Genomic DNA, 71,841 nt, shown 5'->3' with positions numbered 1-71,841 from the left:
CCAGGTAGAAATCAAGCAGGTAACATCTTCCCATCACTAACTTTCCATGCCAGGCAAGGTCCCACCGGTCTCATTTCAAACTTCACAAAACAACCACAGCAACAAAAGCTACATGCCTGGAAGATTTTGGTAGGACTCTTATACCCATCCAGTGGGAACTCTCTTAAAATATTTTTTCCCTTTTCAAAGCAGCTTGTGCTGATATTGCACAAACTTCTGCCCCGGTGGAAGGGTGTTGGCTGCTTACAATTGCTTACTCCAAAAACGTGTTCTGTTCTTACTACACCCAATGATGAAAGCGAAGCATATTTACATGGGTGGATTGAAGAATGCTCTTCACTGGGAATCTGGTATCTCTTATGATTGATGTAACTGGGGTGTGTGGAGTTCCTCTCCCTCGTCGTTGCCAAGTATTTTTGCTAGCTGCATCAAAGCTCTCCATCTCTCTTTCCCTTGACTTGGTCCTAATTTGCCAACCACCCAGCAAAGAATCACCCTGGCCACATTTACAAGAGCAGCCTTAATAGCCCAGTTTGGTCTGAGCTTGTCATGGCTTGAAAGCTAAGCAGAATTGGCCGTGGTCAGTATTTGGAGGGGAGATGACCCAGGAAGATGTGGTTGCTTTTGTAGAAGACAGCATCTACAAACTATGCTTTCTTGTTTCTTGACTTGAACACTCTAGGTCAGTGGTGGCGAACCTATGGCACTGGTGCCAGAGGTGGCACTCAGAGCCCTTTCTGTGGGCACGCGCAAACAGAGTCGCCCCCACACATCTAGGCTGTCCTGGGCCGCTGGGCTTGATTATTAGCATTAAACCTAAGACCTAGTTTTGGGGAAGCAGTGTAGGTCAGTGTAGGTAACCCTATTAAGCACTGTTAAACCCCACTGATTTTCAGGCGAAGAACTAAAACGCAATCCTGGGAGTAAGCTTGGTTGCTGGCAATGGGGCTTGCTTCTGAGTAAACCCTCCTAGGGTTGTGATTCACCCGTTGGAAGAGTTGCACGGTTGCTTCAAAGCAAAGCCACCGACTACCACCAAGCTTACTCCTGAGTAACGCATGCCTTGAAGCCAACCGTTGTTTCTAAACTAAAACCTCAGTATTCAGGTTAAATTGCCATGTTGGCACTTTGCGATAAAAAAGTGGGTTTTGGGTTGCAGTTTGGGCACTCGGTCTCGAAAAGGTTCGCCATCACTGCTCTAGGTGAAGGTTGCCATGAGTTGGTAACAACTTGGCAGTTTCTTTTTCTTTCTCCATTTTATGAAAACAATCACAGTCCTGTGAGGTAAGTTCGACTGAGACAATTACTGGCCCAAAATCACCCAAAGTCAACTTGGATCTCTCCGGACTTAGCCTAATACTGTAGCCACTACACCACGCTGGACCTCATTTGCTTAGGAATGATCCAAAAAAAACCCTATAAGTGCACAATTTAACCCAGTCATTTAAGTAATTTCTAGAAAAGTGGTTTACTTCTGTGTGAATCCCCCCAACATTAAAATTGCTTAAGCTCCTGGTCATAGAAAAATATTAACCAATTAGTGAAAGGGAGCAAAGTCCATGAAGACCTGTGGGGTACAGTGGCTGAACTAGGTTTGGAAAGATCCAGATCCCAGATCCCAGATCCCACTCTTCCATGGAAGCCATTACATACTCTTCCTGACCTATCTCACAGGGCTGCTGTGTGCATAAAATGGAGGTAGCGGGAGAATCACATGCACTGTAGGAAAGGTACTGGATAAAACTGGGATGTTGTGTGTTTTGTGGCCTGCATGGATCCTCTGAAGATGCCAGCCATAGATGCAAGCGAAAAGTCAGGAGAAAATGCTGCTAGAACACAGCCATACAGCCTGGAAACCACACAGCACCCTGGTGATTCCAGCCATGAAAGCCTTCGACAATATATTGGATAAAACTTTCCAAATAAAAATCTCATAAAAATCATGTTTTATGTTCTAAGATCAAAAAAATAAAACATGCGGGCATTCTGATGCAGGCACTCCAATTCATTGACACGGAAATGTCACTAGACAAGCAATTAAAAAAAACACTTCTATACTGGCAACAAGCTTTATATTTAAGGACAGTATTTCCAAACAAAATGTCCTATTTGATGTTAGAAAAGTATAGAAGATAATTCCCTCATTATCTTTTTCTCTTCCTTTAAAAAGCTCTACATCTTGATTGCATCGTTCTGTTTTCTGTGTTGCACCCTTTTCCAGATCTGAACAAACCCATGGGGCTCTGCTAGAGACCCTTTCTTGATTACAGGTTTTTAATTGGGCAATCCCAAGAGGTCCTCCAATTTTCTGCACATTTCACAGGAGCAGAGACCTCCAAATTTACCACCCAGTGTTTGCTTCCGGTTGCTGCATCTGAACTGGTAAGTTAGTTGCTTTAATTCCAGGACAACCCTGGGGAACTGAGTTAAATATTAACCCTTGTCTCACCTAATATGGAGATAATCGTTATGGTTTATGGTGCAAAGTCTAAAACGTTACAGATGGAAAAAGAACAACGGGCCACATTTGCCTGTTGCTTGCCAAATTCGGATCCCTCTGCCGCAGGATAGCCAGGTTGAAAGACAAAGACACATTTCTAATCTACCTCATAGGGCTGTGCTGGTAAAAAAAAGAAAGAATGTATAACTACAAGTATAGACATAAAATATATCTCTGGCTGCCTTGTTCCCTGAACTTTTCTTTTGGGGTAGGGAAAGAGTTCTGGAAGCTGATGGGAGTTGTTCATATACATCACCAAATCACACTTTGGTACCACTAGGACAGTGATGGCGAACCTATGGCACGGGTGCCAGAGGTGGCACTCAGAGCCCTCTCTGTGGGCACGCAGGGAGTTCATCATGTGGGGGGTGGAAAATCACTCCCCCCCCCCCACACACACATCTAGGCTGGCCTCGGCTGCTGGGCTCGATTATTAGCATTAAACCTAAGACCTAGTTTTGGGGAAGCAGTGTAGGTAACCCTGTTAAGCACTGTTAAACCCCACTGATTTTCATGCAAAGAACTAAAACGCGATCCTTAACCTGGGAATAATCGCGGTTGCTGGCAATGGGGCTTGCTTCTGAGTAAACCCTCCTAGGGTCGTGATTCACCCGTTTCAAGAGTTGCATGGTTGCTTCAAAGCAAAGCCAACCACCACCACCAAGCTTACTCCAGAGTAACGCACGCCTCAAAGCCAACCATTTTTTCTTAACTAAAACCTCAGTATTCAGGTTAAATTGCCGTGTTGGCACTTTGCAATAAATAAGTGGGTTTGTGGTGGCAGTTTGGGCACTCGGTCTCAAAAAGGTTCGCCATCACTGCACTAGGACAAAACAAAACTCCAGTGGCATCTTAAAGAATGACAACATTTATTTCAATACGAGCTTTCTTGACTCACCGTCTACTCCATCAGATAAATATGCAAAGGGGAAAAAAGAACTACTGAAATAAGCTCTGCTATTTAAAGTGCTGAACATAACTACTTGCTGAAGGAACAGCATTCTTTGCCATTACGAAGGTCCTCGTTTTGAGATTCCAGTCCTCGTTTTGAAAAGGGATGCGAGTGGTTTAGTGATATCAAGAAAAGGCACTTTCTCTACACGTTCAGAAATCTTTGGTCTTTCATCTCTGAATTTATCTGAAGAAGAAATCTGTTTTGACACAGGAAGGCTACTGAATTCCTGTTATAATTATACATGCTATTTGGATTCATCATTCATGTTAATGGTATATATGAGCTGATTATATGTGTTGATCTGTTTATGATTGCATACTTATGAGATTTTTAGCCATTGCCGGTGTGTGAGAACATAAATAAAATGCTTATGTCTTATTACGTTGAGTGCTGTAGCGGCACTTTGTGATTCTGTCACCCTGTTGTTCTTCTGTGCTTGCTATTATCCTGGTTTGAAAGGTGTGATTTCCTGGTTTAGATGTCAATATTGAATGGCAGCACCTGCTCACGAGGAAGTGATCAACTTTAAGCTCATGGAGGGAGCATGTGAGCACACTTCCTTTATTGCCGAAGCAGGTTAGGTCTTTGTCTGGTATCTTAGTAAAAGCTTTATTTACAAATGGGCTGAATGCCCATCAGGAGAGCAGATGAAGCAAATGAGTGTATTCTAGCATTGCCAACTCTGGGTGGTAAACTCTTCGGATTTGGGGGTTAGAACCTGGGCAGGTATCTTAGTGGGGATATAATGTAATGGAGTCTACTCGCTAAAGCAGCCACTTTTTTTCAGAGGAATCGATCTCTGTAGTCAGCTGTAATTCAAGGAATTCCACACACACACACACCCCTCAGAAACTGGAAACCCTAAAGAGTACAGCAAACATAGTTCCTTCACATTTTGCATGGTGTACAGGAGGACACCCCCCCCCCCAAGCGGTACCCACGGGTGTTATGGCGCTCGCCGGTGCGAACCCCTTTCCTGGTGTCCGCTAAGTTCTTTTAGAAAGTGGGAGGGGCTAGGTGGACTTTTGCCCAACAGAGCATCTGATTGGTTGCGCAGATTAAAGGGCTTCCTGTTAACCAGAACTTCTGCCTGAAATGTCAGAGTTACCGTTACGACAGCTCCCTGACATTTCATGGTTGGTGCCACCTCCTGTGGCAGACTGTGGTGACCTCCCTCCCTGTGTCAACTTCAAAAAGTACCTGCAGACTCAAAAAAGCTGGTATAAGGCCTGGTTGAAATTCCTTGCTTGTGTAAGGCAACTTTGCATGGGTCAGCATTTTTCCTTGCTTTTTTATCCTGCTTTTTCTGTTAGGAACCAAGGGTAGCATTACATTGTTTTCCCTTCCATTTTATCCCCATGACATCCTTGTGAGGTAGGAGAGGCTGGGATAGAATGACAGGCAAAAGTTTTCAGTGAGACTCATGGCAAAGTGGGGATTCAAACCCGGGTCTTCTAGATCAGGGGTCTGCAACCTGCGGCTCTCCAGATGTTCATGGACTACAAATCCCATCAGCCCCTGCCAGCACCGCCAATTGGCCATGCTGGCAGGGGCTGATGAGATTTGTAGTCCATGAACATCTGGAGAGCTGCAGGTTGCAGACCCCTGTTCTAGATCTTAGTGCAATATTGTACCCACTACACCACACTGGAGGTCTCTTTTAAAGTATGGTTTAATTGAGCATTGAGCAGATATTATGCCATTGGGCAAGTAAGCACAGACAGCTCATTCACATATTTTGGGGAACAATTTGAACAAGATTCCAATTTGCAAAGAGAAACTGTTTCTCCTTGGCTTGGAAATCTCTCAAAATTATGACTGATCTGCAGACTTGGAGCATGTTCTATTAGTCTGCCCGAAATTCATAGATCTCAGACCTAGCTTGTTTTTTTCAACACCGACTTACTTGTGCCCTCCATATTCCAAATTGAACCGCCTCTTGAACAATGAGGATCCCAGGCAGTTGAAAATGGTGGCCAAGTTCCTGCTCGATATTGTAAAATAAGTTTCTGGCTCTCTTTTTATTTACTTATTGTCTTGAAGTTTGTACTGTATGAACTATGAGCAGTTGTTTTACCCTGTCAAACTCAGGATCATATTACTGCACAGTTTTATCTGTATTTTCTCTTGATGCCTAATAAAGGCCTTTGAATTTGAATTTGATCTGCAGACTACAGAAATTCAATGGAGTGGAGGGGAGAGGGTCCGGCATCTGGACATGGCCCACCCTAGCGGAGGGCGGGGGAGGGAGGGGTGGCATGCAAGGGAAGGGGAAGGAGGGAGGGGTGGCATGCAAAGGAGGGGAGGGGTCAATTGCATCAAACATGCCTGTTATATATATTTTCAAAAGTACTGGAAATTTTTTTCACAGCACTTTGTTGAATACATTTCCCTAATAGTGATGGAAATTGCCTTCACGTCACAGCCAACATATGGTGACCCCACAGATTCTAAAGGCACAAGACGGAAAGAGATGATTTGCTATTGCCTGCCTCTGTGTTGCAACTCTGGTATTCATTTGTGGTCTCCCATCCAAATACTGACCAAAGACGGATCTGAGATCAGATGAGAGCAAGCTACCCTGGGCTATCCATGTCACAGTGTTCCCATAGTAGCCTCTAGAATAAACAAAAACACGTGTAAATAGGATGCATACAATTATCCTGTTCCTTTCATGTGGCTTTAATGAATGCCATACAACTAAATTTACATTGTTTGCTTTTAAAAATCAGTTATGGGAAAAATAATAACAGTGTAGCTGTTGCGTGCCGGCGTGGTTGTTGTAAATTACAGAAAGGGTATGGTTAGTATTTTGGTGTGATAAAAAAAGGGTTGCTACAGGCAAGGCTCAGATTGCATTACCCTGAACGCAACACATTTAACGGCTAATTTTGAAAGCTGTCATGAAACCAATTGCTGTCAGTCACTTTTAGGAATCCAGGAAAAATATAATATCATGAATATGTCATAAAGACGGCCAAGTAGGGCATTGACCCACTTGTCTGCCTTCCCTCAAAGAGGTCTTCACTGGGATGTAGGATGGAGATTATTACCTGAGGGACCGCCTCTTCCCATATTGCCCCGGTAGGCCCCTCCGCTCCTCGGAGGATGACCTATTCGTGATCCCTGGCCCAAAAATGATCAGGCTGGCCTCGACGAGGGGCAGGGCCTTTTCAGCCCTGGCCCCTACCTGGTGGAACAGGCTCCCTAGGGAGACCAGGGCCCTGTGGGCCTTATAGAGTTTCCACAGGGCCTGCAAGACGGACCTGTTCCACCAGGCGTTTGGCCAGCCTGGTTAAAAATACATCTACCATGTCATCTGGCCTCCCGTGGGCACAAGGGGGGGAGGGGGGGAGCCAGACGCCATCCACATTTTTAAATGGGTTCTGTTTTTATGTAATTAATATTTAAATTATGTTTTAATGTATGTTTTAACCTTGTTGTAAACTGCCCTGAGCCCTTAGGGGGAGGGCGGTATATTAAATGAATAAGTAAGTAAGTAAGTAAGTAAGTAAGTAAGTAAGTAAGTAAGTAAGTTAGGGAAATGGCAGATTTGGACCTCCTTTCAGTGTCCTGGGATCAGAGCCGTATCTAGGAAAAATGTTGCCCAGTGCAAAATCTCTCCCCTGCACCGTATGAGTGGCTGCCCTCCCCCACCATGACCAAGCAACAATTTTTTGCACCAGGTCTTGAAATCAGTGTATCAACCTGGGGGGAAGGAGAAGGGGTGTCCGCCCCCACGTGACTAAATGGACGCAGCCTGGGGACATTTGACCCCATAAGTCCCCCTGGGCAGTACGCCCCTGCCCCGGATGAACACATGAAGTTGCCTGATGCTGAATCAAACTCTTGGTCCATCAAAGTCAGTATTGTCCATATTGTCTATTCAGAATGTCAGAGGTTCTCCAGGGTCTAAGGTGGCTTGTCCTTTAGCTAGAGAGGCCAGGGATTGAACCTGGTACTTTCTGCGTGCCAAGCAGATGCTCTACCACTGAGCCACAGCCTCACCTTTCATGGTTTCGGATTATATTGTGCAGGGTAAACATGTGTACAACTGCACAGCAGGACTCTTTGTTTCGGTATGTATTTGTTGTTGATGATGATGAAACCTTTAATGGCATATATATAAATTATACAATGGAAATTAAAATTGGCTGATAAAAAAGTAAAAAAAAAAACAAGCATCATGAGAGCTGGAATATTAAGCCACTGAATTGGGTTGGAGTCTGCTAAGCATTTGGGAACGTTCAGTGATGACAACACACAAGAATCTAGCAGTTTGTTCAATGGTAACAGTTGAGTTGCTGTCTAACAAGAACAAAGTTTTGACAGCATCTGTAGTGTTGCCTAGATCAGCGAAGAGAGGATTAAGTAGTCTTTCCCGCTCTACAGCATATAAAGGGCAATATAATAGAACATGATGGACGGTTTTTTCAAGACCAGGATTGCAGGTGCAAGATCTATCAGAGGATGGAAGATGGTGCTCTCTGTTGTATCGTCTGGTAGAAGGAAGAACATTGCATCTGGCTAAGGTGACAGAGTGTCTCAGAGTGGGCTCATGTAGAAGATGTAGATAGTTAGCAGGAGTGGGAAAACGAGGCAAAATATGCAGATGGATTGGAGAGCCGGTTTTATTTGCTTGTGCCATCAGTTTCTGGTAGTCCTGCTCAAAGAGTCTTTGCTTTATGAGACGGTATATCTCATTAGCAGTCATAAGAAGATGATCATCAAGGGACACAGCTAGGTCTTGCAACTTATCGGTTATATGAATAACCGTCGAGACCAAATAAGAGAGCGCGTTTGAGGTAAAGCTAAGCTGGCCATCGTGAAAACAGATGCATAGCCAGAACCTAAAAGTGCGGCAGGTATGTATTTGTTCTCTTTAAATCACTTTTGTCACATTTCCACCCAGCTTTGGGTCCCCAAGGCGACAAACAATACAAAAAATTAACACACGCTTGTGCACACATGCAAATATATAAAAACAATGAAAAGGAATGCACGAATGGGAGGATGGGCCAATGCGGCTGAGTGAAGGAACTCCAGATAAAACTGAACAGTCATCACCCAGTGGCAGAAGACCATGATAGAAAGAGACAGATGAATGTCCCTGAGGTGGGAATTCCATCGTTTTGGTGCCACAATGAAGAAGGCCCTTTTCCAGGTTGCCTCAGATGGCGAGGTACTCGGAGCTGGTTCTCCGAAGGTGGCTGAACCGGGCATATCCTACTTTCTTCCTAAAGGGATCCACAAAAACTTACAACAGAACAAAAACTACACAAATAAGCATATAAGACAAAACAAAACAAAGTGCTTAGACAACTTCTTTCACAAAATAGCTTAGTCTGCTACAAACTGCTGGTTTCCTGTCTGTAATTGACCAGCAATTCATCAAAACATTAAGAAAGCTGGATTTTATTGCATGTTTGAGCTTCCTTGCTGTCCTCAGTGGCTTGCATTCAAGAATGTATCTTCCTGCATAATTTGCAGTCTTAAATTATAACACGGACTGTGAAGTCTCCTCCTATGTAGGCAATAAACTAATCTGCTCTGAAGCTGAAAGGCTGCTATGTCGCCCCTAATAACAGACAGGCTGCCAAATTTTGCACCAAATGTTGTTCCTGAATAGTCTTCAGCTGATCATACACTGGTGCTCTGCCCTGCACTGAAAAGAGATTCTCTTTGGGGCAGAACTTCTGTTACAGACACTCCCCCCCACCCCCAACTCACTGCACAGCAGATCTGATAATCTTCGCTGTTTGAGAGAGTGGGCAAAGAGCAACTTTCCCCCCTGATTTGCAGGAAAGATGAAAGAAATGGCCCTGCATCATTGCTTTGGCCTTTTTCGCTTCACCCTGCATCTCCATTTTCGCTTCACCCTTTTAATATTTTTTCAACTTCAAGCACTTGTACAGTATTAAATCTATTGAAATAATGGTAAATCTAATACTGAAATACCAAAATACCCTAATAGAGACAAGAGAGGACTGACAGCAACAAGACTTTCTGTCCTCCTGAGGCAGCAGCAGCAGGAGGACCTACAGCTGGAGGAGGAAGGGTGGCTATTCTTCCCATTCCTCCATCTTTCCCAGGGAAGGGGCTAGTGAGTATGGCAAACTGGGGAGAAACCTGAAGTGGAGCGAGCTGCCATGGTGCTAGCGGTGCCTGCATAATGGGTCTTCAAGGACAGCCCCACATAGTGTGGGTTACAATAACCAAGGCTCAAGGCTACTGTTGAAAGTATCAACAATGGCTAGATCAGGAGTCTTTAAATAGGGTAAAAGAAATGTTGCTGAACAGCAATCCTGCAGACACCCGTTTCTCAGTGCTGGGTCCAACAGAACTCCCAAATTCTTCATGCAGGCAGTCAAAGAAAGTTGGACTCAGGCTCACATAAGGGACAAGCACCACCATCTCCTTCTTCTCAGGATTCAATTTCAGTTTATTCTCTCTTGTCCACTTAATCACAGCCATCAGCCACATGTCCGGGCCAAAGACAGCCATGTCTGCTGGCTTATTTAATGATATATAAGGTTGAGTGTCAGTCCTGTGCTAATGACATACTTTTATCTGCCATTCTAATGCTAGTCTATCAAGCTATACTAAATTGCTTGTGTGGTTAAAGACTCCTTTACAACGCTGGAGATATAAATGACCTTTCATCTTCTTACCTGGGCCGGCCAGTCTTCAAATCTTTTGGGTGCTTGTTTAATAAATTGCTTCCCAATACAGCCAGTGTCATGAGAGTGTTGGTACAGCATGTCAAAAACTCAGTAGGGGATCTTTGACGAGTTGCCCTGCCTCAAACTTTGGTCTATAACCTAATACTGGCATACCTTGCAAGAGGAAGGAAGAAGAAGAGTTTGGATTTATATCCCACCTTTCTCTCCTGTAATGAGACTCAAGGTGGCTACCAACCTCCTTTCCCTTCCTCTCCCCACAACAGACACCTTGTGAGAAAAAAATTTCTCTCTGTCAACATTTTCTACCCCATGCATAATTTTATAGACTTCAATCAAATCCCCCCTCAAACGTCTCCTCTCCACACTAAAGAGTCCTAAACACTGCAGCCTCTCTTCATAAGGAAGGTGCTCCAATCCCTCAATCATCCTCGTTGCTAGGTAGGCACTAAGACCCAGGCGAATAAAGCAGGCCGGACCTTCTGTGTTGTAGAATTCTCTGCCTGGGTCTTAGTGCCTACCTAGCCCTGATCCCTCCATCTGTTTGATAGTTGTTGATGAACTATAAATGCTGTTGTATCAAAGTACCATGTTCAATGCACAACATAATGGTTTTGAATAAGGCAGCATGTAAAAATAAATGTTAATTCTCATATTCATTCGGGACTATATTATAATGCGGAAGCATACTGTTTTCTCAACCGCTGCACCGCAACTGACCACACTATTATCTTTCTGTGGAACAGAGTATAGGCAGGATATTTTCTTTGGTGGCACCTTGACATCAGAGGTTCACCTGGGGCCTACTTTATTTTCTTTTAGGCATCAGACCAAAGTCCATCATTTTATCTGAGCATTTAATTGGGGTTTTAGCTTTTTCTGCTTGTATTTTACCAGCTTTTTAATGGCATGCTCCTATTTAATGAATAACTAAATATTATTTGTTTTTAATGTGGTGGTGATTTTAACTGCAAGCCACCTCAAGCAAGATTCTGAAGAGGTGGGATAGAAATATCCTAAATAAAAAAAATAGATAAATGAGAAGGGCTTTCCTTTTTGCTGCACAGAATTCTTCAATTATAGACATTAACAAAATGTCATATGCAACTCAGAACAGCTAACCTGTAGAATTCATTGCTAGCAGCTGTGATGATATCCACTATTTTATTAAGTTTTTAAAAATTGATCCAGATAAATTGGTAAAAGATCTACCAATAGCTATCAACAGCAAACACAACAGCAAACATAAACAGAAAAACCAGATTTTACCAAATTCCTCTGACTAGAGATGCTAACTGGATATTCCCATCATGCCTTGCATATGGAACTCCTACTCCCCAGCACAGCTGGCTGTTCACAGTTGAAAGACAAAACGGAATCACTATGAAGGCAATTTTTGTCTTATTTTTTCTGAAGGCACAATTTGAACCGAACAAGAAAAGACAAGGAGATAAAATCATGGTGCTCGTCTAGACCTTTAGAGAACTACCAAAGTCCTTTTGATTTGACTCTGAAGGGCTAATAATCTTATTATGAGATTGCATCTTTGTCTTCAAATTTGTGTGTTTTTATCTGCTCTTCCTTACAGAAGGTGCGTGGGACATCCAAATAGTGTGATGAGTGATATACAACTGCACAGGTGCAAAAAAGTGCTCTTTGTGAGTTTAATGGGACTCATGGCTAAGTAACTGAGTAATAAGTAAATGAGTAGTAAGAATGCAAGAGTAAATGGCTAAGTAAATGCGTAGTAAGAGTGCAAGAGGGTGGGTGATGCCTTACCAGAGCTGAAAAATACTATTTACTTGTGAGAACTTTTGAAAATTACAGGTGGAAAAAAGAAGGATTTCAAGAAAAGTTGTTTCTTCTTAACACACATACACACCCAATTGCAAATAAGATCTTTTTTCCAAAAAGAGAATTATTTATTAGCTGTAACAATTCAAGAAAGTCCATAAAATAACTGGAAAAACAGGAGTTTTTCAAAACAATTGTAAAATTGTAAACAGACCTTTTCTTCAACTGAAACACTTGATTTGATTTTTTAAATGTTTTTTTAAATGATTAAAAATAGTGAAACGCATTTCAACGAAAGAAAGAAAAGGCTCTTCCGTGGTCAAGAGCCCTTGTGGTGTAGTGGTTAAGAGCAGGTGGACTCTAATCTGGAGAATCAGGTTTGATTCCCCACTCCTCCACATGAGCAGTCAACTGCAATCTGGGTGGGATGTGAGGGCTTATCTTGTCACATCTACCACCCCATTGGACGGTGGTTGATTCGCTGATCTGGTTGGCTAGGCGGTGTCCCCTACCTCCTCATCGCTTCCATATGCCTCCGGTTGCTACCGGTGGAAGAGGATTCCACCATCCCAGATAGAAGGAGTGTACCGTCAGTCAAGGGTATACAATAGCCGCGCCCTCTGCTAGAACCCTCCAAACTGCAATCTGGTGGGATGTGAGGCTGATCAGGCTGCGACATCTGTCACCCCATTGATCGCCAGGGTTGATTCGGCTGATCTGGCTGGCTAGGCAGATTCCCCTACCTCCCTCACAGCTCCATGCGTCCACTCCCGAGCTGCGGCTGGGGTGGGAAGGGGCGACGACCATCCCAGATAGAAGGAGTGTACCGTTCTTCGGTCAAGGGTATACAATAGCTGCGCTCCCCTGCTAGAACCTCCAAACTGCAATCTGGGGATCAGGATTTGATTCATAGCTCCTCCACATGAAGCCTGCTGGGTGACCTTGGGCTAGTTGCCCTTCTCTCGGCCCCACCTATCACACAAGGTGTCTGTTATGGGGGGGAGGAGCGGAAGGAGTTTGTAAGCCACCTTGAGCCACCTCAAAAAGGATATCGAAAAGATAGAAAAAGTGCAGAGAAGGGCAACGAGGATGATTGAAGGATTGGAGCACCTTCCTTATGAGGAAAGGCTGCAGCGTTTGGGACTCTTTAGTTTGGAGAGGAGACAGATGAGGGGGGATATGATTGAAGTCTATAAAATTATGCATGGGGTAGAAAATGTTGACAGAGAGAAATTTTCTCTCTTTCTCACAATACTAGAATCAGTGGGCATACATTGAAAATGCGGCGGGGGGGGGGGGAGAATTAGGACTAATAAAAGAAACATTTCTTCACGCAACGTGTGATTGGTGTTTGGAATATCCTGCCACAGGAGGTAGTGATGGCCACTAACCTGGATAGCTTTAAAAGGGGCTTGGACAGATTTATGGAGAAGTCGATCTATGGCTACCAATCTTGATCCTCCTTGATCTCAGATTGCAAAGGCCTTAGCACACCAGGTGCTCGGGAGCAGCAGCAGCAGCAGAAGGTCCTTGCTTTCACACCCTGCAGGTGAGCTCCCAAGGGCACCTGGTGGGCCACTGCGAGTAGCAGAGTGCTGGACTAGATGGACTCTGGTCTGATCCAGCAGGCTAGTTCTTATGTTCTTATGAGTCTCCTTACAGGAGGACCAAGCGGGTATAAATCCCAATTCTCCTTCAAAACGGCCCTGTCTTCCCTTGAAATCATTTATTCTTTTTAATAGTTATTCTTTTATTGATTCTATTTGATTGATTATGTTAAATAGTTTGCCTAGCTGTAATAGTTGCCCAGGTTCCAGAAAGGCACCGCACACCTGGAGCCCCGGCCAAGCAAAAGGCTCTCTCCAAGAAGGGACGGGCGGGCCGCCCCTCCGTGGGGCCTGTGCCAAGAGGGCCATGCCCGCGCGGGCGCCTTGGCACCTGGGCTCCTCCTGGCTCAGCGCGCCTCTGCTTGGCCTCCCGGCGGCGGGCTGGCGCGGTGCCCGGGGCGGAGCTGGCGAGGAGGGCAGCCGCGACGGCGCAGCAGGCGTGTCCCGGCGGCGAGGGCGGCCCGGACGACTATCCCGCGCCCCGCGCGCCCGCCCGGCCAGTGCGCAGCAGCTTCCCCCGACGGTGCGCCCGCCGCAGCCAGCCCGCCCGCCCGCCCGCCCGCCAGCATGTACTCCGTCCAGCAGCACGTCCAGCCGACGCCGCGGCCGCCGCCCCTGCCCAACTGCGGCCCACCGCAGATGCCCCACTACCCGCCGCCCCCCAGGCCCTGCTTCGAGCCGCCCCAGTGCCAGCCATACCCGGAGCCCCCCCGGCCGCCGCCCCAGAGCTACGCCTGCCCCCCGATGCCCCAGAGCTCCTACCCGCCGCCGCCGCCGCCCTGCGAGCCTTGCGGCCCGGCCACCCTGCCCCGACCCTTGACCCAGCAGCCTTGCGCGCCCCCGGCGGCCGCCACCCTGCCCCGCGGACGCCAGAACCGGCCCGCGCCGCTGCCGATGCCCCTGCAGTGCCCGCCCGGCGGCCGGCCCTTCCCGGAGCAGAACCAGGACGGCGGCGGCACCGTGGTCTACGAGCGCGTCCGCACCTACAGCAGCCCCGGCGGGAAACGCGTGCAGCTCCTGGAGCCGCCCAACTGCTACTCCCCCAACCGGGCGGCCTCGCCCGCCGACGGCACCCCCGGCTACCAGCACGTCATCTGGAGCAGCGACCCGCCGGTGCAGGTAACGCCTCGGGGCGGCTGCGGGGGTGGGGGTGGGGTGGGGGTGGGGTGGGGGGTCACTGGGGGGAGGTGTGTGTCTGTGAAGAAAACACACTCGTCCCCAGTCAGGAGAGATGGGCCGCACAGCAGGTTGTGGCTTTCCTACTGTAGGATCAGAGAATCACAGAGTTGGAAGGGACCACGAAGGCCATCCAGACCAACCCTCTGCCACGCAGCAAGGCACAGGCGATGAAGAAGAGTTTGGGTTTGTACCCCACCTTTCTCTCCTGAGAGGAGATCCAAGGGGACTTACAAGCGCCTTTCCTTTCCTCTCCCGGCAACAGACACCTTGTGAGGCAGGTGGGGTTGAGAGAGTTCTGAGAGAACTGTGACTAGCCCAAGGTCACCCAGGAGTGCAGGAACACATCTGGTTCCCCAGATAAGCCTCTGCCACTCAGGTGGAGGAGTGGGGAATCAAACCCAGTTCTCCAGGTAAAAATCCACTTGCTCTTAACCACTGCACCCTGCTTGCTCTCTAGGCAGGCCATCCGGCCTGTTTAGAAACCTCCAAAGCAAAAGACTCCACCACTCTCTGAGGCAGCGTAGTCTGCTAACATCCTTTAAGGTCGGGAAGTTCTTCCTGATGTTTAGGTGAAATTTCTTTTCCTGTACTTTGAATCCTTCACTCCATGTCCCAAGGCAGTGGTGGCGAACCTATGGCACAGCCAATTGGCCATGCTGGCAGGGGCTGATGGGAATTGTAGTCCATGAACATCTGGAGTGCCAAAGGTCTGCCACCACAGTCCTAAGACCTGGAGCTGCAGAAAACAAAGACAGTTTGCTCCTATCCTTTTCTCCAGAAGCTGCTTATTGGATCGTCTCCCCTTACCACCCAGAACTTTTCATAGGAGGATACCCAAAAGGAACATACTCACTAACTGAAAGTTTAATTTTTTACTGTATTCTCAAAGGCCTGCATGGCCAGAATCAGCCGACTGTTGTGCGTTTTCCAGGCTGTGTGGCCGTGGTCTGGTAGTTTTTGCTCCTGACGTTTCGCCCACCTTTGTGGATGGCATCTTCCGTGACGCGTCTCTGTGGGCAAAGCATTAGGAGCAAAAGATACCAGACCGTGGCCGTACAGCCCGGAAAACTTATAACACCCGTTTGATTTTCATTACCTGTGCCTCCTTTTGAAATCTTCAACTTGTGCCTGTCATCTGTGCTTCTAAGGACCAAATTGTTTTTAATGCAGATTGTGAGTTCTGTATTATTCACCTGCAGCCCTAACTGGTAATTGGGGAAGGGGGGGGGGGTTAGATCTGAAAAATGGTTTATTTTGGTGTGGGGTGGAGAAAGGCGCATCTGCCATCCTTCTGTGTTGCCTGTGCTGATCAAATTCAGAGCCTCCCCACAGATGCATCAAAGTCAAAATGAAATATTCAAGAGATCCGAATGCAGAGTTCTGTGGAATAGGGAATTTGGCTTTATTGAGTTATTCTTGGCCGTGTTGGTCTTTCAAAACATCTTGTCACTCTCAAGGCATACTGGACTGCAAACACACTTTGTTTAGCTGGCACAATGGTGCTAGATAAGAAAGCTTCCTCTTTGGAGTCTCAGGAATTCTTCTGTCTCCTCACTATTCCTCAGCTTGGGATTTACTCAGTGTTTACCCATTAAATTCCTTGCACGTGTCATTTTGTAGTTTACCAAGGGGGGCAAATTTCCTACCTAAACTCTGCATTTGGAATGCTGGCCGAATTATATTCTGTTTTTGTTTTTAAGTTACTCTTAGGAATCTTTTTTTTAAAAAAACCTCATTGTTACTGTTAGGAATATTTTTTTAAAAAAAATAATTTAGATATTCAGAGCCCATTTTTCTCCCCAGTAGAAACTCAGAGTGGCTGGTTAGAATATCATCTCTGCCTCATTATTTACCCTCACGACTGCAACTCTGTGAGGTGGGCCCAACTGAGAAAGAATGACTGCCCTCAGGACACCCAGTCCGTGTTAAGGTGGGGATTCGGCCTCCTCTGGTGCTTTTATCACTACACCCCCAGCAGAAAATTATTTTTAGTCCATGGAAGGGCCTGTTTCTCATTCACCTGGAACATCTAACGTGGCTGATAATCTGTAGCAGGATGAGTTGTTCTGGTTTGGGATCTTGACATGCATCTGGTAGCATTTTAATCAGGCTTTCATGTTCTGGAAGAGAGGTTGTTCTTTGTAAGTGATGTTTCAATATTAGTGTATGTGCGTTGTTTTGTTTTGTTTGGGGCAGGACACGTCTGCAAATTGAACATATGTTGCCTAAAGCATGATTCCGTTGTAAAGTTGCCCACTTTTAAGACTTAAAAATGAAGGATATGTGATCTGTGCTATTTTCTTTTTTCAACTATTTGTTGTGAGTCTGGCTTTTCAGTGATTATCTCTGGTGTCTGGGATATGTCAGGGCTCTGTGTGTGTGTGGGGTGGTGGTGGTGGTGGTGGTTGATGGTTACTAGACATACAGATCTTTCAGTAAGATTCCACACTAGAGAGTAGCATGAACAATAACCAAAGGCAGACATGATCAAGGAATTGGATCCCCTTTCCTATGAGGAGATGCCAATGAGTGCCATTCAATACTGTACAGATTTACCCCAATCTTAGCCCATTGATATGAATGGGCTTAGACTGGAGTAACTTTGTTTAGGATTACACTGTGAGGGTAGAAAAAAAGATGACTACAGAGGGAATCTTGCCTTATTTGGTTGGCCCAGGTTAGCCTTATCTTGTCAGATCATGGAAGCTAAGCAGGGCCAACCCAGTTTAGTGCTTGGATGAGAGACCACGAAGAAAGTTCAGGGTTGTGATTCAGAGGGGCTTAATGACAAATCACTTCTGCTCATCTCTTGCCTGATAACAAAGGTTTATAAAATGATATATGGAAGGGAGAAAGTGGACAGAAAATTATTTCTCTCTCCCCCACAACACTAGCACTGCCATAATACTAAAAGTCAGGGTGCTCATTGAAGTTACAAAAGGTAAAGCCCTGGATCATTACTGACCCATGGGGTGAAGTCACATCATAACATTTACTAGGCAAACGATGTTTACGGGTAGTGCTTCTCCATTTCCTTCCCCACTCTTCTACACTTTACCCCCCAGCAAGCTGGGCTCTCATTTTATCGACTTCGGAAGGGTGGAAGGCTACTTGATACCAGCTTCTGTTGGGATCAAACTCAGGTCATGGGTAGAGCTTGGACTACAGTACTGCAGCTTACCGTCGCGCACCTCGGAGCTGGTTCAGTGAAGTTAATGGGCAATGATAGATTGAGAATAACAGAAGGAAATACCTCTGATGAATCAAATTGTGGGGTTCGCTGCCAGTGGATGGAAGGATGGCCTCAAGTATTGATGACTTCAACAGGAGATTTCCATCAATGGCCATTAGGCTTGGTGACTAAAAAGGAACTCCACATCTAGAGGCAATAAGTACCCTGAATACCAGCGTGATGAGCCAATGTCTGGCGAAGTCTTCGGCCTCTGTGCTATATTGGCTATGACGGTGGACTAGATGCATTGGTAGTCTGGTCCAGCAGGGTATCTCTTACGTTCTACCGTGTTTCCCCCAAAATAAGACAGTGTCTTACATTAATTTTTGCTCCCAAAGATGCGCTATGTCTTATTTTCAGGGGATGTCTTATTTTTCTGTGTTCTGTTCGTCGGGCATGCTTCCAAACAAAAACTTTGCTACGTCTTACTTTTGGGGGATGCCTTATATTTCAGACTTTAGCAAAACCTCTACTACGTCCTATTTTCCAGGGATGTCTTATATTCGGGGAAATGGGGTAATGTCAGGAATGGATCCCCCATCCCATTGCATTTCCGGCTTTTATTTGTGAGCCAAGGTATTTTCTTGGAAACGCCAAGTTTGTCACTGCAAGATTTATTTATTTTAATTGTTACGCAGTTTCTACCCTGCTTTTTGGCGCTTGTCGGATTATCGTGCTGTCTCAGCTATAGTACGTAATAAAATATAGCCATGTTGGGCCTGTTTAGGGAAGAGGAAGATGTAATATTTGAGATGACTCGCATTGCTGGAATTAGAGTCCCGTTTGTTTGCTGTTTGTGTGCGAAACCCATTTCCTGCTCAGCCAAACAGGGCTGCAGGTGCAACAGTGTGGATAGGTGTTGGTTTGTGCGGCTGATTGACTGATGTGGTAATGCGACCGTGGGTGCAGTCTGCTGGGGAATGCTCCTACACAAGCCCAGTAGGAGATGATTGGGATCAGCTTTAGAAGCGCATGGATGCTCTTGTGCCACTAATGTTTATTTCACTGTGGCTTGTCCGGGCAAATTACGCCTGTTGTTTTAACCGTGCACATGCACAAGTTGTGACAATTCTGCAAGCGTAGAATCCAGTCACACTGGTTTGTTTGCTTGTTTGTCTATCTGTCACTTTTGCGTGCTGCCCTTTCTCCAGGAGGTGGGGGTGGAACCGCCCCATCTTTTGTGCACAGTGGCTCTGTGAACAGTGTTTGAGGGTAAATAGGCATCCAGGTTATCTAACGAAGTGAACTTTTGACTCCTGAAAGTTCATACCTTGAAAAATGTTCTTTAAGATGCCACTGGACTCAAAATGTTATTCTGGGCACGCAGGGAACTTCATAGCTAAGTGGGGATGTGAATTAGAAGTAGGTTAAGAGCAGGTGCATTCTAATCTGGACGAACTGGGTTTGATTCCCCGCTCTGCCGCCTAAACTGTGGGGAATTCAGATTAGCCTGTGCACTCCCACACATGCCAGCTGGGTGACCTTGGGCTAGTCACAGCTTCTCGGAGCTCTCTCAGCCCCACCTACCTCACAGGGCGTTTGTTGTGAGGGGGAAAGGGCAGGGAGATTGTAAGCCCCTTTGAGTCTCCTACAGGAGAGAAAGGGGGGATATAAATCCAAGCTCTTCTTCTTCTTCCCCAGTCTGAGATACCACACTGGATCTGAGTATGGACACAGCCTTGGGGGAGGTGCTGCCAGGAACGTAGTGTAGAAATGGCTTTGTAGGTGGCCTGAAAGAAATTCAAAGGGGTTGCTTTCCCGGAATGGCTTTTGTTGAAAGAACTCAAAACAATCTGTTGCTATTGAAATAAAATGAAAGCAAGGTAGTGTTTTGCTAAGGGAGAGGGAGGGGAAAGAGAGGCAAGCATGAAGCCACAGGAGAGGAGAAAGGCCAGGGCTAGAAGGGCTACATTGCCAGTATTGAAAGCGCTAACCCTGGCTGGGTGTTGGCTTCCAAGGCACAATTCAAAGTGCTGTTTCTTCCCTTTAAAACCCTAAGAGGCTGCCCGCCAGCCAAGACCTCCCACAGACCCCCTGGTCTATGGAGCCTTCTTTCAGAGGTCAGTGGGGCGATCAGCAAGGACAGGTCCTTTTCTGTAGTGGCACCATGACTTTGGAATGTCCTCCTTGGTGACTAGCCTATCTAATTGTAGAAAGTGTGGCGGATTTTTCTCCCCATGCATGCAATATTTTTGTTACTTTTGTAGTTTTTGTGGCTTGTGCGTGGGGGTAGTTGTGGGGATTGTATTGTGAATACGCATGTGTAGCCCCTCCTCAGTGCTGCCCAATTAGTTTTGCATTGTCAGCTGGCTTTTATTAAATAAGTATCGAGTATCTTATAGCTGATTTTATTTTTTTGCAGCTAGCTGTTTAGTGGCTGCTGCTTCTTGTTTTGGCTTGAATATTTTGTTCTTTTATGAAAGGAGAAAGAAAAGGGCCACTGCACTCGTTATAGGAGATAAAAAATAAGGCTAAGGCCAGTGGTTCAAAATAAGATAAACATAAATTTTATTAGTAAAAATTCCCTACGCATTTCACCCAAGGAATTTCCTTAGGGGAATCTGTTACTCTTGCAGTGGCCACAGATCTAATACTCTTCTTTGAAAAACCATTGCAAGAGTAAGATTCCCCTGAATAAACCTCTTGGGCAAAACACACATAAGGATTTTTGATATATACCTATATATATCTATATATAGATATATATAAGCAAATTCCACTCACTGACTCACTCGCCAATGGAACTCAAAAACCACTGAACCTACTCACTTGAAATTTGGCACGCCGGCTCCTCATGTGCCCGAGACGCTCAATAAGAAAGGATTTCCAAAAATATTGAATTCAACTCGAGATATTAGCTATTTACTGTTTTTCCTATCCATCTCTGCCTATCTGCCTGAACATTCCGTGTGTGACAGTTGAGCACCAAGGCACTTCAGCTGGCTTCCCAGTTCCTCTGATGAGTCACTCACTCTAACAGTGATTGGTACTCTGCATTTACATCTACAGCTTCCTGTCACAGGACTTTTCAGTGATGGCCACGTTGCTGCTCTAACTCCACTATCCCCATCGACCAGCTGCGGTACTGCCCACCAAACAACAGGCACGCTTGATCCGCTGGTGCGATGCCTTAAATATACACAGCAACTTACACATTGCATTACACACAGACAGCACCAGAAAGCTGCTGCAAAATATGCAAAACCCACCCCACCACCCCACAGGCACGCTGTGAGGAAACAAGCTCATGTCACCCCTCAGTTCATAAACACTCTGTACGGAACTATGCTGACGATCACCCTGAAATTCACAGAGACACCGCTCTCACCAACACATAACGAACCACAGGTGCCCTGCTATCCAACAGCAACCTGTTTCTTCTGCTGCAACCGCTACAGGGGAACAAATTCATGCAGACGCTGTGATCACCAACACGTAGCGATTCACAGGGACCCTGTCTAACACCGGGCTCCTCAGCACGTAGGAACCTGTTCCTTCTGCTGAAACCGCTAAAGGGAGAACATGCTCCACTGCTGCGCCACCTGCCTTCTAACACAGCACTCCTCAACACATAGGCTGTGCTGAAGCATGCACACTGTCACCCCGAAATTCACACACAGCCTGTTTGGGAGTATGCTGAACGTCACCCTCAGGACAACAGACAAGTGAAAGAGAGCAATTTCATGCCAACATTCAAAGTGCACGGACAGGTCTACCACAGGACAGGAAGCCTCAAACCGGGACTCCAGCACCTTGACTGCACCGTGGCTCACACAGGAGGTATCGAGGCCCTAAGTAGGACGCTCCAAGATATTATTGGCCACAACCATCTTACGGGTGGAGTTCTTTGCTTCTCAGAGCTCTCTTAGCTCCACCTACCTCACAGGGTGCTTGTTGTGAAGGGGGAAGGGCAAGGAGATTGTAAGCCCCTTTGAGTCTCCTGCAGGAGAGAAAGGGGGGATATAAATCCAAACTCCTCCTCCTCCTCCTCCTCCTCCTCCTCCTCTTCTTCTTCTTCTTCTTCTTCTTCTTCTTCTGCTGGGTGGAGAATTTGCATTTCTGCGTTCCGCTTTTCTCAACTCCCCTAGCGAAGCGCGGGCACCCTGCTAGCAAGTTAATATATGCAAAAGTTAATAGTGCAAAATATGGAGAGAGAGAAAGAGATCCTAATATCCGTATGTGTGTTTTGCCCAAGGGGTTTCTTCAGGGGAATATATATCCATATTTTTCACTATTAGCCTTAATTTTTATCTCCTGCTCTTTTATGTAAGCCACCTCGAACTGAGAGGATTGGTGTAAGATGGAAATCTTTTAAATACACATATAAATATTTACAAGGTTCCCAAAGGCATCAGATTAAGGTGAAGGAAAAGAGGAGAGAATGCTTTCAAAATGCCCCTTGTGTCTGGCTCTTTAGGTTACAGGAACCGTGGATGAATGTGCACAAATGTAGTTCATTATTTGTCAGCCCATCTCACTTCACACAGTTGTCCTGAGGGGAAAAAATGTGGGGTGAGAGAAACCATTTACACCACCTTGTGCTGCTGGGAAGAAAGATACGGTTAAAATAAAATATATGGGGGTACTCAGGTTTTACTTCAGTTAGGGATGAGCACTCAGTGGGGTTAACGAAGTGGGCGTCAGTTCAAGAAAAACCCAACCGGTCATTTTATTTCTGGCCTTAGAAGTCAGAATTGGTATGTGAGGAATGTGTGGGGTGTGGGGAAGTTTGGTTACATCTTCTTTCAACAGGGCCAAAGGAATTTGGAACAACAAAGACCAAGTGGAAGACTTTTATTAGCGAGCCACTAAAATTGCCTGAAAACTTTGCTCACCGCGTTTGTTTTTGAATGTCATGGTGAACTGATAATCATTAAACAAAACCTCATCTGTTAGTTTACCCGAGAAGAAGAAGAAGAAGAAGAAGAAGAAGAAGAAGAAGAAGAAGAAGAAGAAGAAGAAGAAGAAGAAGAAGAAGAAGAGGAGGAGGAGGAGGAGGAGGAGGAGGAGGAGGATTTATATCCCCCTTTCTCTCCTGCAGGAGACTCAAAGGGGCTTACAATCTCCTTGCCCTTCCCCCCTCACAACAAACACCCTGTGAGGTAGGTGGGGCTGAGAGAGCTCTGAAGAACTGTGACTAGCCCAAGGTCACCCAGCTGGCGTGTGTGGGAGTGCATAGGCTAATCTGAATTCCCCAGATAAGCCTCCACACCTCAGGTGGCAGAGCTGGGAATCAAACCCAGTTCCTCCAGATTAGATATACGAGCTCTTAACCTCCTACGCCACTGCTGCTCCTGTGAAACACACAGAAAGCCAATAACCAAGGTGTTCGTCCCCTTGTTTTCAAACACTTCCCATCTGGGGTTGCATATCCAAATAGACCTTGTTGACAGAAGAGATGACAGAATACAGTAGATGGACAGTGTGGGAAAGGAAAGAGAATTTGCCTTTCACTGCCGCACACGATAGGATGGATCTGTTATAAACGTTGGTGTGAGAGGAAAAGGCAAATTCAAAATATCTGGGCCATACCTATATAAGCACAGTGGTCCGGAGAGAAAGAGAGGAGGCATGTGAATCTTTTGTAACAAAATGTCTCTTCCTGCGCAAATATAATAAGCCTCTTGTGAGTGTTTTGAAAGTGTGAATCCGGGATCAATTAGCGCCACGTAACATGTTACTTTTTTACTGCGAAATCTGAACAATGAAGTGGCTTGTTTTAAAGCGCCCCCAATGATGATGTGTAAATGCGCAGTGCCCGCAAAGATCGTTTTACGAGGGGAACTTCAGTGCGGGCAGGTTTAACGAGACCTCTGGCTCTCTGTAGCGCTGCTGCATTTTTGAAAAATATATTCTTGCAGTATAGAACTTGTTCTGCTGGAATTCGGTTGTAAACTTGCCCTGCGATTTGACAGCGCCTCATCGGGTACTCTGACAAACACACACCCCTTAGCAATCTAGAACTAGCTAGTATGGCTTCCAGATCTGGTTTTGTATGCCACCTTTGTGCCAGTGACAACTCCTTCAAGACTAGCTTCCACTTTGCAGCCGTTAACGTCAACCTGCATTTATCCATGTGAGACAGGAAGATGACTCGGGGAGTCTGGTGCCAGCACGTCTGATGCCCAGAGTGAAATTAGCTGGCACTCTAGTATTTATTTTTAGAACATTTTGCACCCCACCTTTCCCCAACAAACAAGAGTGGCGTACAGAATGAACCGTTAATTATGGCGCTGAATATATAGCTTGTTATAAAGATGGCATTCCCTTGTATATTACTCTCATTTGGCTGAAAACACTCTGTCTGGTTGGCAGTGCGGTAGGTGCAGCAGCAATGCGGTAGGTTCAACGTTATCTCCCTCTAATGCATGGCCTAGGGGTAGCTGGCACTCACTTGCTTGGGCTGCAAGCAGCTGTAAATGGGCCGTGGCTGAGTGGTAGTGCATACACTCCATATGCAGATGATCTACTTCCATTAAATAATCTCAGGAACCAACTTTATTGGGAAAGGCTTCTCCCTACCTAAGATCCTGCAGAGCTAGGCCCAGTCAAGATAGACAACTCTGAGCGAGAACATAAGAACATAAGAACTAGCCTGCTGGATCAGACCAGAGTCCATCTAGTCCAGCACTCTGCTACTCGCAGTGGCCCACCAGGTGCCTTTGGGAGAAGAACTCAGTAAGTCAACTTAATGTGTTCACACCTAAGTAAAAAAAAACAAAACAGGAGCTTCAAGGAGTCCTGTATATCCTTTTTCTTGCCTGAGTTTCTTCTCACAACAGCCCTGTAAGGCATATGTGTCTGAGAGAGAATGATTGGATCACTCAGTAAACTTCGGAACTGAGTGGGGTTTTGAATATGCAGCGTCAGGATCCTAATACTGATTTGGACATGGATGGCCTCTGGCACAATTTTGAGCAGGTGGTCTGCCTTGTACATTTATGCATGTAAAAATATATATATTTGCCCCCTTTTTTTAAAAAAAAATGTGGGGTAGTTGTAAAACTACTCCCCAAGGAGCAGTGAGGTAGATTAGAGGACCCAGGTACAAACCAATCAGTGCTGTGCACCACAGGTTTCTGTTCCAAACAAGGAGAGGCAGTTTCTCCTATGCATGCTCCCGGAGAGAAGTCTTTATGTCTGATGCAGAATTTGCTGAGCAATCTTCTACATTGGCCCCACCCTTCAAATAACATTTCATCTGTATTTATCTTTATATTAATGCCTTGTTCTGGAGAGTTTATATATCTCCAGCATGTTTCATTGTATGAACTAGCCAAAGTCTGGAGAGACTTCAGGCATTCGATTCCTTAACATTTTATGGTGGTGCCTGTGAATCTGAATTGCTTTTAGCTCTAAACATCTGGCACCTAAGTAATGCCCTTATATAAAGCAGTGGTGCGACTGCACTTGGAGTCCTGTGTTCAGTTCTGGTCGCCACATCTCAAAAAGGATATTGAAGAGATAGAAAAAGTGCAGAGAAGGGCAACGAGGATGATTGAGGGACTGGAGCGCCTTCCTTATGAGGAGAGGCTGCAGCGTTTGGGACTCTTTAGTTTGGAGAGGAGACGTCTGAGGGGGGATATGATTGAAGTCTATAAAATTATGCTTGGGGTAGAAAATGTTGACAGAGAGAAATTTCTCTCTCTTTCTCACAATACTAGAACCAGGGGGCATTCACTGAAAATGCTGGGGGGAAGAATTAGGACTAATAAAAGGAAACACTTCTTCACGCAACGTGTGATTGGTGTTTGGAATATGCTGCCACAGGAGGTGGTGATGGCCACTAACCTGGATAGCTTTAAAAAGGGCTTGGACAGATTTTTGGAGGAGAAGTCGATCTATGGCTACCAATCTTGATCCTCTTTGATCTGAGATTGCAAAGGCATTAGCAGACCAGGTGATCGGGAGCAACAGCCGCAGAAGGCCATTGCTTTCACATCCTGCACGTGAGCTCCCAATGGCACCTGGTGGGCCATTGCGAGTAGCAGAGAACTGGACTAGATGGACTCTGGTCTGATCCATCTGGCTTGTTCTTATGTTCTTAATGTTAAAATGTTTTTCTCCCCAGCTGTAGCACCACCCCCTTCCTGGTAACACTGAACTCTTTCCACTCATTGTGAGTGGTGAATTAATAGAAAAATCAATATATCTGGTTGGCTTTTGCTACTGGAGCTTAGAAATGCCAAAGTTGGGGAGTTGTCTGACCTTTTAAAAACTGAAGATGAATGTGATTTCATTGTAGAGGGAATGAAGGTCATCGTGAATCTTGCTGCCATTGCTCTCATGATGCCAGTAAACGTGAGCTAACTGTTGTGGGTCTTCCGGTCTGTGTGGCCGTGGTCTGGTAGTTTTTGCTTCTTACATTTTGCCTGCATTTATGGCTGGCATCTACAGAGGCATGTCACGGTGAGATGCGTTTCTCTGTGTTATCATTGTGCCACGGTTAGAAACACAAGTGACATGCCTCTGAAGATGCCAGCCATAGATGAGGCAAAAAGTTAGGAGCAAAAACTACCACACCACAGCCAGACAGCCTGGAAACCCACCATAGCCAGTTGATTGCCTTCAACAATACACAAAATGTGAGCTAGTTTACATATTCCTGAAGCATCAAGACCATCGAGGTGGGCAGTGCTCTTAAAACCAGTAGAGGGTCCTGTCTTGCATACCTCCCTCTGTGGAGCCAGCTCTGGTTGCGTTCAGAGCTGCAGGGCAAATCAAGGTGACAGTCCCTGACTTGCACTATGGCCATAGGTCACACTTCGCTGAAGAAGCCGCCAATCACATGGGAGGTGAGACTAGCCATTCAGGTGACTGTCAGTGATTGGAGACAGAAGTACAGTCAGCTGTGTTCTAGAAAGGAAATCTGGCAAGGTGGGAGGGATGTGGGAGGAGCTTATCCCAGGCTCCACACCCCATAAGGCACAGCTGTCAAACTTGTCTCTGAGGGAAAATTAACCCTTCCCTTCCGTCCCTGAGCATCATGCTGGCAGGGGGATGATGGGAACTGTAGTCCATAACATCTGGAGAGGCGCGAGTTTGACACCTGTGCCATAAGGTATGGCCCAGGCATGGTAAGGAAGATTGATTCTTAGGAAACACAGATAGGACTGCTGTGCTAAGGGTCACTTGACACATTAAGACGAACTGTGTGGCCTGAAAACATGAGTGCAATGAACATACTTGTATTTTTACAAGTATTGCATCAGAGATACAGCCAGGCTGAATTTACTGCCATGCACTCTGTAAAACAGTCATGCGATACAAAATTTGCTTTCAATTTGCTTTATAATAAAACGGCTTTGGGACTTGGGACTTCTAGGAATGCGGAGATTGTGCATGAAAGTGCTTGTTTTTCTCTTTAAGGGCAGAATTAATTTGGAGACAGATTGCGAAGTATGACTTACCAAGCAAGCCAAGTTGACTGTATTTTGCTACAAGAAGCTTAATCTCTTGTGGACTTAACAGAAAATCTTGTTGAAATACAGTTTGTAATGCTTAAAGTTGTATTCATGATTTCAGAAGAACAAATAAGGCACTTCAAGAAAAGGACATGGGAAATGGGGCAAATGTTGAGGCCTGGGTTTGGTCTGTTTTTTTTTTTTTTGCAAGGATCTAACGTGAAAGATTGTGCCATCTTAAGCAGAGTTATACCTCTTTGAACCTGTTGAAGTCACCGGGCTCAGAAGGGTGTAACTTGTTTAGGACTCCATTGTAAGAGTTACACAGTAGGCAGATGGCTATAGGTGCCCTTTCCTCCATTACTCCGAGGGAGAAAGATGCCGATCCAAGATAATTAGTCCATCCTGCCGATCTTAGCCTAATGAACCTTTTGGCCTCTTTTAATATTTTAATCCATATTAATGAAGAGGTGAATTGATGCATTTTGTTCTTGTGCAAATATCTGGTCTTACTTAACTGTCTGGCTCCATCAATTCTAACTTGATGCATTTTAAAAAAAAATCTTGGGGTTTTTTTGGGCGTGTTTAGACCTGCAAAACAGCTAACAATCGGAACATCGTGCTACCTTAGCGCGGCAAAAACGCAGAATCAAAAACTGATAGGCAATGCCAAAGACCCCCACGAGGAAAGGAAAAACAGGAAGCAGCACAATCACAAACTTAGCTTTTCCCAAACACCCAGTAAAACAACATTTCTGGCTGCCAAAAAACCAAGAGCTGTGAAAGAGCAGGCCTCTTGGGGAACCACATAAACTGTGACATTTAAGACTTCCAGTACAGCCACGGGCTGACTGAACGTGATCATTCAAATTGGGAAACTGATGATTAAAAATCAGAATTGTGCAGCATATTTATTGTATTTATTTATCATATCTAAGCAGTTGCTTGTATATATTGCACTTGAGGTGATGTTTTCAGGGTATATAGAGTTTCTTGTACAGATTGTTATTATGTACAGATATACAGATAATATAGCTACCGTGTTTCCCCGAATATAAGACAGTGTTATATTGTATTGTCGAAGGCTTTCCCGGCCGGAATCACTTGGGTGCTGTGTGGTTTCCGGGCTGTATGGCCGTGTTCTAGCAGCATTCTCTCTTGACGTTTTCGCCTGCATCTGTGGCTGGCATCTTCAGATCCTCTGAAGATGCCAGCCACAGATGCAGGCAAAACGTCAGGAGAGAATGCTGCTAGAACACGGCCATACAGCCTGGAAACCACACAACACCCAAGTGTCTTATATTAATTTTTGCTCCCAAAGATGCGCTATGTCTTCTTTTCAGGGGATGTCTTATTTTTCTGTGTTCTGTTCGTCGGACATGCTTCCAAACAAAAACTTTGCTATGTCTTACTTTCGGGGGATGCCTTATATTTTGCACTTCAGCAAAACCTCTACTATGTCTTATTTTGGGGGGATGTCTTATATTCGGGGAAACAGGGTAATAGCAGCAAAGTTTGCAACGTTTCTTCCTTTTGGTCCTCTCATCCCATATGTTTTGTTGCATGCTATACTTTCCCTTATTCTAGTTCAAAAAAATACAACTTGGCTTTTTTTTAAGGGTTATTACAGCATTGCTTGCATTGTCTGTGCCTCCCTCTATATTTTTAATAATAATGCTAGAATTCTTATCTGCATCCCATCCTTTTACCAAGGCACAGAGGTGGAATGTCCAGGTGGTTCTGAATATGGGCCTGCTTGCGATGTCTGAACGAGGAAATAGATTTACATGGTGTACTGGGAAATAAACAGAGGTAGACTGGAATGGGGTGTGTTTTATCTGACCACTACAGCTAGAGGTGGCAGCGAAGGGGCAGATTATGGTGCTGTAGAGTGGACTGTACTTCTGTACCATTAAGGCAAGGAAAGGTTGTGTTTTTTTTACAAAAATGCTCTTCATAGATAATTCCCCGTAAGTGGAAAACTAGTCCAGTAGGCAAAGGGTTAGACTTCTGGTTGCCAGGTTCTCCTTGGCCTCCAGTGGGTGATGAGTAGGTAGGACTGTCACGCTCATTCCGCACATGCAGAATAATGCACTTCCAAACTGCTTTCAGTGCTCTTTGAAGCTGTGCGGAATAGCAAAACCCACTTGCAAACAGTTGTGAAAGTGGTTTGAAAACGCATTATTTTGCTTGTGCGGAAGGGCCTCAGATCCAGGTTGCGAAACTCTTGAGATTTGGTGATGGATCCTGGGGAGGACGGGAACTTCAGTGGGGTACAAATGGGTGCACCCTTGAAGCATCCATTTTCTCCAGGGAACTGATCTCTGTAGTCTGGGGATGAACTGTAATTCGGATGGATCCCCAGGTCCCACCTAGAGGCCAGCATCCCTAGTGAAAGTAGACTCTTTTGAGATGTTAATATTAGAAGAAGAAGAAGAAGAAGAAGAAGAAGAAGAAGAAGAAGAAGAAGAAGAAGAAGAGTTTGGATTTATATCCCCCCTTTCTCTCCTGTAGGAGACTCAAAGGGGCTTACAATCTCCTTGCCCTTCCCCCCTCACAACAAATACCCTGTGGGGTAGGTGGGGCTGAGAGAGCCGGTCCGAGAAGCTGTGACTAGCCCAAGGTCACCCAGCTGGCGTGTGCGGGAGTGCACAGGCTAATCTGAATTCCCCAGATAAGCCTCCACAGCTCAGGCGGCAGAGCTGGGAATCAAACCCGGTTCCTCCAGATTAGATACACGAGCTCTTAACCTCCTACGCCACTGCTGCTCCAAAATATTAATATTAAAAAATATAGGGAGCTTTTACATGAAGGAGTGTTAAAAATACAAATCTCCCCACTGGCACCTTGGAGTGGTGTGGCTCATTCTACTATCTCCTTCTTCTGCATGCCTAGACCAGGCTTCAGCGTCGGAAGAGTCTGGAATGTAAACAGGGGCGTATTTTCACTGTTAGCCCCCAGGCCAGCGGCTGGTTCAAGACAGCTCACCTTCAATCCCAATATGAGGAGCTCTTCTCCTTTCTAAAGCATGTTCTTACTTTTCACCCATCATTTGCCAGGAGTGTCAATTGCTGCTGAGAAATTGGCTTTATTTCCACAAATATTTCGCATTTAGTGCAGCTCTTTGAAGCTCCTCTTGTGGTTTCCTGGCCATTTTCTTAGGCCCCTTCCGCACACGCAAAATAATGCGTTTTCAAACCACTTTCACAACTGTTTGCAAGTGGATTTTGCCATTCCGTACAGCTTCAAAGAGCACTGAAAGCAGTTTGAAAGTGCATTATTCTGCGTGTGCGGAAAGAGCCTTGGTTTCTCTGGGAAAGGTTTTTGCATTTCTGGGACAGGCAGCCCTTACATTTCTGTGAAGTGTGGGTTTCGGCAGAGGGCTGGCTGGGGGTGTGGCATATCTTGCCTGGGATTGGTGATGCCCTCAATCAGGGGACAGAATGAAAGCAAAGGGGATGGGACGCTAGCCTCTCAAATTGAGAGCTGGAGATGCCTGACCAAGAGGGCGCGACCTCTTTGCCATTTTCCTCATAAGCATTTTTTGCATGGCATTTAAAGCTGTGATAACCTTAAGTGGGTTCTTTGGCCGAAGTATTGGGGAAGGGGGCTAAGGAAGCCCCGAGATAGGTGGGCGAAAAGACTTCAGCTGCCACCACAAGGAAGTATGTGGAATGGGTGTTACTGCTTAGAAGAAGTCCCATAGAACCAGAACCGTAAACAAAATTGATTCCAGCGAGTGGTGTGCCTGGGGGGGGGCATGAGGGGGCTCGAGACCCAGGCGCTACTCACCTGGGTCATGTGAGGGTGCATTTGGCTGCCACTTGCCCAATCTTCTTGTCCGCCTGCCCTGCTCACCACTAGTTTGCCCACCCTGCTTGCTCGTTCACCCACCCCACTTTTCTTGCTTGCCCCCCCCCCAATTTTGTGTGTGGGGGCGGTTTGAACTTTTTTGGGGGGGGCGCACACTCAGTTCTTGCCCCCAGGTGCCATTTCCTTCAGGGTATGCCACTGATTTCAGCATGAAGTTTCTGGACCAATTGTGGAGTTCTTCAGATGTTTGCTTCATTATGACTTTGGTGATGGGTTACTTTCTTTTGTCTGAGAAGCTGTGGCCCCTTCCGCACACGCAAAATGATGCGTTTTCAAACCACTTTCACAACTGTTTGCCAGTGGATTTTGCTATTCTGCACGGCTGCAAAGAGCACTGAAAGCAGTCTGAAAGGGCATTATTCTGCATGTGCGGAAAGAGCCTGTGAAAAAGAGAAAAATCTCTGAGGGAAAATTAACCCTTCCCTTCCTTCCCTGAGGTAGAGATATGGAACAGGGTGAGGAGCACGGGCTTGAATTTGCACAAATATCTCACATTTAGTGCAGCTCATTCCAGACAAAGAAAAAAAGTTTTGTTTATTGGCAATAGGAGAAAACTCAGATGAAACTGAAATGAGTTCAGTCCTAACTGGGGAGCCTGCTGACTTGGGAAAAACGTAAAGGCAAAGCACAAGCTATTAGATGCATCAAACTACAGTATTTATTCAAGTGCAAGGCTAGTTTTCCTTGTTCTAAGCAAATAAGAGGAGGTCATTTTGGGTACAAGTTACAGTTAAGTCCAGTGCAAAAAATAGTGCTGGGGGTGTCATTATAAATTCATAGTAAATATGGTATCTAACCACATTTCCTAGCATATTTTTGACTAGTGATGTAAACATTTGGGTTTATGCTCCTCCTTTGTACCATGTGTTGAGTTTCTGTGTCTTAAAATCTTTGTCACCTGTTTTTCCTATACGTTAGTGACTCGGTGCACATGGAAAGCTAGCATGTCAGGGGGAAAAGGTGGCAAAGAGCCTTGTGGCGCCATAAAGATTGAGACAGTAACCCTCTAAGTACTGGTTTTTGAAGGCCAGTCAGGAGAAGGCCCCTGTGCTCTGTCTGTGGTCCTCCAGGACAAGTGGTTGGGCCACTGTGGGAGCACGATACTGGATCCAGCTGTGCTCTTCTTACATTAGAATGACATGAATGTTAGTGGCTCAGTGCACATATAGGTGATGATGGCCACTAACCTGGATAGCTTTAAATGGGGCATGGACAGATTTGTGGAGGAGAAGTCGATCTATGGCTACCAACGTTGATCCTCCTTCATCTGAGATTGCAAATGCCTTAGCAGACCAGGTGCTCGGGAGCAGCAGCAGCAGAAGGCCATTGCTTTCACATCCTGCATGTGAGCTCCCAAAGGCACCTGGTGGGCCACTGCAAATAGCAGAGTGCTGGACTAGATGGACTCTGATCTGATCCAGTAGGCTCTTTCTTATGTTCTTAATGAATGAATAAATGAACGAACGAACGAACGAACTAATGAACGAAAGAATGTTTGTTTACAGTTAACAACCAGTAATACAGTAATTCATAAAACACCAAATTCCTAATTTTTACAGACTATAAGAGGTAAAAAGTTAAAGTATAAAATAGAACTTAATCTAACATTCCTCTAAAAAACTGATGCTGTCCTAACCAGTTGCTTTCCTGTATTTATTTACTAAAGCATAAAACCAAGCAACGTGAATAAATAAATGTGGCTACCTTCCATTGTGTCTAGTTTGGTCCTAACTTTATGTTAGGCCTGATCAAGCATAAAGGATAGTAATGAGGTAGCAGCTCCTTAGGAGACAGAATAGTCCGTGTCATATTGTATATGGTAGATTCCAGTTTTGAATGTTCAGGGTCGATTCTGCACTTGCGTTATTGACCTAAGTGCTCTGCACAACCACTGGGATCGACGTGGTTTTGTACCAGCTTCGCCCCGTGTAACGGTCAAATTTCCAACTCCAATTGGGAACTACTACTTTTTCAGGGAACCATGCTCGAATTCAGCTCCATTCCAGTAAAGTGCGGAATCTCTGGTGCCAGGAGTCCCCCATTCGGCCAATCACAGCTGAGTGTTTCGGGCATGCGTACAGCTGGCCAATCAAAAAACACCACCTTCATCCCTCCATTCCTGTGGCAGTTTTTTTTATAACGTTTGTGGGGCATTTAATGGCATTTAAAGCTGTGATAACCTTAAGTGTGATAACCTTAAGTGTGTCCAGTTCTGGTCGCCGCATCTCAAAAAGGATATTGAGGAGATAGAAAAAGTGCAGAGAAGGGCAACAAGGATGATTGAGGGACTGGAGCACCTTCCCTATGAGGAGAGGCTGCAGCGTTTGGGACTCTTTAGTTTGGAGAGGAGGCGGCTGAGGGGGGATATGATTGAAGTCTACAAAATTATGCATGGGGTAGAAAATGTTGACAGAGAGACATTTTTCTCTCTTTCTCACAATACTAGAACCAGGGGACATTCATTGAAAATGCTGGGGGGAAGAATTAGGACTAATAAAAGGAAACACTTCTTCACGCAACGTGTGATTGGTGTTTGGAATATGCTGCCACAGGAGGTGGTGATGGCCACTAACCTGGATAGCTTTAAAAGGGGCTTGGACAGATTTATGGAGGAGAAGTTGATTTATGGCTACCAATCTTGATCCTCTTTGATCTGAGATTGCAAATGCCTTAACAGACCAGGTGATCGGGAGCAACAGCCGCAGAAGGCCATTGCGTTCACATCCTACATGTGAGCTCCCAAAGGCACCTGGTGGGCCACTGCGAGTAGCAGAGAGCTGGACTAGATGGACTTTGGTCTGATCCAGCTGGCTTGTTCTTATGTTCTTATGTTCTTATGGGGGTAGACGGAACATGGTCGTAGAACAGTAGCCAATCGGAACGGAGCGGCGAAGAGGCACAGGATGATTCTGCCCTCCGAGCTGGGATCAAGCTGGTTGCAGTGGGGAACAACAATGGCTTTGACCTAGGTCAGTACCCTTCTCAGGGAACTGGGTCGAACCTATTTTACTCGTGTGTGGAATCGCCCCAGATGTGTTAAACATTCTTTAGTAGAAAGAATGAATTGGCATAGGTGGGAGAAAGACCCTATCTGTTTTCTTTGCTTGTAGGGAGTTCTTAGCACAGGAGATGATTCATCACACTTTATGTACAGTCTGAAATTAGGGTTTACTTTACTACCTCAGCATTCTGCATTCTCAGTCCCATCTACATGTTTGAACCAGGCCTAAATTGTCATTTACAAGCTTTTGCCAATGAGCATCTTTACAGATATGCCAATTAAATTGGACATGAGACTCATCCCTTAACTCAAACTGTTTCTTGGATTCTAATTTGGCAAGATTGGAGCACCCATCCTTTGAAAACCAAAACATGTCCTCATTAAGAGAACCATCCCACAGAACTTTCCCATATGCATCCTCCGCAGGATTTAGAACCCATTCTTATAAATCGCTGAAGATTAGAGTTGATTCTACTTTAATATCACCTTTCATTCTCTGTAACCATAATGAGCTTGTGGGTTGATAAGAGACCAGTTCAATAACTGATTCATTTACTCCGCTTAAGCTGTGGAGCTTGGTAACATGAGTTATGTATTTAAAAGGCCCCTGGCGGCAGCTGGGCGCTGTTCAGGCATGTATATAATTATTTTTGGAAGACAAATTGCCATGACAGTGCCAATGAAGATTCTTGTTTTCACCTAATACTTATGAATATAGAATAGTGGTTGGCAATTATTTTAGCCCAGGAACAGTTTATAGCACAGTACTAGGAATGGAGAAGCACGTTCAGTTTTCTCAACTTGTGCTCTCCCACCAACCTACTTATTGCTGACCAAGTCTGAACATTTCAGAGAGCTCTGTTGCCTGCCCTGTGAGGTGCATTTATGTCCTGTGGGCAGGAAGCTGGCTGGCCTAGAACTCTCCTTTTAGTCCTCAGAAGAGCTTTGGAGACAGGTCAATTGATGATGGTCATGGGTCACATTTTGGTTCATTTATGCTGCTGTCTGCCTACCCATGCATTAAAAACGCCGCAGAAAAGAGTCTTTGGAATGGTTGCAGATGTATAACATTATCAGCATACACCATATTTTCCATTGTAATATAAGCACGGAGTTTACAATTTACTATTACAGTAGGCAGCAGCAGGAGAAGGACAGGATACGTTAATAAAGTGAAACAAAGCTGGATTTGAACTTTCCTAAAATAATCTAAAACCATGTTGAAGATGGGGCTTTCCCCACTTACCTTCGGATGCGCGCTACTCCGGGAAAGTAGCGCGGGGTCCAGCGGCGCTCCCCACTTGCAAGGGCGGCAACCACACAGCCACCCCGACGCTGCCGCTCTTGCACCACCTCAGCGCACGTCATTCCTGGCGCTGAAGAAATGGCACCTTTTGATGACTCCGCGCCATCCAGCCTTTCTTTAAAAGAGTCCTTAGGGGATAGGGCGGTATATAAATATGATAATAAACGAACAAACAAACAAACAAACAAACAAATAAATAAATAACCAACCTCCAAAGAAGGGGACTCTACCACACTCTGAGGTAGTGCATTCCACTGTCAAACAGCCCTGGCTGTCAGGAAGTTTTTCCTGATGTTTACATGGAATCTCTTTTCCTGCACCTTGAACCCACTACTCCTGGTCTTAGTCTCTGCAGCAGCAGAAAACAAGATCAGGATGGTCTGGAGCTATACAGGTCAGGGCTAAGAGGTTTTATGCATGTACATAATCTGAAACCAGTGAAAATGCTCAGCTTTGGACAAATCGTGCCTTCTGTAAACTATCATCTTCCTCTTTAAACTAATTATTTCTTCCCAGTTTTAATATATGAATAAGCGCTCTGATTGACATGGATGAGTGCGAAGCTACTGGTTATCCCCAATCCTTGATTTTGCTACAGTTTATTCAGGAGAGTTGTCCCGTGTTAGAGTTGACGGTGCTGGCAGGTGTGAAGCTTACCTAGAACTGGGTCAGATGAAGGCATTAAACACAAAATTGCCTCTTGAGCAATCACTGTTTTGGCAAACCATAAAAGCCTTTCCTGCCATTGATGCCCCTCCTGGCACTGATCCCGTATTGGAACTTCTCATGTGATCTGCCTTGGTTGATTCCTCTGTCTAGCAATTGCCAAAAGCACATTTCAGTGGATTGACTCCACCCAAAGTTGCATGATCACTTACCTGCCCCAGCAAAACCCTTCTTACATTGGGAATGCAATTTGTTTTGGCTGCATCCACAGATTTTTCATCACCTTCCACTGATGGTACTCAGTGAAGACAAGAAACGATACAGTTGGTATGGTGTTTTTTTCAGCCATTCCATTTATATGCACAGTAGGGGCAAACTCTTTGTTTCTGTGTAAGTGGCTGTATGAAGCTCCCTTAGATCATTAATTCATGTACATTAATTTATGTTCATTAATTCATATCGACTGGTGTTGTTTTCTGTGACTGGCAGCAGCTGTCTCAGGCAGAGGTCTTTGCCATCTCTGCTGATTGAAAGTCTTTTAATTGGAGATCACAAGGACTGAATTTTGTACCCAAGGCATTCAAAGAACTTTGTACATGTACAACTTAGCTCCTGCTGATTCCATCTATTTCCACTAAACTTGAAGATATACTGGATTGTTGTTGTTGTTGTTGTTGTTGTTGTTGTTGTTGTTGTTGTTGTTAGGCTTAATAGACCACCCAACCCCCCGAAGGATTCTGGGCGGTGTACAATGAGACATAAAACAAATACAATATAAGGTCTCATAAATACAATATAGTGATAAAACATTAAAATTCATTTAAAATACATTATAGCAGCAATTCCAAAAATTACAGATAAAAGGATTACGTCCATCAATGATTGGGGAGCCTCAAAGGTTGAGCTACAAACTATACACTCTATAACAAAATAAGTATATGTATTGTATGATGTACAGAAACATTTTGTTAAAAACACAGGGTCTGGAATTCAGGCTACATATTTAAAAATCAGCATAAAATGTTAACAAGATCTCAAACACAGTTGATGATCCATTAATAATAAATGACCATATGCATTTTGACCTTTTGACTTCCATCAGTGGTCATAAATACAAATCAAAATTATTCAAAACACATCTGGAAATATACCTTACAAAGTATTTTCATTTGAAAATAGAAGAGGGTGACAAAAAATGTGAACCTAATTAACATAACTAATATTGTAACTATAACAAGGAAATTTTGGAAAAAAAAGTTTTGTAAGATTCTATGACCTGATGTTGACTGTAATTACAAACCGTGGGCCTTTCACCCCTGAAACTGGCTCACGCTAAAATATAAATGACAGAAGTATATTAATAAGCTAAGTTATATAGATTTAATATACCTTAGGCCCACCCCACGGCAAAAATCTGTAAATAACCGATCAGAAGTAATCTGATATGAAATTACCAGCGTTTCTGGATGTGTGTAACATCAACCAGTGATAAAATGAAGTAGCACTAACACCCTAGCTATTATATGAAATGAAAGGATGATGCAATTATTCCCACATGATACAGATTACAAGGAGAGGGATGGGGAGAAGGAGAGAAAGAAAAGGTAGAATGGAAGAATGTATATTTACAAATCTGAAAACTGCAAGTGTAATCATATGCAGCATGTCCAATCTGCTGATGCATTCAGACTTTGAAGTGCTAACATTTGTAGATAGTGAATCCCAAAACACTTCTCTGTAAATGTTGGGGAAGATCCTGCTGTAACTTCACCACCACCCAAAAATGTAGCTGTTTCTCCGTATGACCAAAGGTTAGATAGTACTTGATTAATGGAGTGTTAAGTCTCTTTAATTTATGCAGCTCTTGTGCTCGCTGATTCTTCCCTTGACAGTTTTGATAGTCATTCCTACATACATCAAATTACAGGGACACTGAATAACATAAATTACCACCTTTGAATTATAGTCATTGAATGGGTTTTTGTGAAAAGTCTTGCTATTGCATGATTTCTGAAATATTCTTCTTCTTTTTTGTGCTCCCACACATCCTGCAGTTGCCACATGTAAAAAACCCTTTTGGTGCTATCTTCCCCCTCCCTCCTACATTCCATTTTACTTTTACTTGGTTATATTCTCTGTTACCTCTGGCAGTCTGCTGCTCAGTAACCTGTCTCAAACCATTTTCAGCTCTTTTAGCTGTAAAAAGGGGAGGATTTGGGCACCTGGGGATGTTAGACAAAAAGTGCCAATGTTTTGTTAGGATTGCCTGAACTGCTTTATATGTAGTATTATATGTCAGGGGAATTATCATTCTACGCGCTTTGTTCTTTGATCTTGGGAGGAGCAAAGTTGTCCTCCGTGTTTTGGGAGCCCTGAACCATTCTTGAAGAGTAACCCCTTTCCTGTGAGTTGGTTCATCAGTCTCTCTGTCTGTCTATGAAAGTCAACAGCTGCACTGCAATTTTAAAAGTTGAGAATATGGTACATTTCTTTTTAAATGATGCATATGAAAACTATTTCCTGCAAAATAGGAAGTAGCGTCTGTGGACTTTCTGTAGAAAAGTGTTTGCAAGGTAACACCAATTCTTCTAATTTCCATGTCCAGAAAATGTACTTTCGATGCATCAAAGGTCATTTCAAATTTGATTGTGCTATGTATGTGATTAATGAACCAATCAAAATCAATAAGAGGTTCTTTGGTTCCCTCCAAAATCATAAAAATATCATCCAGGAATCTATTCAGTGATAGTATAAGTTTCCTGCTTTCAGAGTCTTCTCCACTTATTTAAACGGAGAATGCTTGCTTTCTAAACTCCAGTGTACATTTTCAAGCATTTGAGCAGGTGTTTCTGAAATTTCAGTAGTTTGAATCTAGAAGCGAGGCTGTTCGCTGGGATTCTCCCCACAGAATATATTCTTCTTGTGTTTGAAGATCTATTCTGCCTTCTCTTTGTTCTGCTTCAAAGTGCTGGTTTTGACCCAGCTTCACAGTAGAGTGTATGAAAGTACGTCAATTCCCATGTAAATCTACCCATTTTCTGAGACTGTCTTTTGAAGTCCAGCTGGGCGTAAATCTGGTCTCAGAAGCCAGACAGTGACTAGAAGTAGAGTCTTTTCAATGATGGCACCTTTCTCGTTGAATATCCCTCCTGAAGCTAATGGCAGGACATCAAAATTATTATCTTTATGGCATTAAGCCAAAACAGTTATATTTTGGTTGATACTTGGATGGTCCTTTGCTCCTTTCCTGTCTGAGGCCCCTTCCGCACACGCAGAATAATGCGTTTTCAAACCACTTTCACAACTGTTTGCAAGTGGATTTTGCTATTCCGCACAGCTTCAAAGAGCACTGAAAGCAGTTTGAAAGTGCATTATTCTGCATGTGCGGAAGGAGCCCAATTTGCGTTGCTAGTTAATTTTATTTGAGAAAATGTTTGCATTTTTAGAAGGATTTGGAATTTTTATGCAGATTTGCTTGAAGCATGTGAGCTACCTTGTGGGCTTATTAAGCACAAAAGCAGGCTCCGCATTTGAAAAATTAAAACAGCCAAACATGATTTTTAAATTAGACAGCCATTTAATTTCCTGCATTTGGACGAGCGTTGTTTCCCAAACCTTGGAATAACAATTGCTGATCTACTCTTACATTCCATTTTAAATGTTATCGATTGCTTTTGTGGTGACCAGAGGTGTAGCTCCAAGGGGGCAGGGGTGTGTGCAATATACCGAGTGCACGCCCCTTTGGGGGCGTGGCGAGGGTGTTCTGGGGCATTGCGGGGCAGGGCGTTCCAGGGGTGTGGCAGGGGTGGAGGACGCACCAGTGTACCGGCCGCTTTCCCCTCTTGCTACACCTCTGGTGGTGACTGTTTAAGATTGCGGAGGGAAGAAAAATTTCTGTAAATAGCTCCTGCTTTAGTGGGTAAAAATCTAGTTTGACCCCAGAACTTTGATTTTACAAGCTGTTGCCTATCACATTCCTTCCAATGCATTTCTTTTTTATCCTACAATATAGTTATTACAAAAGTTTATGCATATAGAAGAAAAATGGTTGGCTGAATCTCCAGTTCCAGTGATACACTTAGATAATTTTAGATCCTGGATTTGAATGTTTTATGTGTGTTTAGCCGGGGGGGGGGGGGGGGGCTCTTTTTAAAATGGTAATACACATTTGCAAAGCTACACTCTGGTTTTGGGAGTACCTGCTGACCTCATGAACTGGCACCCCAAACTTATTTGTTTATTACTGACTTGTCTAGGAAGTGCATATGCTGCTACTTTAGATCTCTGCTGGAGGCAATTCTCAAGCAAACCGGTACAATAAAATCATAAACTTGACAACATAAATTATCAGTATGAAAAACACGCCATTAAAAGCAGCTTTTGGCCCCACATCTGGATTTTACCACCACTGAGCATTTCCAATTAAATTTGCCACAAGCACGCCCCCCTCCTGTGGCTATGGCCCCTTCCGCACACGCAAAATAATGCATTTTAAAACCACTTTCACAACTGTTTGCAAGTGGATTTTGCTATTCCGCACAGCTTCAAAGAGCACTGAAAGCAGTTTGAAAGTGCATTATTCTGCATGTGCGGAAGGAGCCCATGATTCCCTTTGGCAAGGTTGGGTAGCAGGGCTATTGCATCTGGTGCTTTTCATGTGGGAGGCTGCAGCCAGGTTGCCAGGATACACTTTTGGCCAACCTTTTCTCTCTTGCGAAGGTGTATTTTTGTAGTGTTTTAGTGTTGATTCCAAACTCCGCATTTCTTCTTTAACTAATAAGATGGCTATTTCATTTTTTATAACCTGCATTCTATATCAACATCAATTTGGAATTAATATCTGTGGATTGATTTGTCTCAATTGCAAGGAAATGTCCAGGTTTCCAATTATATTTACTGTTTGTTATCTTTTTTCCTCTACAGGAAGTCCCATCTCCATCATTGAAATTGTCCCCATTTTCCCAAGGTACTGTCCGGAGGATTATATTGGAGAATCCTGAACAGGTAAGAAAACCTGTTCACTGTTGCAACTATCTCTCGTGCGTGCAATCCTGTGTGTTCAGGGCAATATGTATGGAATTGGAGCAGGACCGAGCATGCTGTTTCATTTGTGGTTAGCTTTACCCCTTGTCTACATGCGTTCATCCAGCCAGCTATATAGATATGAAGAAGAAGAAGAAGAGTTTGGATTTATATCCCCCCTTTCTCTCCTGCAGGAGACTCAAAGGGGTTTACAATCTCCTTGCCCTTCCCCCCTCACAACAAACACCCTGTGAGGTAGGTGGGGCTGAGAGAGCTCAGAAGAACTGTGACTAGCCCAAGGTCACCCAGCTGGCATGTGTGGGAGTGCACAGGTTAATCTGAATTCCCCAGATAAGCCTCCACAGCTCAGGCGGCAGAGCGGGGAATCAAACCTGGTTCCTCCAGATTAGATACATGAGCTCTTAACCTCCTACGCCACTGCTGCTCCTCCTACACCACTGCTGAGCCTCAGTCTTGTGATCTGTGATCACAAGGTCGAGATCACAGTGAGGAAGTCTACCCATGCTCATTTTGTTTGGGAGACACGTAAGTTCTGTGTGTGTATGAAGAAAGCATTTGTAGGTGGAGCCGATGTGCTCAATCATGAGCGGACACTATACAAAAACGTACACAGTACAAATGACAACAACCAGGGCACTGTGTATGTTGGCATGCATAAACAATAAAGTGTAGTGCACCTATACATAAAGTAAATATACCTTCATTGCAATAATAACAAATTACAAACATTCACAGTGAATGTACAAACAACAGTGATTCATTGTGCACATAGAAACAATGACTTACATAATTACGTAGATCAGAAAACAAGTAAGGTAGCAGAAGATCTTGTTAATCATGAGTGGGGTATGAAACCAGCCTGCCCATGCCCCACCAATCTCGGTGTTGGCTATGTGTGCAAATATGTTGTGTGTACAGGGCTGCAGTCCATCTTAAATCTCTGAGGGTTGGCGTTCTTGATAATGGCAAGTTAACGCTCTAATCACATTTTGCTTCAAAGATTGTTGAATTGCCTTTTGCAGCTTTTGTTTGGTGCTGATGATATGAAAACTCTCTGATTTAATACCTTGCTTGTGAGCTCCACTTGGAGCCATCCACTGTTTTTCAAATGCTGCTTCTTTCGAATTGGGCATTTATGGTGGTGCCTTTGAAAAACCTTTGGAATCCACAGTGAGTCTAGAACAGCAGCCATCTGGTTAACAAGATTTTGCTTCAGTGAGCATATTATTCTAATCTACAAGGTCATCTGTCTCCCCAATTCCAGGCACAGTTCAAAGTTTTGACTTATAAAGTTCTGAATGAACCATAACAAGGACATATGAAAGATTTATTGATAATTGTTTATTGCCCTGGTTTTCATGCGGATTTCTTTCCTATGTAATTATGTTTTCATTGCATTTGTAAGCAGCCTCGAATGCCAAAGAGGTAGAATAATGTTTTTTTTCCTCCCAGATTAAGTAAATAATAGTTGTGCTGATCAGTCATTCAAACTAACTGTTTTATATTTCCAGGAGCCGCTGTCTCCACTTCTGAGAGGAGGAAATAATGTGATCATTGAAAAAACAGTAAGAAAGTACGAGCTGCTAAATCCAGACCAGGTAACTTCCTTTTTGTTATTTTTTTCCAGTAAAATAATGCATTTTTTCAAGGTTGTGGTTTCATTCTTTTGATAGACTTTTGGCTGAGTGGGAGCTAATACAAGAAACTAGATGCGGTGTGTATGGATGGGGTTAAAGGTTGGCAGGTTTGGTCAGATGCCAAGACCCCATTGCCTTCAGAGGGATGCCATTGTGGAGCTGAAGTAATTGAAGGTTGTTCTTGCTCTCTGTCTGGGGGGACAGAAAGTAGTAGAATTAGATGCCCAGGGAGGACCTGGCCACCCTTCCTCCCTTTGTCAAGATGCATACCACCTTCATCTTCCTCCCCACCCTTGCCAGATAACCAACAGTCGGTTAATTGTAGCTGCTGCATGCACTGGTCCCTGCTCACTCACCTGCTGGAGCAAACCTTAAGGAACAGGTGTCAAATTCGCGGCCCTCCAGATGTTAATGAACTACAATTCCCATCAGCCCTTGCCAATATAGCCAATGGTCATATTGGGAGGGACTGATGGGAATTGTAGTTCATGAACATCTGGAGGGCCGTGAATTTGACACCCCTGCCTTAAGGGCTGCCCAGAACAGATGCTATCAACCAGGGAGGCAGCTGCTTCTTGTAAGGCCTTGTTCACCTGCACAGGTGAGCACCAAGAAATGGCAACTAAGAGTAGCACCCAGTAGCTTATCTGCTCTAACTATCTGTGTTGCAGCTTTCTTGGAAGGGGTCCTGCCGGTCAGGAGTTTGCAAAGAATCCCTAAAGCCTGGATCCAGTCCTTTTATTGTAGAATCTCCAAAGGGGCCTGTTTCCCAGGTTACTCCTCTCCACCTCTCCACTAATCCCTGCACTTCTGGACACAAAGGCAGCACCTGTTTCTCTTTGGCTACAACAGAAGGGTGGGGGTGGAGAGAGAAACACTCACTCAGCAACACAAAAGGTTCAGTGCTGTTCCTGCAACAAGTGTCGAGCATCGTCTGCAGGACTGATGAACGGCAGCTCTCCTTTAAAAGGACCAAATACATAGCACAGTTTTACATCTCCAACTTCGTAGAATGATAGCAAGGTCTAGGTCTGGTGTTAGTTTCCTTGTACTAGAGATCAGTGATATTTTTGCTCTGCATCCGTATGGAGTGGAAGGGCAAGCAGAGCGGACAGGCAAGGCTAAACTTTGAAGCAGCAGCACAGCCTTGGCATCCCCACAACGATATTCCTTGCCACTTGACTACAAAGATTCTGGGTAGGCAGGAACTGAGAGCCAGACAAAGTGAACCAGCTGCCTCGCCCCCTGAAAAGTGGCTCTGATACAACGTGGCCTGGAGTTCCCAGAAAACTTGCTGCATAAGTGGACAGAAAATTAGGCTGCAGCAAGTTATACTCTATCTCAGGGAAAGATGACAGTGCGGTTCTGCACTGTGCAGCGGAAGTGTATACATCTTGTTTCCGTCAGGGAAAATAGTGCAGATTCTCTTTTAACCTTAGAGAATCCTATTTAAGCTCCGCTTTCATCAAAACCATTATTGCCTGCACTATTAAACATCGAACTTTGAAAAAAAGAGCATTTATATTGTCCTGGAGAGAAATATTCTGTCTTAAAAGACAGCTGTGTGGGAGGAGGTTGATCTGGCTGGAGGCCTCAGCATAAAGAAAAGAGGGCAGGTTAACTTTTCCTCGTGTGACATTTCCCTAAATGATATTGACACAAATACCCCAAATAAACCATACAGAATCCCTGAATGCTTTCTGGTAGGAGAGGTGAAAAAAGACAGGCAAAATTCAGGCCACTCTCCCCCTCTACTGGGGCTTAAAGCATCCGGGGGGTGGGGTGGGGGTGTTGTCAAAGGAAGAATTCATAGTTGGAAAAAGAATTGAAACTCATCTTCCCTAGTTTCATCCCCCAACCTTGATCAGGCCTGCCCCTTCCCTGGCTACTTTTAGACCAAATTACATGTTCCATTCCACACCTTGGAAAATTATAGTCCCAAATTTCTTTATGGAAACAATAATGGACAGATTGTCCATCTGTCTGCTGCGATATTCCACACTTCGCCATATAATTCAAGAGGGGGTCAGTGAACAATAAAGCCAGGAATATATTCATATTGAATATAACATCAGAGAATCTTACTGGATTTTTTTTTGCATCTGTATGGTTCATTTGGGGACTTTGTGTCTTATAAATTAGCTAAAGGTTAGACAGCAACTTGCTGTGAGCCTCACACAGTGTAAATATATCCCTCATTTCTTCTGAAGAACTCAAGAGTCCTTTGATGCTGCTTTTTATCTTCACAATGACCCTGTAAAATAGGTAGGCAGAGGCTCATTCCGCACATGCAGAATAATGCACTATCAAACTGCTTTCAGTGCTCTTTGAAGCTGTGCGGAATAGCAAAACCCACTTGCAAACAGTTGTGAAAGTGGTTTGAAAACGCATTATTCTGCGTGTGCGGAAGGGGCCAGAGAGAGAGAGGGGGAGGGAGAGAGAGAGAGACTGACTGTTGCTCTGAGCTTCATGGCTATGTGAGGATTGGAACACAGTTCATCCGAGTCCTAGGCCCATTCCATATGGGTCATAAACACGGGTGTAGGATGGTAAAAAAACTGTTTTGAGGTGGAACTTCACACAGATCCCGCCCCTAAAACGAGTCTGCCCCATGCTATTTTCCCCAAACTGGGTTTTTTGAGAATCGCCCTACTAGTGAATCTTTTCAAAAATCCTGGGTTGCAGCCACTCACAAGCGAATGGCCAGGCAGGAGGCACTTTATTCGCCTCCACTTTCCTGTTTTTTAAATTTGGCAGTGTACGTTTGCTTAGCTACGCAAGTGCATATAGTCGTATCGTGAGACATCAGCCTGGCTGTGGGGGTTCATTTGTGGATGCTTGCGTAGCTACGCATCAGTGGGAAGTAAATAAAAAATAAACATCAACCCACATTGTTTCTGTGGGCTCCAGTTGCAGCCTGCACAGATGCATGTGAACGCAAAAACAGGAAAATGGATCACTTTGTCCCAACTGCAACCCATCATGCATTTGCTGTGCAGAAGGAGCCTCAGCCTGGCCTTCTAACCATCGCACCATGCCGATTTGAAATGCTCCATCAACTAGTTTAAAATAGGCAGCCCTCTGTTCTCTTTAGGAGCAGCAGTGGCATAGGAGGTTAAGAGCTCGTGTTTCTAATCTGGAGGAACCGGGTTTGATTCCCCGCTCTGCTGCCTGAGCTGTGGAGGCTTATCTGGGGAATTCAGATTAGCCTGTACACTCCCACACATGCCAGCTGGGTGACCTTGGGCTATTCACAGCTTCTCGGAGCTCTCTCAGCCCCACCCACCTCACAGGGTGTTTGTTGTGAGGGGGGAAGGGCAAGGAGATTGTCAGCCCCTTTGAGTCTCCTGCAGGAGAGAAAGGGGGGATATAAATCCAAACTCTTCTTCTTGTTTATCAGATGTGGACCATTTTGGGTCAAAATGTCTTAAAAGAACTAGCAGAAAAGCTTGTCAGACCCACCCAGACAAATTAGCATTGAAGGATTCTTGTTTAAGGGTGTTAATATTTTTTCAGTGGCCCAGTGCACAGAGAACAGATGGGGTTAACACTGTGAGGGATGTGAGCCTGACTCATGGACTATTTCCTCTAGGAGAAGCAGTACCACTTTGCCCAGCAGCACACGCAGTCTGACCAATGTCAAATCAACCAGCCTGTGGAGTATGTTCCGGTGGCCCAGCAATGCCAGCAGACCCAGACGGGCAGCCCCTGCGATATAACTCCAATTAGTGTCAATGATGGTGGAAACAACACCGTGAGGAAGGTCACCATCCAGACCTGTGAACCGGTATGAGTAATTCCCCTTCTGTATTTCATTGTTTCTCAGCAGAAGTTTTCTTCTTTGGAGGGAAGTATGCATGCTTGGGGCTAATCTTGCGGGAGGATATGAATGTCTAGGCAGAATTTCTAGAAAAGTGGTGTTTTCTGATATTTTGGGCAGATATGTCTGTTGATGCAGTAAAATAGTTCAGTTCATTGAATGTCATGTTGGTGAGGGAGCGAGCTTGTGCTCTGCAGCTACAGAAACTAGGACCAGGAGTCAAGGGTTCAAGGTGAAGGAAGAGAGATTCCCCCTAAACATCAGGAAAAAACCTTCTGACAGTAAGGGCTGTTCGACTGTGGAATGCACGACCTTGGAGAGCGGTGGAGTCTCCTTCTTTGGAGGTTTTTAAAGAAAGACTGGATGGCCATCTGGCAGGAGTGCTTTGATTGTGTGTTCCGGCATTGCAGGGGGTTGGACTTGATGGCCCTTGGGGTCTCTTCCAATTCTTTGATTCTATGGCCCCTTCCGCACAGGCAAAATAATGCGTTTTCAAACCACTTTCACAACTGTTTGCAAGTGGATTTTGCTATTCCGCACAGCTTCAAAGAGCACTGAAAGCAGTTTGAAAGTGCATTATTCTGCCCGTGCGGAATGAGCCTATGATTTACCTCTCACTTTACTCTTTTTTATAGTTCTCTGACAGTGCCATCATAGGCAAAGTTACACCCTTCTGAAGTCACTGGAGTTAATTAATACTGTCATTTGCAGCCCGCCTTTCTCATTAAGACTAATGGTGGAGGTCAGTGACCTTAGGAGGATTTAGCTCTGTTGAGAATGGCACTGTAAGTCATGTTATATTCTTCTGCCTGTCTAGACATAGCAGTTGCTCTTTTGGCTATTTTGACTCATCTAGTTCAGGCCGTTTATGCACGGCTCCAATTCCTTGCGCCCGAGAGTTTACGCCCGGCGTGGGGAAGCGGCTACTATGCAGGCGTGCGAGCAGGCAGCAGAAGGCAGAAGCGGCTCGCGCGGGCCGCCACAATTCCCCTCTCCCACTTACGTGTCGCTACCATTACGCCCTGCGAGGTACATGCGGCCCGCCCACGCCGCCCTCAAACCCTGGAGGTCGGAGGGACAGTGTGAGCGAGGAGCTGCAACCTACGAACGGCTGAAGAGCGCTCTTCCTACTTGACGCCCGGTTCGCACCCATCCGCAGAAGAGCGCTCCTCTAACAACCCTTTAAAGGGTTGTTGTTTTGAAAGCGACACAAGACGCCCTGCGAAGAGAAGCGCATTCCAGATGCGCCGCTGCGCGTTTACGCTTAGCGGCGCTATGAAACCCGGCCCGGCCTGGAAGCGGCGTTTTACCGCCCCAGGCATTCATTATTTGGGCCGTGCAGAAACGGCCTCAGTATTCAGTTATCTGTGAGTTGCTAGATACTCCTAGAAACGTGCACTATCCTTTGTATTGTCGAAGGCATTTCACGGCTGAAATCAATTGGCTATTGTGGGTTTTCTGAGCTGTGTGGCCGTGGTCTGGTGGTTTTAGTTCCTAACGTTTCACATGAAGATGCCAGCCACAGATGCAGGTGAAATTCTTTGGGTGCAACATTTAAGGAATCCAAGTTTCCACTCACCAAAGCTTGCTAACAAAACAATTTCCACCTTATTATATGCATCTGACACAGTCAATTTGTCTCACTCACAAATGGACCTCAGGAAATCCCTCTGTGCCTTTGCCACATACTGCAGGGAGGAAGAACCTATAATAAACTACCAAGAAACAAAAGTCCTCTCACTTACCCATGAACACATGGATGGCAAATTGAAGACCATAATATCAAACAAACCAAAATCTTTAATACCCAAATCTCATCTTCCAGTCATTGGAGTGCCCAAACGACTAATTCTGCATATAAATCATCATTCTGCATATAAATCATCCTCCCCAATATCAAAATGCTACTTCATAAAATGATCTTCCTTTGTCCCTGCAGCACTCAAAGTCTTCCTGGGAAAGATTGTATCTCAGCTTTTACATGGTTCCCAACTCTGCATCTACCAAGAAAGGTGTTCATTAGAAGTGGTTCAGTTGAAGATCTTGCAAAAGATCCTTGCAGTTCCACGATTTGTCCCAAAGGCTAGTTTCAGATTAGTTTCAGATTAGAAACTGGCTTGATCCCCAAGGAGACCCATATGTGGATCCGTGCAACCATTGCTTTCACATCCTGCACGTGAGCTCCCAAAGGCACCTGATGGGCCACTGCAAGTAGCAGAGAGCTGGACTAGATGGACTCTGGTCTGATCCAGCTGGCTTGTTCTTACGTTCTTATGTTCTTAACTGCTGTTTAGAACTTGTGTTTGAGCCAACTGGCCTAGCACCTCTAATTCTTGTCAACCATCACTCAACTTGGCAAAGCACAATTGAGAGGACATGGCCTCTCTGCTCAAGCCTCCCTGCCCATGGGTTACCAAAAATCCAAAGATGCAATAAAGCAATGGCTTTGGGGTCATCTCCTTCAATTGCGTAGGACCCAGATACACAGTTACACATTGAGCCTGCAATACGCAAAATATTTCCAACCTGTGGACTATCTCAGATCCCTTGATATTCCCAAATACTGAAGAATGGGTGTTTCCCCACTTGCCACGACCCCCCTATGCCGCGCGCTGCTCTCAGCGCGTGTCATCTCTGGAGTGTGCCCGGGCTTCCCCACGACGCCGCGCTTTGCGCGGGGTCATCAAAAGGCGCCGTTTGGAAGAGCGCCAGGAATGACACGCGCTGAGGGGTCGCGACAGCAGCAGCGTCGGGGCGGCTGCGTTGTCGCTGCCCCTGTAGTGGGGAGTGCCGGAGGACCCCGTGCTACTTGCCTACAGTAGCGCGGGGCAGAAGGTAAGTGGGAAAACGCCCAATGTTTACCGTTGCATGTTTCAATGTTCTACCTTCAGCCCTCCGGGAAGGCAGATATTCCTTTCCTCTAACGAGTTTGCTTGTGCAACACAGGAGAAGTAGAAACTGTAGAACATGCCCTCCTGCACTGCCTACTCTATAACGACCTTCAATCTCAGTATATCGCTCTCATCCTGTCCATCTTACCTAGAAGATCGAAAGGATCTTATGTTTCTCTTCTGCTTGCAGACTCCTCCCAGGAGATAACAACCCATGTCCCCAGATTCTGCCTTCGGGCAAGTGGGTCATGTAAGCAGCCGATTGAGGCTAACGTTTCTCCCACACAGCTGGCCCTATTCTGCTCTGTTAAATCTCATATTTTATTTTTACTATTTCCTTGTTTGGAGCTGATTTCATAGTGAAATAACTATGGAGTGACTGACGGGCTAAGAAACAGGGCAGGCTGCTTTTCAAGGGGTTCTCACCAAGTGGGTTCTTGGCTGCCTCGGGTTTTTAATTTAAACCACCATTTAATGTTTAACTGCTGAGGTTGCTCCAATTGTCGCTTGCAGGGGCACTCTTTGCTCCCCCTTTCTTTGCCGACGACATCAGGCCTTCAGTTGAAACATCCATTTCTTTGCTTCCAGGAAAAGCCCAGCAAATTTTTTTGCACATGCTCTGGCAGCGCCAGGCCTTGTCAGCAGCAAATCAAAATGGAACTTGGGAGGAGCCCCTGAGAGAGAGAGAGAGAGAGAGAGAGAGAGAGAGAGAGAGAGAGAGAGAGAGAGAAGGCAGGATCCCAGTTATGTGAACCGTACTCAGGACTCTCGGCTCCGGAGCCTTGGGCTTCCAAGAAATCCACTGTGCATCGTGGGAAAGCCAGGATTGAAGCTTGTGGCTTAGCCAAGCCCGCTTGGGGGTATAAAGGGGGAGAGGGAGTCGACTCCAGATGAGCTGCTTTCTCCTGCTAACCCAAACTGGAAATGCAAAGCGTTTGGCTGGCAGAGCTCGTTTTGTGAGGTCTGGCAGGTTCCGCAAGCAAAGTGCGGTAGCCCGCCCTGCCTGACTTCAGTCTTGTGTGAAACAGTTTTCTTTTTCCAAGAACCCTCATGGTCTACCGCTGCAGTTTTTTAAAAAAAAGTTGCAAAGAAGCATGCTCCAACAGCCTGCTGGTTTGGCTTATGTCCTGTTCCCCAGTAGCAAAAACAAAAAGGATCCCATTCTTGGATGTTTTTTTTCCTCATCCTGTTTGTGGCTATTTGGGAGGTTGCGTCGCTGTGTTTGTTGGCTTTTTGTGCACGTGTGTCCTCACATGGCCCCAGAGGTGGGATCCAACAGGTTCTCACCGGTTCCCGAGAGTGGGTTGCTAATTATTTGTGTGTGTCGAGAGGGGGTTACTAATTGGGTCTGCTTTTCCGTTAGAAATTCCATTAGGTCCAAAAATCATCAAGTCCTGTTGTTTCCTATGTGGCTGGTTAGCGAAGGTAGAAAACAGGATAATTCTCCCTGTTGGGCTGTTTTAAAAACATGTTTTAGAAATATGGTAAAGTTCCTTGTTTAAGGAAAGTATATTTCTTTTGATTTCTAGAAACAAAATTAAGTATTTGAAAGTATAAAGTATTTGACAGGCAGTCAATTCGAGGAGAAGTAGTTGTTTCTGTTGGCAGTAGACGATCGGACTTGCTATAATGAGTTTAAATTATGGAGAGAACGATACCAGTTGGAAATTAGGAACTTTTTTTACAGTAAGAGTTTTTTACAGTAATAGATAAATTATTAATGCTCCACCCCAGAATGCCTGGCCATGCCCCTGTTGTGCCCCGCCCAGCCCCATTGGCGCTACGCCACTGTTTGAATCCCACCACCATGGGAACCTGTTACTAAAATTTTTGGATCCCACCACTGCATGTCCCCTCTGAGGTCTGCACAGTTCTGCTGAGTTCTGCTCTGCTCCTTCCTTGCTGCGTTGCTGGTCCAGTCGGCAGAAAACTCTTTAAATTGCTGGATCGTTGGCAGAGTATTTATTTAAAAGAAAAACAAACAGTATTTGTAACTGGTTGGTGCAGATTGCCACTGTTTAGTGTCAGTTCTTAGCAGTGTTAGCGGCTGCTAATCTGTTTGAATTGGCAGAGTTTTTATGCAGGCGTGCTTTTAAAGAAAGCTGTTCGGCAGGCATTTGAGTCATTGGGCACCAACTGAGCAGGTATGATAATCACAGTTGAAGGGCACGGATCGTGTCTTAGGGACAGAGCATTTGGTTTGCATCCTTCAGGCCCCAGGTTCAATCTTCGGCATCTCCAGTTATGAGACGGGGCAGGAGGTGATGAGAAGGACTTATTCCAGAGACCTTGGAGAGCAGCTGTCAATCTGAGTAGATAGTCCTGACTTGGATGGACCAAAGGTCTGATTTAGCTTCATGTGTTTATGTTTGTGCTCATGTGGACGTAATAAGCTGAGCTGCCAGACATGCCCATTCTGAAATTTACAGCATCTCAAGTTAAAACGCAAGAGTATCTCAGAATCTCTCAACAATCAGGGAAGAACTAAATATGCTGGCTTGCTTAAAAGCATAATTGCAGGATCTTCTTACCACGCTCCAGCGTCCTGTGCAAGAATCTAAACCAGGAGCTGTTTAGTGGTCTGCTGGGAGCTCACCACTGGGTCGTGACCTACCTTATGTTCACCCCTGTTATTTAGCTGTTGGTGACAGGCTCTAGGTTTGCTTGTGCACATTCTCTCTCTGGTTGGATTTTTTCCTAATTCAGGGCTTTGAGCCTCAAAATAGGTTGGAATAACGTCTTTGAAGTATTGTGACTTTGCTTGTCATTAGCAGAACTTCTTTCTAGCAATGGTAAGCTCACAAATGTGCATGTCGATAACACATTGATTGTGCTAGGCTACACATACACACCAGAATTTATTTATTTATTTATTTATTTGTTATATTTCTATACCGCCCTCCCCGAAGGCTCAGGGCAGTTTCCATCAACAATAAAAGTTTAAAACATCGTATATATAATTTATCTAAAACACATAAAATATTAAACTATAGATGGCTTCAGCTCTTCTATTTCCCTTTATGAACCCATGGGAGGCCGGATGTTTTTATGGCTAGTTGAAACCATCCCGGCTGGCCAAACGCCTGGCGGAACAGGTCTGTTTTACAGGCCCTGCGGAAACTTTGCAAGTCCCGCAGGGCCCTGATCTCACCTGGAAGCCTGTTCCACCAGGTAGGGGCCAGAGCCGTAAAAGCCCTGGCCCTTGTAGAGGCCAGCCAGATCGCCTTGGGGCCAGGGATCACCAGTAGGTCCGCCTCCGATGAATTAAGGGGTTAATACTATAAGATTAATACTATAAGACAGAAAACTGCATCACATTTTGGAGTGCACCTTAACAAATCTTGAAAGGTCCCTGCTGTGAGAAAACCAGTGCTGAAGCAGAGGACTGGGCTAAATTGTTGTCTTCTGTTTGTGTAATGGTTTTCACTGGGAGGCATTTTTTAAAAATGCACATGCCTCTTGCCCCCACCAAACACACCTGCAGTGGCGTTGCCCATGACTTTGAGATTCTCCAATCTCATTCCATCCAGTGGACCACCCCTTTAGCATTATGTGTTGATTTGCACATGTGAACAAGCCATCATGGATTAGCCGTCACATATGAACTATGGCAGACCAACGTTTCATGTCGTTTGTTGTCAACAGCTCACACAGTCACCTAAGAAGTAGCAAGAGTTGTGCATGACCTAGCCTTCACAGTGTCATCATCCTCTCCCCTTAGGTGATAAACATCCCAGAAACAAATGACCAGCTGGACTCCCGCTACTTTGGCGAACTCCTTGCCGAACTGAACCGCAAAAGCAATGACCTGTACAGCTGTTTGCTCCAGCATGTTGAGAGGCTGGGGGGAAGGTAAGGGTGTGTGCTGCCGCTGGCCTTCTTGCAATCTTGGGGATGTAGTACAGATTTTCCAGTTGGCTGCATTGAGCAGCATCGCGCAACTGGATTCTGTGAGCAGTAATTGAATAAGCTTGTTAGGAAGCTGTGTGGTTTTTTTAGCTGAATGCAGCAAACAAAGTATCTTGGATCCTGCATTCTAGAGACCCAGTTCCCACTTCAGGAACCAACTAATTCCAGTTTCATGATAGAAGAATATTATGGGGGAAAATCAGAAAATACAATTGGGGAAGAACCAGGGTTCTTGAGCTCCTACTTTGCATGCATCCAGAGTCTATCTGCAGCATCTCCAGTTAAAGAATCTCAAAAAGAGACCTTTCTGTATCTAAAACCGTAAAGGGCTGTCACCAGCCAAACAGTACAGCAGGGAATTAGATAGACCAATGGTGTGACTTGGTATAAGGCAGGTATATGTAGAAAATAGAAGACCTTGCATGAGCATTGTGTGTATGGCTATTGGATGGGATCTACCCTTGTATGTATGTATGTATGTATGTATGTATGTATGTATGTATGTATGTATGTATGTATGTATGTATGGATGTATGTATGGATGTATGTATGTATGGATGGATGGATGGATGGGGATGGATGGATGGATATGGATGGATGGATGGATAGATATGGATGGATGGATGGAGATGGATGGGGATGGATGGATATGGATGGATGGATGGATGGATGGATGGATGGATGGATGGATGGATGGATGGATGGATGGATGGATGGATGGATGGATGGATGGATGGATGGATGGATATGGATGGATGGATGGATGGATGGATGGATGGATGGATGGATGGATGGATGGATGGGTTTTGTATACCGCCCTACCCCCGAAGGGCTCTGGGTGGTGCACAACGTAGTTTCCTCTTACAGCACATACAAACAAAACCACATTAAAAGGAGAATTAAAAAACACAGCCCGGTAAGAATTAACAAAAGAGATGAAGCGTCACGCTTAATAAAAACCCCGAATTAAAAACCACTCCCAAGAGGGAAGCGAGAAGACAGAAAAAGTGGGTCCCGTAGATGGCAAAGGGAACTCTGAGCTGGAGGAATAAAAGAGGCACTTCAATCAGTAGCTGGACACTCCAAAGGCCCGGTGGAACAACTCAGTATGTGTTTTGTCTTGTTTGATGTATTCATAATAATTTTTAAAACATTTTTAAATGCTGTTTGTACTTATTTTGTACTTATTTTACTCAAAAAGTATTGAGATTAACATTTAAAAATGCTTTATATGTTGCAAAAATATAGATATTAACGTAGCTGATTTGAAAATATTCTGTTGAGCTGACATTATTAATGTGCTGTTTTGCAGGAGATACGAAATTGAATCATTTAGCCAAGTAAGTATGTCAAACATTTCCAGTGTTTTTGAGCTATGGTTATTGAAACCTTTACCACTGCTGCTGTGCAAACATAACAACTTAATGTGTTGTCGAAGGCTTTCACGGCCGGAATCGCTGGGGTATTGTGTGGTTTCTGGGCTGTTCGGCTGTGTTCTAGTAGCATTTTCTCCTGACGTTTCGCCTGAAGATGTGGCTGGAATCTTCAGAGGATCCTCTGGAGCCACAGATGCAAGTGAAACGTCAGGAAAAAATGCTACTAGAACACGGCCATAAATGCCTGGAAACCACACAACACCCTATAACAACTTAACCTTGGCTTATTGTTTTAATCTAGTTGAAGATTCCAAATGTACATTTGAAACCATTAAAAAAATTATTTACAAATACAGATACAAGCATCATAAAAATCAATTGAAAATACACACAGAACATACAGTAAAAACAAATGATGGTAAACCACCCACTGAATGACCCCACCTAAACCCTGACTCAAAATTACAAAATAACCATTGCTATTCTTTGTATCGTATTTGACCATAAATAGTTTAATTTGTAACTATTGTTATTTTTTTAAATAAAAGGTTAACTTCACTAAAATCATAGGCCCCTTCCGCACGCGCAAAATAATGCGTTTTCAAACCACTTTCACAACTGTTTGCAAGTGGATTTTGCCATTCCGCACAGCTTCACAGAGCACTGAAAGCAGTTTTGAAAGTGCCTTATTCTGCATGTGCGGAAGGAGCCTAAATCTCTTTTATTTTAACTATCCAGTCATGTAAGTTGGGAGTGACTTTTTGATTCCAGTTTCTAGCAGCCGTGGTTTTCGCTTGCATGATTTAAGCTGTCCTGCTGGGTGTTCATAAGGAGAAATCCCGTAAGGTCTGCTTGTTGAATGCAGACAGAAAGGCCCATGAAAGGACTTCACTGTACTGGCTATATTTGCTTGGTGCAGATGTGATGTTGAACACCGAGCATGAACTTGGATCCTGCAGGAAATCGCTGCCTGCATGAAGGGACGCTCCCTTCTCCCCCCCACCCCCATCCAGAGGTGGGATCCAGCAGGTTCTCACAGGTTCTCGAGAGTAGGTTACTAATTATTTGTGTGTGCTGAGAGGGGGTTACTAATTGGTGATTTTGCCACGTGATTTTTGCCTTAGTTACGCCCCTCCTCTCAGCAGTAGCACGCAGAACTTGAAGTAGTCTAGCAGGAGGTGCACCGGCGTGTGTGGCAGCCTGCGCCTGCGTGCATTTGTTTCCCGCCCAAGGACCGGCGCAGCGGCTGCGTCCTTGCCACAGCCCCGCCCAGGAATGCCCCGCCCCTGGACTGCCTGGCCATGCCCCCGTCACACCCCACCCAGCCCCATTGGCGCTACGCCACAGTTTGAATCCCACCACCATGGGAACCTGTTACTAAAATTTTTGGATCCCACCACTGCCCCCACCTGGCTGCAGCCCCAAACGCTTACCGAAATGCTGATTCTCAGGGGTGAGGGGGAATTGATGAAAATTTCCACTGGATTCAGCCCACAGTCTGCAATCCATTTCAGACCTTAATTGGCTACTTCCATTCAACCATTGGTTAGGTTTTCATCCACAATTCTTTCTATTAGTTACAGCAAACAGCCTGTCAGCTTGTTCAGGTTACAGCATCTGTGATCATGTTCCTCCCTCCCTTGCACAACATAGTAAACCACTTTTTAAACTATTTGCAACGTGGGGTGCAAAATCTCTGCTGGATAGATGCAAATGCTTGGTTGCGTCCAGCTGCACTTTCCTCGTTGCAGCCGTAAGGGATACCGTAAGAGCCCTGCAGACTGCTGCAATCTCAGCTTCCGCTGAGGAACTGATCCATTCTGTTCAACAGAAGACTGTTGCAGAGAGAGGATACTTCCCAGTCATGCGCAGCACGCGCAGGGATTGTCATTATCACTACTCAGGACACTTACAGCGATGTGTTTGTGTTGAGCAGCTGATTGTGAATTATTTCCAAGTCTGCAGCTGACGGTTAAAAGGGAACAGCTTAGGGAATGCAGAAACAGTATTGCTGGGGACTGCAGGAAGGGCTGTCATCAAACCACTTTCTCAGCAGAAAAGATAGATAAAAAAAGCAATTCTGGGGTAATTTTTCTTGGGTCTGCAAAGGACTCAGCAGTCAGCATTCTTTTAATAAGGTGGCTAGCAAAGAACACGGTTGGCTGTGCTCTTCTTTGCCCGCAAAACCTCCAAATGGTACAGTTTGTTAGGGATTTTTGTCCTGTTGGATTCCTAGTAGGAGAAAGGCTCAGGCATATTTTATTTATTTATTTATTTGTTATATTTATATACCGCCCTCCCCCGGAGGGCTCAGGGCGGTGAACATGGACATATAAATAGAGCACAGAATAAAATCAATAAATCTCAAAGTAATTACATAAGTCATAAAGAAATGGCTCTATATACATTAAAACCCATTAAAAACCCCATTAAAAGCAGCGCATTGGTACCGAAGTACAACAAATGTACAGCGGCTGGCGACCTACTAACTGATCCCCTAAAAGAGGGGAGGGACGGCAGGATCCGCAGATGTTAAAGGGGGGGGGCATCAGCGGCCAGCCTCTCCAAAGGCCCGGCGGAACAGCTCAGTCTTGACATGAATGATGCTCCCTGTTCTCTCCCCAACCCCACCCTCAAATATCAGAACTGAAGCACTGCAAGCAAGTCTGGTCTTTAGTTCTTTCGGTTACTTTGTCCTTGATGGGAGCAATATTTTGCTGTGACAAAAGAAGAGCATTGTTCAAATGTAAAGCAAAATCTATGACTAATTGTCTTTCTTGCCTGTTTCTTATTAGTCAGAAGATATTGAGAGTTTGATTCCTAAAGGGCTTTCAGAGTCAACCAAGCAGCAAATCCGTTACCTGTTGCAGGTAGGGCTTTGGGCAAGTGGCAAGACATGGAAGTGATGTGAATAGGTGCTTGGCTTTATGTTGTGAAAATGCTTTCTCGTTTTAATCTGAAGTCGCTCACCTGTAAAGGTTTTGGTTTCTAATCCATGCATAAGTGAAAACTCCATTTTTCCTAGTCTTATTTTTATTTATTTTGACTTTTATGCATGTAACTATCAAGACATTTAAAAAGGAAAGTCCAGAATACTTATCTGTAGAGTAAAAAAAATGGATCACCCATTTACAAGGTAGTAGTTTTGGGGGCACACCCCAGCTAGTCAAAAAATATTACTTTGTATTTTTTAAAAAATGACACCCCCCCCAAAAACACACACACACAAACACACACACACACACACACACACACACACACACACACACACACACACACACACACACACACACACACGGCTGAGAACTGAGCATGCTCATGAGCCACAGAACCACAGAATGTTGGGGACAGTCAAAACTCAAAACTAACAAGGAAAACAGGATGGAAAGGAAATTGGTTTGCTCAAGTCTGTAACAGCCTATAGTATCCTGAAGGGAGAGACTTTGGTGCTGGAGGGGATACCATTTTGCAGTTTTCTCTCTCTTTACTTCCCTCTGATTCCTTGAAGGCTCTTCAATTGTTAAACGTACTTCAGAAATAACTTTTGCCCAGCTTTGTTATGAATTGATGGGTCCTTGAAACGGGATCTGTATGTTTAAACCATCCAACGAGTTCCCCAGATGTACTTTCTGTTTTTTCTTTCCCTAGATGAGAGTCACGGCAGATAAGTCTATGAGGCTGGTCCTTGCCACGTTCAGCAACCTTCGAGAGGAACTCCTCCATCTTCAGGACGACTTAGGGGTATGTGTCTGCTTTTGTCTTTCACCTACTGCCGTTTGAACAGTAGGAACTCGAGATCCACAACATTCCTTTTAGATAACATCTGGGATTCCAGACTGTTTCCAGTTGAATGACAGACTCTCCTCTCCTTTTCCTTCTGCTGTGTTGTTCACCATTTTTGAAACTGGCCTCATTCTGGAAGATGGAGCTGTGTTGGTGTGCAGTATGTGGCCTAACCTGAATGCTCATCAGATCTCATAAGCTCAACAGGGTCAGCCCTGGTTAGTATTAGGATGGGACACCACTAAGGAAGTCCAGGGTTGCTATGCAGGGGCAGGCAAGGGCTAACCATTGGTGAACGTCTCACGCCTCTAGAAAAGAAGAAGAAGAGTTTGGATTTATATCCCCCTTTCTCTCCTGCAGGAGACTCAAAGGGGCTGACAATCTTCTTGCCCTTCCCCCCTCACAACAAACACCCTGTGAGGTAGGTGGGGCTGAGAGCGCTCCGAGAGGCTGTGACTAGCCCAAGGTCACCCAGCTGGCGTGTGTGGGAGTGTACAGGCCAATCTGAATTCCCCAGATAAGCCTCCACAGTTCAGGCGGCAGAGCTGGGAATCAAACTCGGTTCCTCCAGATTAGATACACGATTAGATACACGAGCTCTTAACCTCCTATCCCTCTGCTGCTCCGCCACTGCTTTTCCCCCTAGGTCAGGTACTCTTTCTGATGTCCCTCTGGCATCTTTTAAGTCCTCCAAAACCCTATGGGGCTATGGCAGAACAGGCTTGCTTTGCCTGGCAGGCCCTATTCCGCTCCCAAGCCTCTCCCCGGGGTTGCCAACTTTTCCTGGAGAGGGCTAGCTTTCTCTCTGGGTGAACCGCTGCCACCACCTGACCGTTTGAGGAACTGCCCGCTGGGGAAGGTCAGGGTTCCCCAACTTCCTTTCCAACTGTGAGGCCTAGCCTCAGTTTCCCCTGGTTCCCCTCTCTCCACAGGGCAGATTGGAGGTCCCGGAGGAAAAGCTGTTTGCCAGCTGCCAGCCTTCCTCTCCGCTCCTATTTAGATAGCACATCCAAGATGGTGGGGCATTTATGGTACAAAAAACTGTTCCCCACATCTAAGTTTAAAAAGTATGTATTAAAAATAAAATGGTCACAAGTATATTTTGGCACTGCACCAGACTGAGCAAGGGTTTCCAAAACAAAGGAGATGTAAACGCAAATCCCGTGTCCCTCTCACTAAACATACCCTAGCAGTTGTTGAAAATAGGGTAGGCCCTTAAAGCTTAGAAGGTTGCAATTCTCAGAGTTCCCATTCCCTGGCAGGCTGAGTGAGCTCCCTGGATGAGTACGTGGTTCAAAAATGGCTGCTCTCTGCACAGCCCCAGCAAGAGGTCTGCTCCCTTCAGCAACCCAGCAGAAAGAGAAAAAGACGAGACCGCACCTCTCTGCTCCCAACACTTTTATCAGTTCCCTGGCCCCACCCTCTTTTGACCTGGTCAGGCTGGGTCAAGATACCTTTTCCCCCTAGGTCAGGTAGCTCTTCCTGATGTCCCTCTGGCATCTTTTAAGTCCTCCAAATCTGTGATACCTGATTGGAGAAGAGGAGAAGGGGGGAGGGGAGGAAGGAGCCCATATCTCCACAGGGGCCATCATAAGTTGGCTGCAACTCAATGGCATTTTCCACCACTGCTTGTGAGAAGTACAAACGCGCAGCTATTTCTAAGGATGTGGAAACTAGTTGTATGATTATTTGAAGCCAGGCATGGAGCTTTAGAAGTTCTAAAACTGATCCATATATAAATGAGATGCATTGTGGCACCACTGCCACCCACCTTTCTCCCAGAGGAATATCTCAGGAAAGCTGCATGTTTCAAAACCAGGACTGGCATCAGGGGTGGGAGTCTCTAGGCACCTTTCAAAGCTCCTTGGCTTTCTGGATTCTTATTACTCTGCAGCAGTCAATATTCTGCTGCAGTAATTGGAGTCTTCCTACTGTCTCTGGGGCGGTGGTGGTATAGGTCTTCCAATAAATGCTCAGCCTTTTCTTCCGTCCCTCCTCTTAACTTGCAATACCACCTTCCCAGAGTGGACCTTTTTATAATGTCTGTTTTACAGAAATTAGAAACTGACAAAACGCTACTGGAGAAAGACCTGGCTTTCAAAGAGTGTCAAGTGAGGGAGTATGAAAAGCTTCTGGCCTCCGTACGAGAGAATAATCGCCTACAGCAGGTAAGCCTGCACGTTTCTCATGTGTGAAATGACAAGTCTTCTTTTGGCATTCGTTCAAAAAGGAAATGACACCACGCAGTTGTTTAGGCAATCATTATTTCTGCGCTGGTAGTCCAGAGAACAGTTTGTGCGCTATTCATCTGACGTGAGTGCTGTTTTGAACACTTCTCAGAAAGCTCTGTATGTAATGGGCGAGTGGTAGGATTATTTCCCATGCTTGGTGGGGAGAAAGATGCCTAGTCCCCTTCAAATGTGATGGAGGTTTGTTCTAAAGAGAGTTTATATATACAGCAAAATAAAGTGGATCCCCCCCCCCACAGATAAGCCTCTGCCCCTCAGGTGGAGGAGTGGGGAATCAAACCCGGTTCTCCAGGTTAGAATCCACCTGCTCTTAACCCCTACACCACTTCCCATTTTCGCCATGTATTTTTGCCACTCAGAATTAGAAAAGCATCGTCAGAGGTCCACACAGATGGCTGCATAGACTTCAAGCAGCTCTTTATAGGCTAGATTGTGGCCCATAGCTCTTAAGGACAGGGAATGAAAATGATCATGTGAACCTCTGGCTGCTGCCTAACGTTGAGTCCAGGCTATTTGTCCATCAGGATCAGTGCTGCCTTCTTTGACTAGTCTTGTCTTCCGTAACTAGTGACTCTCCAGCATCTCAGGACTTTTATTAGGTATTCCCCACATCCGGTGAGTTTGACGTGGGTCCGTTCCTGCTCTGCTCCGTCTTGCCGTTAAATTTCCGACTCCACCAGGGAGGTGCAGTTTTTTCAGGAACCTAGGTCGAACCCAGGTCAAAGCTGGTAAAGTGGGGAATCTCCGTTGCCTCAATTTGCCCGTTCAGCCAATCACAAACGAATGTCTTGGGCATGCGCAGAATGTAGCCGCTACGTTGCCATCACGTTAAAAAGGGGGGGAAGGGACACACGTTCGCATTCCCGCCGCAACGCATCAGCCTATCAGGAACGAGGAGCGAATGACGCGCCGAGGTGATACTGCCCTCTGAGCTTGGCTCTGGCAAAACGACCTCTGCTGCTGTGGGGAGTAATGGAGGAATTGACCTAGGTCGGCACTTTCAGCCCAACGGGTCGAGCCTAGGTCGAGTTAGAGAGTGCGGAATTGACCTATGTCACCTGCTGCCAGATTCTTTTTCTGTTGGAGCTGCTGGAGACCGTGGCTGAGATCTTCCGCGTGCAGAACAAGTGATTTATCACTGAGCCGCACCCCCATTTTATGAGCCACAGCAGGGCACAGCATGACCCCAAGTTAGCTTGGCTGACTCTTTTGCGATTTTCTTTCCATAAATACTTAAAGGACACTTTCATACATACTGAATAGGACATTTTCAGTCCACTTTCAATGCACTTTCCCCACTATGAAATCCAGTTGCAAAGTGCACAGGAAGGGGATTGAATGATTCAGCATAGGTAAACGTGACTCTTCCAAATGCAGAGAGGTCTGCGCTTACTTGCTTTGTGTGGCGCATTCACAGAAAGCCCTCCGAGAGTCTACTCTCAAGTGCCGCTCGCTGGAAGAACAGCTCATCTCTCTCCGGCACAACGATGGGGACAAGGAATTTCGGATGAAAGATCTGGAATACAGCAAACGAGCTCTGGAGCAAGAAGTCCAGAACCTCAGGCTCCAGGTAATGGCACACCTTTGTGTTGGCTTGTGGGAGGAGCTGGGATGCTCAGTTCCAAAAGACAGAGATTTGCTTATTCTTTGCATAGTGGTATCAACGTGTGCCACGCTCGTGACATTAGTCTCCAATTAGTGGGTTAGGCCAGTATTGGCCCATGTGGGTCAATGTAAGGTACTTTCACATGTTGGTTCTGTAACTGCTATTTTCCCTTTCCGTGAAAGCAACTCTTACATGATCCGTACTGCTATTTTGTGTTTTAAATTAAGCTGAATGACCTTTGTTGTTTGTGCAGGTTTCATCAAACCCCCTGATTCAGACCACAACTGATGAACTGTCCAGCCGCTATGTGGAGATGATCAACCAACTCAGAGAGGATAAAGACCGGCAGATCCGCAACCTGAGGGTATGTTGGTTTTCTGCCCTACTGGGGAAATACCGTGGGAAGCAGAGCCCTTCTGGGATTGGGTGGGATATAAATCCAATGAATGAATGAATGAATGAATGGTGAGTGAGTGAGTGAGTGAATGAATGAATGAAGAGTGAGTGAGTGAGTGAATGAATGAATGAATGAATGAAGAGTGAGTGAGTGAGTGAGTGAGTGAGTGAGTGAGTGAGTGAATGAATGAATGAATGAATGAATGAATGAATGAATGAATGAATGCATAGCTCAAATGGGGATTCTGCAAGATAAAACCCTTACAAGTTATCCGCATGCTGTATGTCCCGGAGTACAAGTACAGTCAAAATGGCCCCAGTTTAATTCCTATCAGATGAAGCAAAAACATGCCTGAGACCACCTATTGAATTCATAGGGCAACAGAGATAAGGACCAGTTTGATATTGACAAGCTGGAATGGGTCCAAGGAGGGCATCCCAAATCGTAAAAGGTCTGGAATCCATGCCCTACGAAGAGAGACTTAGGGAGCTGGGTGTGTTTAGTTTGGTGAAGAGAAGGTTAAGAGGTGACATGATAGCCATGTTTAGATATTTGAAGGGATGTCATGTTGGTGAGGGAGCAAGCTTGTTTTCTGCTGCTCCAGAGACCAGAACCAGGAGTCATGGGTTCAAGGTGAAGGAAAAGAGATTCCACCTAAACATCAGGAAAAACTTCCTGACCGTCAGGGCTGTTCGACAGAGTAATGTACGACCTCGGAGTGTGGTGGAGTCTCCTTCTTCGGAGGTTTTTAAAGAGAGGCTGGATGGCCATCTGTCAGGAGTGCTTTGACTGTGGTTTTCCTTCATTGCAGGGGGTTGGACTTGATGGCCCTTGGGGTCTCTTCCAACTCTTTGATTCTATGATTTTGTGGGTCACAGAACTGCCTCCTCTTTCTCGCTATCTTGTGCTCGGTTTGGCGAAAGCCACGTCTCCTGCATAGGCCAGTTTCAGTCTTGATCCTCTTTCCATGCACGCATCTCTTCCAAGGCTGCTCAGCGTGTGTGAGTGAGTGTGCTCTTGTGTGCTCTTTCCATGCAGTCCCAGCTATGCGATTTCCAGAAGGATATTTCAAAGAAAGAGGGGACAGATGCTGACCTCCAGATGCGACTGCACGAGTTGAATATGAGGCTGGAAGAGAAGGAGTCTTGGATCAAGCAGCAGGAAGATGTAAGGCGGCGCTGCCTCGAGAACAGCGGGACGCAAACTCTCCCTGCGGGTGTTGACGATCAAATCAGCAATGTCATTTTCACTCTTCCACACCCCCCCCCTCCCTTGCGAGCGAATAATATTAGGGAAATGCCTTTCTATCCCAATTGATTTACATTGTAAAAGCGTATCTTCTCCATTAGGGACACCTTTTCAATTCAATGAGAAACTAAATCAGTTACAGAATTAAACATTGCTGCCTTACTGGGTATGCAAATATCACACTGCAGAGCTCCGCTTGGAAGGCACCCTGAGCCCACAAGGGGAAGGGCAATGCATAAATATAATAACATGAAATAAATAATAAGAAAAAGAGTTTGGATTTATATCTCCCCTTTCTCTCCTGCAGGAGACTCAAAGGGGCTTACAAGCTCCTTGCCCTTCCCCCCTCACAACAAACACCCTGTGAGGTAGGTGGGGCTGAGAGAGCTCCGAGAAGCTGTGACTAGCCCAAGGTCACCCAGCTGGCGCGTGTGGGAGTGCACAGGCTAAGCTGAACTCCCCAGATAAGCCTCCACAGCTCAGGCGGCAGAGCAGGGAATCAAACCTGGTTCCTCCAGATTAGAATGCACCTGCTCTTAACCATTACCTGAGTTCGATCCTGACAGAAGTCAGTTTTCAGGTATCTAGTTCAAGGTTGACTCAGCCTTCCATCCTTCTGAGATCGGTAAAATGAGTACACAGCCTGCTGAAGTTAAAGTGTACACGACTGCGGGGGGGGGGGGGGGGGGGCAAACCACCCCATAAAGAAAGTCTGCCTAGGAAGCGTGATGTGACATCACCCCATGAGTCAGTAATGATCTGGTGTCTGCACAAGGGACTACCTTTACCTTTGTAAACTTGCCTATAATTCAGAAGTTCTTGGATTAGATCAATATTATCAAAAATCCTAAAAAGCCCGTGATACTAAAGCAGTGATGGCACGCGCACACAGAGTTCGTCATGTGGAGGGTGGAAAATCACACACACACACCACACACACATCTAGGCTGGCCTGGGCCACTGAGCATGATGTGTGTGCACTGCAGGGAGGGCTGGCGGGCCTGGTGCCTGGGCTCCGGGTGGCTGTTGCCTGAGGGGGGGGGCAGAGGAGGCAGAGATGCTAGAGAGGCACAGTGCGGTGCACGCGGGACTTGCTTGAGACTAGAGAAGGCTGGCCCCTGCTCGAGCAGGTGGGGCGGAGGAAGAGGGAGCCAACCGGTTTTTTCTAAACTAAAACCTCAGCATTCAGATTAAATTGCCGGGTTGGCACTTTGCGATAAATAAGTGGCGTTTGGGTTGCAATTTGGGCACTCGGTCTCAAAAAGGTTCGCCATCACTAAAGGCTGCATGGGTGCGGGAGTCTTCTTGGGAGATGAATTCCTCCTCCTCTCATGCCCAGAAGGTTCCTGGCGTGACCCATGTTTGTGTGCCATTTAAAAAACATTGGCTCAGTTGCTTCGCGTTCGTTCCATGTGTTTTTCTCACCCGCTGTTACGGAGGCTGTCGTCCACTGTGAAGCGCGTTACTCTTGTGTTGCCCTGTGGATTCTTGGAAAACTGGTCAGGCACTGACAGAAGTTCCTAGTGCCAGAGGAGGTTCATTCTCCAGTGGAGGGCGGCATCCTCAACAGCCAGAGAGGAGCGCACATGGAAAGGTCTGCACTGGACTTGATGATTCGGCAAACCCGAATCACATTAACAAACCGAAAAAAGCCGTTTTGGCTTTTTCTTTTACCAACAAAAACCCCCCAGATGTATTGAAAAAGTTAAATACACCTGGGACCGAAAAAGCTTAATAACATTTGGGTTTTTCAGCTCTCTCTCCCTCCCCTTGGAAACCAGCAGAGGAGGGAGGAAGAGATAGATCTTGTAAGAGGGGCTTCCCGGCATGCAAGACCCACCCCTTTCATGTTCTTCCAGCCCTGTTGGACTGGAAGAGCGTTGGGGGAGATCAAAGAGATCTTGCGTGTTGGGCTGACCTAGCTCTACCAAGACCTACCCTCCTGGGCTGAAAGAGCATTGAAGGGATATCAAAGAAATCTTGTGTGTCTGGCTGATCTAGCTCAGCCCGACAGGCAAGATCTACCCTTTTCCCATGCTCTTCAAGTTCTTCCAGCTTGAAGGGCATTGGAAGGGGATGGATTGGCCAGATTCTGCATGTGGATCAGAGCTGGCACAGCTCTGTGTTCAGAATCTCACATGCTTCATTCAGGTATTACTGACAATATTCGGGTTAAAAAACCCCAAACCCGACATTGTTCAGTCCTTCCCCTCTCCCACTGTTTCCCAAGAGCTTGAGAGAGTGGGAAACAGGGGTGGGCAAACTCTCAAGGTCTTGGGAAACAGTGGGAGAGGGGAAGGACCAAACAATGTCGGGTTTGGGGTTTTTTACCCGAATATTGTCAGTAATACCTGATTAAAGCCAATTGATATCTGCCTTTATTTGGCTTTATTAATAATTTTTGGGTTAAAAAACCCAAACTTGAAATTTACCAATATTTTTTATCTGTGCTGAAGCCTAATCTTCACTTTCCCGTCCACACAGCATTCACCCCAAATTTGCTACAACCTTCTTTGGTAAAGCAGGTTTTGGGAAAGATGGTAGCAAAGCTCGGGAAAAGACGGAAAAGCCTCAGATTGCTATGTGGAAGCAAAAACAGCTCCCCCCCCACACACACACACAAATGCTTCACGTTCATAGTAAAGGAAGATCAAAACTGCTGGTGTGGAAGCCATTCAAGTGAAGCATCGTTTGATTGGATGAAGACTTAAGTCTGGCCAGTTGCCTTGGAATTAGAGGCTGTGTGCAAAACAGTTCTTTGACACAACAAGCCTGTGTCATTGGAAAGAATCTGAGTGCTGAGTGTTTTGGTGGGAATGTGCTTGAACAGGGCAAGAGTAGGGTGGGACTCAGTGGGGTGGGACTCAGTGAAGGAGCTCTGGTTTTGCATGCCCAAGGGGTCGGGCTGCAGTCTGGAAACTCCAGTTAAAGAATCTCAGGTTGCAAGAACCGGGAATATGCTGCGCTCGACGGACTAGTCGCCTGGCTCGCTGTCAAGCAGCTTTCTGCATCTGTGTGTGTTTTGTAAATCTCTTTCAGGAAATCTTCAGGTTGAAGCAAGAGAAATTAGCATGCAGCCCATCCCAAGGAATAACGAAGACCATCATCACTAAAAAGTAATGAAGTTGCACACAGGCAACCGGTTTCCATAGACGTGGGCGCACCTGGAGCTATGCAGATAGATGCTTTGACTTGTAAATATAAATGGGAGGATGAGAACAGACTTCCACTGTAGATCGTATCAGGGCTCCCTGGCTTTAATGTAGCCTCATGCCGTCTACTTTGAATACGATTTGCATTTCATCTCTTTAATTAATGGGTGCATTAAAATATGGTTTTGATAATGCTTTCTCTTTATTACGGGTACTTGATGCTAAGGAATGATAAAACGTCTCCTTACCCGTCTTTTTATCTATTATTGTTGTCATTGTTGTTAATGTTTTAATATAAAATTGATGAGCTGAAGTACATTTGACCATTGCTCACAGTGATGAGACAGTGAAATGTGGTGTGGATTTATACCCCACTTTTATCAACAATTAGGAGTCTCAAAGTGGCTTACAAACCTGTTCTCTTCCTCTCCCCACAACCTGTGAGGTAGGTGGGCTGAAAGAATTCTGAGAGAAGTGTGACTAGCCCAAGGTCACCCAGCAGGCTTCATGTGTAGGAACTGGGAAACATCCAATTTATCATATTAGAGTCCACTGCTCGTGTGGAGGAGTGGGGAATCAAACCCAGTCCTCCAGATTAGAGTCCACTGCTCCTAACCATTACAGCATCATCTTTCTCAATTTGCAATTCACTGGTCTCCAGCCAGCCAGTAAAAATTAGACTTGTGGGTTGTTTAAACATTGAAAACAAAGGGCCTTCGTTGAATGTTTAGCAAAGCAAACTTGGTGAGTTAAGGTCTACGCAAATAAGGGATTCCAGTCTCTCCCAAAGCACCATTTCACTGTGAGCTGTTTGAAATCTTCTAAGAAATTTATAATTTTAGCCACAGTTAGCTGGCGTGCAAGGAACGTGTTGTTTCATTTTGAAGTGCAGAATGTCACTAGCAATGCTGAGAGATGCTCTTCAACCATCAGGTACAGGAACCAGTATCCCATCCTTGGACTCTTGTCTGATGACTACAAAGTGACGTCACCTGTCAAACAATCACAGACCATTGTAATCGAAAAAACTGGAGAAATGTGGAAGCAGGTGAGTTCTCTCTCAGGAAATGTCGGTTACAGAAACCACTTGGAGAAGGCGTGGCGGTGGCCACTGTTCTGAGCACCACGTGCATTTGAGTTTTCTTATCGTTGCTTGAAATATGTAAACCAAGCACGCACTCTGCTGCTGAACCAAGGCCACATCCGTTTGTGCTGGGCCAGAACACAAAAAGGAGACTCCTGTTTTCTCAATGCACTGCAACATTTATAGTTAAGAGGGTTCTGAGAATGCAGTAAAAGTAGGGTTTTTTAAAAGCCAAGAATCTAGTGTGTGGATTCCCAAAGTGGGTGGTACCACTCCCCTGGGTGGGGGGGCAGCGGATGGAAACATCAATGGGCAATGATGAATTTTGGGACAGTAATGGGGCAGCATAGAGTTTTGGAGCGGCAGGGGGGTGGCACAGGGATTCCTGGGCCAGGTGGCAAAAAATGGTTTTGTCCTTCCACCTTGGTGACTGATGAATTTTAAAGGAAAAGCAGCAGCACTCTCCTTGCTGTGTAGCCCTGCGGCCTGGTGTTGAGAAGCTGATATTCCTGCACCAAGCATTAAAACTGTGAAGACATAATGGGGGAAATGCAAATATACCCTTCCATATTGCAAAAACAGCTCAATAAATTGCTTTTACTTTTACTAGGTCATGTTTTATTTGTGAAATATATATGTGTGTTTACCCTGTTAAAAGTTGTTTTAAATTTGCAGTAGACCTGATAGCAAGAAAGAAATGTGTGTGTGTGTGTGCGTGCGTGCGTGCATGTGTGCATGCGTGCATGTGTGTAGGAGGGGCACTAGTTTGTGGCCCAGGGTGGCAGCCCAAAAATGTTTGGGGTCCGCTGATCTAGTTCTTAGTGAGCACAGCTGCAACCCAGATTCGCAAACATAATGATGCTTCACCCATTGAATGAACATGGGCCACTGGCTATAAATATCTCAGGTGTTGGCTTGTCAGATTTTCCTTTCCAGGTCTGCCTTTCTAAGAATCAGTGGCTATATTTGTAGCAATGCTGAAACACAGCATCGCAAATTAGATACCGTTCATTTGCTTGGCGCCTATGTGGTGTGAGCGGAGTTGCTATGCTTAAAAAGTGTGCTTTTTCGCCACGATTCCCCAGCCAACTCTCGAAATGGTTCCCCTGTCCATCATTGGATCCCATGAACATGGTTGTTCTCAAGTGTCTTCCTATCCTCATGGGGCCACCCTGACTTTGCTGCAGGGTTGGGAAGGTTCACTTGAAAAGCGGGGGGAAACCCAAGAGGCCACAGGACTATCACAGTCCTGTGAGGAAGGGGGGGGGGGGTACCACTTCCTAAACGCATCCAAGCCGGAGCAAGCCATCTGTGTGTAGATGATCCTTTCTGTGGTCTTTGCAGTTGGTCAAAACTCACACGAAACTTTCTTGATCTTCTGTTTGAAAACGGCTCCTGAAGTCCACATCTGCCTGCGTGGTCTGAATGATGCTAACATGTCTTGTTTGTTTTGCAACAGGAATCCTTTGCTGCCGATTAAAGAACTGCTTGCTTCTTTCAGGAATGAACAAGCCCCCCCGGGACAAGTTTCCAGCAGCTCAGAGGAGTACACAATCACAGAAACGCTATTGTTTTATTCTTCCCTTCTGTTTTTTTGTTTGTTTGTTTTCCTTCATTTGTTCACAGTTCAGATCTGAAACTTAAAACCAGCCATGGTTTGGTGGGGGGAGCATTATCAGCTCACTGCAAGATGTAATACATTTAGAAGTAAAGCTTGACTTCACAGTTTGCGGTCAACAAATATGTGGCTATTCAAGCAGTGGACCTTGTGGCTTCGCTCCTCAGTTGAGGAATCCTTGAGCATCTTCCTACGGCATTTCATTAGCCTTGTCTCCATGGAATATGGGCCCTATACACGATTCTCTCCCCCTTCATCTGTTTTATCTGGGCAACTCTATGAGAGTAGGAGAGGCAGATAGAAAAAGAAGAAGAGTTTGGATTTATATCCCCCTTTCTCTCCTGCAGGAGACTCAAAGGGGCTTACAATTTCCTTGCCCTTCCCCCCTCACAACAATCACCTGAGGTAGGTGGGGCTGAGAGAGCTCAGAAGAACTGGGACTAGCCCAAGGTCACCCAGCTGGCGTGTGTGGGAGGCTACAGGCTAATCTGAATTCCCCAGATAAGCCTCCACGGCTCAGGCGGCAGAGCTGGGAATCAAACCTGGTTCCTCCAGATTAGATACATGAGCTCTTAACCTCCTATGCCCAGGATTACCCAGTGAATATCGTGGCAGAGAGCAGGATATGAATCTGGGTTTCCTAGATCTTAGTCTGTGACTACTGTACCGCAGTGGGTCTCACATCTGCCATGGGAATCAGTAGGGTGTTGGTGCAGAAGATTTTGCTTGTATACAAGCATGGCCAGGTGTGCTTGCGCTTCCTTTTCACCCCCATGAAGGAAAGATCAGCACTTCCACAAAAAGGACGTCTGCCATGCCTGATCGGAATATGGTTTGAAATCCACTGCAATCTTACCCTGTATAATTGACTAACATGCAAAGTTTATGAACCCTCAACCAATGGATGCACAGGGTGTACAAACCCTTGTGCCCGCTGGTTGAGGGTTTGTCCTCGCCCCCCATCCAACTTCCCTTCAGCATCTCCTTCTGCATCAGTGAAAGACTGGCATAACACCTTCCCTCTCTTTCTCGAGCAGGAAGGGGATGATCGCTTCCCTTCAGGCCGCTGCAGTTGTGGGAGGGGAGGGGATTGAGTCAAACTGAGGCCAATCAGAAGAGCTGGGTAAGAAGGGGAAGGGGAGCAATGGGAAGTCGAGTGCCCCCCTCTCTAAACAGTGGGGTAGTCAGTGCCACTGGAAAGAGAATGGGTGGGGGGCAGGAAAGGCCACGTCACTCTCCCCCCATCCCGGCAAGAGCCCGTTTCATTGCAATCTGAAATGGGCTTTTCTGCTAAACAATATTCGTCTGAATTTTTTCCCCATACAATTCCAGTATCCTTAAAAAACAACAATAAAACATACACTTATGACAGTCACTTACTTTTAGAAGTTTGAACAAAGTAAATCCTTTTTTTCTGTCTCCATCTTTTTTTAAAAAAGTGTGCCCATTTGGAAATGTCGTCCTGTTTACCAGACAGCTGGTAAACACTGTTCTCGCCCCGTTGTTATGTATAGGCAAAGGGATCACGATACAGCAAGTAAGATTGTAGGCGGTGCAGCTGTTCTCTTCATACATGTAATTCAAACAGTGTATTTGGCAGTGAATTGACTAGCACGAAAAACCGTCCATTGCATCTCCATACATTGAGAGCAGTGAAACTAGAATGGAGATTGTGAACGGATTCCAGCCTGCGGCCCAGCTGTGGCCATTTTCAAATGTGACTTGAAATGGCTTTAATTATCACCCAGGAGTGTCTCAGAAGTGTCACATGACTTCCGGTCAGAAGTGAAGCCTTCCATGCTGGAAGGCAGCAAATGGCTGCCAGAGAGTT

At 45.4% G+C, this 71,841-nt stretch overlaps 1 protein-coding gene across 2 annotated transcripts; it reads left to right on the top strand.

Annotated features, from left to right (window-relative positions):
• Positions 1-13,986: 13,986 nt before the first annotated feature.
• On the top strand, positions 13,987-70,430 carry POF1B (POF1B actin binding protein). 2 transcript variants are annotated; one of them, XM_048514785.1, is made up of 15 exons: positions 13,987-14,655; positions 41,121-41,201; positions 42,752-42,838; positions 46,470-46,664; positions 53,310-53,440; positions 54,810-54,837; positions 57,669-57,743; positions 58,522-58,614; positions 60,711-60,824; positions 62,323-62,475; positions 62,765-62,875; positions 63,947-64,075; positions 67,196-67,272; positions 68,242-68,356; positions 69,894-70,430. In XM_048514785.1, the coding sequence occupies exons 1-15, from the start codon at positions 14,104-14,106 to the stop codon at positions 69,897-69,899; spliced, it is 1,947 nt and encodes a 648-aa protein (XP_048370742.1). In that variant the 5' UTR covers positions 13,987-14,103; the 3' UTR covers positions 69,900-70,430. The 2 variants fall into 2 exon arrangements, with proteins under 2 accessions (XP_048370742.1, XP_048370741.1); XM_048514784.1 differs by having other exon boundaries at positions 69,852-70,430.
• Positions 70,431-71,841: the final 1,411 nt, after the last annotated feature.

Source organism: Sphaerodactylus townsendi, linkage group LG13 (assembly GCF_021028975.2).
Source record: "Sphaerodactylus townsendi isolate TG3544 linkage group LG13, MPM_Stown_v2.3, whole genome shotgun sequence".
Taxonomy (NCBI): Eukaryota; Metazoa; Chordata; class Lepidosauria; order Squamata; family Sphaerodactylidae; genus Sphaerodactylus; species Sphaerodactylus townsendi.
This window is presented reverse-complemented; position numbering and strand designations above follow the sequence as displayed.

Coding starts and splice junctions, on each gene's coding strand:
- POF1B (XM_048514784.1), top strand. CDS start 14,104: ATGTACTCCGTCCAGCAGCACGTCCAGCCGACGCCGCGGCCGCCGCCC. Junction 46,665..53,309: donor CCATCCAGACCTGTGAACCG/GTATGAGTAATT, acceptor CTCTCCCCTTAG/GTGATAAACATCCCAGAAAC. Junction 53,441..54,809: donor GTTGAGAGGCTGGGGGGAAG/GTAAGGGTGTGT, acceptor GCTGTTTTGCAG/GAGATACGAAATTGAATCAT.